General features: G+C 32.9%; 1 protein-coding gene across 5 annotated transcripts; it reads right to left on the bottom strand.

Moving 5' to 3' along the window:
- Positions 1–16742: 16742 nt before the first annotated feature.
- On the bottom strand, positions 16743–65581 carry LOC134696875 (uncharacterized). 5 transcript variants are annotated; one of them, XM_063558850.1, is made up of 4 exons: positions 65365–65581; positions 57465–57572; positions 29473–29637; positions 16743–17646 (listed from the first exon to the last, which is right to left on the bottom strand). In XM_063558850.1, the coding sequence occupies exons 1-4, from the start codon at positions 65379–65381 to the stop codon at positions 17259–17261; spliced, it is 678 nt and encodes a 225-aa protein (XP_063414920.1). In that variant the 5' UTR covers positions 65382–65581; the 3' UTR covers positions 16743–17258. The 5 variants fall into 5 exon arrangements, with proteins under 5 accessions (XP_063414920.1, XP_063414926.1, XP_063414906.1 ...); XM_063558856.1 differs by lacking the exon at positions 65365–65581 and adding an exon at positions 65302–65362; XM_063558836.1 differs by lacking the exons at positions 57465–57572; positions 65365–65581 and adding an exon at positions 48410–48959.
- Positions 65582–72089: the final 6508 nt, after the last annotated feature.

The following is a 72089-nucleotide window of genomic DNA, read 5'->3' as shown; positions in this document are numbered from 1 at the left end:
GACCATATGATAATCGAACTGGAGAGTGTAGTCGCGTCTGGTATTATCAGAAAATCGCTTCTTTGTGCCGTATCTGCTGCTTCGTGTTGTAGGAAATATAACAAACTAACAAATTTCAACATTTTCTGGGACATACGAAACTGACCTGGTATGTTATTTGACGAATTCAATTGGGAGGTCGCTCGATGGCGAATACGTACGTTGTAGGTTTATAACATCTCGTAAGTGCTACAATGGAAATCTATCAGTGTACTACGTCTGTTGTACGATTAACAATGCACAGCTACTGGTTATCATTTCTAGCATTACTGCATATTCATCGGCGTTGCAGTGTAAATATTGACAAAGTAATAAAGAAGTTCGTTTTTGCCTAGACCCGAAGAGCAGATTTTGGACAATTTTTAGTAAATTCTGTATAAGAAAAATGTGTAGTTCATGTTTCCAATTAACCATGACTTACTCTATACAGAAGCTTTATTAATAGTTTTACATTCATAAATTGTTTATAAGTCCTATCTACATGTAGCTCCTCTTTCAACTGTCCTATAACCGAAAACCAAAAAAACACAACATTTTTCTGCGTAAAAGGGCCCCAAAAATTTGTGGGTTGCTTGCACATTGTTTCTTTCTAGCTACGCCCCTCAGATGAGTTCAATTAACATAGTCATCAAACTTTGATTTGTATAAAGAATATCATATGGAGGTATCGTCTCTTTTTACAAGTTTGCTCAATAAACCTCTTAAACTACGTAATGCTGAACCATTTCCGGTTTAAACAAGAATTCAACAAAATGAAAAATATGAAGAAGATAAATGGGATGTACCAATATCTATTCGTATAGTAAGATATATATGTTTACGCTTATTATGTAAAAATAGAGATATGGAGAGTTGTCTCATTGGCACTCACACCACATCTTCCTATATCTATATATGTAACGCTTGTATATCTTGAATTTCAATAGATTGTTTAGTTCTTTATTTTATTGAATGCAATTCATTGTTTTTGTCTGTCTTTTTTAATATTTTTAACTGTTTGTAGTGTAAATAAAGTCTTGAAGTATATAAACAGATATATAGTTTAATCATAATAAAACACCAATTTGTGTTATTGAATCAAAAATATACTTGGTTAAGTGACTCATTTTATCATATGGCTAAAATAGTTATCAAAGGTACCAGGATTATAATTTAGTACGCCAGACGCGCGTTTCTTCTATTTAAGACTCACCAGTGACACTCATATCAAAATAGTTATAAACCAAACAAATATGAAGTTGAAGAGCATTGAGGATCCAAAATTCCCAAAAAGTTGTGCCAAATACGGCTAAGGTAATCTATGCCTGTGATAAGAAAACCTTTCTGCAAACATAGGATTTAAAATGTTAAGTATGAGTATTCCGGGCGTAAACATTTATGCCATAAAAGAGCTTCGGGTACACGAAATGTGTAAAGTGGTTTCATAAAAAGACGTGAAAGGTCAATAAGAACGTTATTAATCTTTTAATTATTATATAAAACATTATTTCAAAATCTACAATACAAATTCTTACTTTTCGCATTTCTGTACTGTGTATTCTGACTTTTATCTTTTCCACTGACGAACTCACTGGGAAAGTTCCATAAAAAACTCTTTTATAATCTTTCACTGACTTTACATTTGAATTTACAAAATAAAAATATAAAAGTGAATGTACATGAGACATATTATACAAAGGAAATAACATTAAACGTCAAAGGCATAGCGCATGTATTGCTGTTCACTGTCTTCAGCAACAATCTGTCTTGAGGAAGCTCAAGTCGATCCCTTATCGATGTAAGTGGTTGTATTTATCGACATTTATTACTCATGACCGATCATACCAAAAAATAATCAGTTTTAACCTTGTTCTTAAAATATATATTTACCGACTAGTGACTAGTTTTGGACTTGCAATCTATTGTTAAAATTTCATCGGAAGATACCAAGACCGTTTTGATAGATATTCTCTACCAACTTCACACAAATAATACACGATGACGTATATTTGCTAGGTACTGACGTTATATATTATCATTTTAATAAAAGGTTATAATATTTTATTAATTGTCTTTGCATATTATTACTTTTTCTGTTTAATCTATTTACACTGCTGGTAGACGTTTCGTCCTCGGGGTATCACCATCCAAGTAGTCAACACTTCGGTGTTGACATAAATATCAATAATGTGGTCACTTTTATAAATTTCCTGTTTACAAAAACTAAGGATTTTCTTATCCCAGGCATATTTTACATTAGCCGTATTTGGCACAGCATTTTGGAATTTTAAATCCTCAATGCTTTTCAACTTTGTACTTGTTTGGCTTTATAAATGATTTGATATGAGCGTCACTGATGAGTCTTATGTAGACGAAACGCGCGTCTGGTGTACAGAATTATAATTCTGGTACCTTTGATAACTTTTGACAATATCTATTTGACGTGGCTCGTTACTAAACATCCTGTCATTGTGATATTGTCCTATAAAAAAAAATTGTATCCTTGTTTTTCGTTTTTTTCATAAGTGCTTTGTCTATATGCTCTTTTTTGTTGATATACTAGAATGTGTTTTGCTGTCTTATTATAAAAATGTGCTGCACACTAAATAACCTGCTTAGCGGTTGTTCTTTTTTTTTTTTTTTTTAAATAAGAGACGAAAGATACCAGAGGGGCATTCAATTTAAAGTGTGTACCAGATTTTTGTTATATTATTTTGAATATACAGAAAAAATATTAGTCATTTCTTATAATTTAATTCTCAATTCCATTTAAACCGGAGTAAACCATGAAAAAACGTTGATGACGTCACGATCACATGACAAAACTATGTCTATGAGCTGATAAAAAACTAACATCAGCCAACCAGAAGACGCGTTGCATCCAAAATTAAATTATTCACTATCAATATAATGGATTTTTATTCGATTGTCATTCAAGTAAGAGGTTACGATTGCTATAAAACCAGGTTCAATCCGTCATTGTCTACACAAGAAAATGTATGTACCAAGTCAGGAATATAACAGTTGCTGTCCATTCGTTTCATGTGTTCGGGGTATTGATGTGACCCATTACTAAGGGACTTCAATTTAGAATTTACTGGGAGTTTTGTATTTACGTTTTTTTTTCTATTTTTAAAACATCCACGTAAAACTTTTTTGTCTCACTACACACTACACTAACCGCTCTATTGCTGGTGTAGTTTTCCAGTTGTAGGTTCATGTCATTACTGACACAACAACAAAAGACAACTACTAAAATACTCTATAGATAGGCACATACAGAATTGGCCGGATTAAACATGTATTTAAGCGTCAAACCTTCGATCTAACTTTAGAGAGTGGTGCAAGAGCACAACATATAAGAACAAGATATAAAAACATAACAAGAATGTGTTCATAGTACACGGATGCCACCTCGCACTTTAATTTTCTATGTTCAGTAAACCTTGAAATTGGGATAAACACTCTAATTTGGCATTACAATTAAATAGATCATATCATGTTCAACCCACCATGTACCAAGTCAGGAATGTCCTGTACAAAGTCAGCAATATGGCAGTTGATTTCAAATAATCCATTTCTGTGAATGATGATTTGATTTTTTATTGATTTTTTGTGCTTTAACGCCACTTTTAAGCACCGCATTCAGGCTATTTCGTGGTGGCCAGTTTTTATTGGCGGAGGAAGCAGGAGAAAATCTCCGACCTTCGATAGGAAAATTGACAATCCTAGTCAATTAAGATTGGAGTCGGAGTGCACCCACAAGAGCGGGGTTCGAACTCACAACCTCGACGTGACTGGCTAGTGATTACAGTAGTAACTACTTAGACCACTCAGTCACCGAGGCCCCTTTCAATGTTGACGTTTGTTTTGTAGCAGTTCAGTGCCTCTGTTGTTTCGTTGTTTTCCTCTTATATTTTGATGTGTTTCCTTCGGTTTTAGTTTGTGACCTGTAGCCCTTTTCACAAAATATCTTAAGTGTAAAATTTTTATCGTAAGTGTGAATTTTATCGTAAGTCTAAAATATTCCTTAACAATTCAACTAAATATTTGTATGGTTAGATTAATTTTACACTTCAGATTTTTTGTGAAAAGGGTATCGGGATTTATTTTCGCTTAATCAATAACTATTGAAAAGCCCATATAACTACTGTTGCCTGTATTTCTCTTACTAAACAATTCGACGACTTTGTTGAACCCATCTATGCCATCGACTTTGAGGTAAAGGAAACAGTTAATCTGCTCTATATCTTGGTCGCTTCAAAACAAATCTATACGCCAAAAGCGAAGAATTCAGCTTCCCGATTATGAACTTTCCATTTAGACTATGTAACTACATTTCAACAGCGCATTCATACGAGCAACTATCTCCCAGTTAATATACGATATTCTATAACTTGTATTTCCTAGCATGCTTTCCTTAATGATGGGTTGCTGCTCAAAATGAAGTTCTGTGATTCAATTTATCTACTTTGTTAAAATCGAACAATTAAGTAGGCAAAGTCAAACACATCAAATAGATGGATAACAACTGTATCGCTGACTTTGTACAGTCATTTTCTTATGTTGAAAATAGTGGATTAAACCTGGTTTCAAAGCTAGCTTAACCTCTCACTTGGCAGTCTTATACAATTTCGTTAAATCAGGTACAGTATATAATTACTACCCCTGATTTTATAGACGTCTTTGTGTGAACAAAAAAACAGGCATAGTACTAGTAGGTAAAAACTTCAAAGTAGGGGTACATCAGTCAACATTGTTTTACAATCTTAATCATTATAAAAAAGAAAACAAATACGTCATCAAAGAAAAACAAAAGGCATACAGACAAAGAACAAAAGCAATCACGAAGGACAAATATATACAAATTTACCATATAACAAAATTACGCTTTAAAATACTGTATAAGTACCGCGCCATGTCAAATGGATATAGGCAATGGCGGGATGTATAAGTACCTAGGCACGTCAATTGGATGTATTCAATGACTGGATGAATAAGTACCTAGGCACGTCAAATGGATGCATACAATGACTGAATGTACAAGAACCTAGGCACGTCAAATGAATGTATGCAATGACTTGATGTATAAGTACCGCGCCATGTCAAATGGATATAGGCAATGGCGGGATGTATAAGTACCTAGGCACGTCAATTGGATGTATTCAATGACTGGATGAATAAGTACCTAGGCACGTCAAATGGATGCATACAATGACTGAATGTACAAGAACCTAGGCACGTCAAATGAATGTATGCAATGACTGGATGTATAAGTACCTAGGCACGTCAAATGAATGTATACAATGACTGAATTTTTAAGTACCTAGGCACGTCAAATGAATGTATGCAATGACTGGATGAATAGGTACATAGGCACGTCAAATGAATGTATGCAATGACTGGATGTATAAGAAGTACCTAGGCACGTCAAATGAATGTATGCAATGACGTGATGTATAAGTACCTAGGCACGTCAAATGAATGTATACAATGACGTGATGTATAAGTACCTAGGCACGTCAATTGAATGTATGCAATGACTGGATGAATAAGTACCTAGGTACGTCAATTGAATGTATGCAATGACTGGATGAATAAGTACCTAGGCACGTCAATTGAATGTATGCAATGACTGGATGAATAAGTACCTAGGCACGTCAAATGAATGTATGCAATGGCGGGATGTATAAGTACCTAGGCACGTCAATTGAATGTATGCAATGGCGGGATGTATAAGTACCTAGGCACGTCAATTGAATGTATGCAATGACTGGATGAATAAGTACATAGGCACGTCAATTGAATGTATGCAATGGCGGGATGTATAAGTACCTAGGCACGTCAATTGAATGTATGCAATGACTGGATGAATAAGTACCTAGGCACGTCAAATGAATGTATGCAATGACTTGATGTATAATTACCTAGGCACGTCAAATGAATGTATGCAATGACTGGATGTATAATAAGTACCTAGGCACGTCAAATGAATGTATGCAATGACTGGATGAATAAGTACCTAGGCACGTCAATTGAATGTATGCAATGACTGGATGAATAAGTACCTCGGCACGTCAAATGAATGTATGCAATGACTTGATGTATAAGTACCGCGCCATGTCAAATGGCGGGATGTATAAGTACCTAGGCACGTCAATTGGATGTATGCAATGACTGGATGAATAAGTACCTAGGCACGTCAAATGGATGCATACAATGACTGAATGTACAAGTACATAGGCACGTCAAATGAATGTATGCAATGACTGGATGTATAAGTACCTAGGCACGTCAAATGAATGTATACAATGACTGAATTTTTAAGTACCTAGGCACGTCAAATGAATGTATGCAATGACTGGATGAATAGGTACATAGGCACGTCAAATGAATGTATGCAATGACTGGATGTATAAGAAGTACCTAGGCACGTCAAATGAATGTATGCAATGACGTGAGGTATAAGTACCTAGGCACGTCAAATGAATGTATACAATGACTGAATGTATAAGTACCTAGGCACGTCAATTGAATGTATGCAATGACTTGATGAATAAGAACCTAGGCACGTCAATTCAATGTATGCAATGACTGGATGAATAAGTACCTAGGCACGTCAATTGAATGTATGCAATGACTGGATGAATAAGTACCTAGGCACGTCAAATGAATGTATGCAATGGCGGGATGTATAAGTACCTAGGCACGTCAATTGAATGTATGCAATGGCGGGATGTATAAGTACCTAGGCACGTCAATTGAATGTATACAATGACTGGATAAATAAGTACCTAGGCACGTCAAATGAATGTATGCAATGACTTGATGTATAATTACCTAGGCACGTCAAATGAATGTATGCAATGACTGGATGTATAAGAAGTACCTAGGCACGTCAAATGAATGTATGCAATGACTGGATGAATAAGTACCTAGGCACGTCAATTGAATGTATGCAATGACTGGATGAATAAGTACCTATGCACGTCAAATGAATGTATGCAATGACGTGATGTATAATAACCTAGGCACGTCAAATGAATGTATACAATGACGTGATGTATAAGTACCTAGGCACGTCAAATGAATGTATGCAATGACTGGATGTATAAGTACCTAGGCACGTCAGATGAATATGTAATGACTGGATGTATAAGTACCTAGGCACGTCAAATGAAAGTATGCAATGACTGGATGTATAAGTACCTAGGCACGTCAAATGAAAGTATGCAATGACTGGATGTATAAGTACCTAGGCACGTCAAATGAATATGTAATGACTGGATGTATAAGTACCTAGGCACGTCGAATGAATGTATGCAATGACTGGATGTATAAGTACCGAGTAACGTCAAATGAATAAAACCAATGACGGGATGTTAGTTTATATTTACAGTAACTGTGCAAGTTTGTATCACCGGTTTTAACCAAGCACTAAACAGATTTTTGTAGAGACGGTCGATTCAGAAATTTAAAAATATAATAAACTCCAAGGACTCCAGAAAGACAGCGAGTTTGTGTGTTCTATAGGACGGACGGTAACTGTCTTATTGTACAAATGGCATCGATCATCACTATTTATTGTGCCTTCAAAGGGATCGTTTGTTTTATCTTTATGTCTGTGAAATCCGTTAAGTCATCGGAGTTAAAATGTCGCTAAAATGTTACTCACAAAGTCGATAGATGATTGTTAATGTTCCTAGTCCTTGGCGGTAAAATTCTAGCTACAAGAAAAGCAAACAAATCTACCAGAGTTGGACAGTCCTGTGTAGGTGAGGTGGTTCCTCCAAGATCCTTAATACATACGGATTGAGAATAGTATTTCAAAATTCGTAAAAATATCCTTCAATACAACTAAGCATTATTCCGTTTTTCAGTGTAGTGTTTTTGTTTGTCTATTTCGATTCACCCCCTTTTCCCTTGACAAATTGTTACTTGTTTGTAGTTTTTCATTGAGTCATATACATCCATGCTGATTTGTTCCATCTTATAAACTAGCTAATGCGAGTTTTCTTTAAGTACACTATGGCTTCGATGCTTAAAATAAACTCGTAAAATTCCGGACATATTACTGTTCAAGGTTTGCTGAATTTGTACAACCAAAATTAGAATAAAACAGGATATTACAGATTGCAACGCGCTGTCAGTTTCATGCTTCAGTAAATCATTCCGGTGTACTTTTAAGACATTTGATTAGCAGACAACAATAGATTTAATATGTGTGATGATTATTGATTAGGAAATGATTGCCACTAAGTTGCAAAACGACAGGACCTTAACATTGGTCATGATAATCGCATTGCATGTATTTACTTATTCTATCAAGTATTCAATGAGAAAGTCATTATTTACTGAACATTCGTCGCTCTGTCCGATTAAATGAATTATACAGACAAATAATTATTCAAAGAGAAATTAAAGCAGAAAGAAAAGAAACACTATATACACAACACATACGCATTTCCTATGTCGAGTTATCTGACCAGTAGAATGACCGTTGTAATGGCAGATTGGCGGAACTATGTGTTGTTTGATAGAATGCATTAACACTGTCCATTTTTCTCCAGATGATTCAAATGTCAAATACATCATAAATAAATTGTTTCATTACAAATTAAAAAGAAAAGGTATGATTGCCAATGTGACAACATTCTATTCGACTCCAAAAGACGAAGATTTTAAAAGACGTGACAGTCACGAATACATGAGGTTTTGTTAAATTTTTTTAAATGCGCTTATCTGTTTGGTAACGCAATCGGCCATCGTCTTTTCGAAAACGGATTTTTTAAGAAGTTATGTGTCATTGTACAGCCTTCAACTGGTTAATTTTATTTCGATATAGTTAAAAAAAACAAAAAAAAAAACATGTCTAGCTCGTGAGGTCACATCCGATGACTGATGGTAAGTTACTAACAAATATTATAAAATATTTCAACTGTTCTCACTCATAAGATCACATTTATCCTTTTCCGTATCGACTTCACAAATAATTTACAATGGTCTTGAAGTCTAGATTCTAGGAACTGTCGTGTGTTTATCATCTTAACACGTGTTGTAGTATTATTTTATTTATCTTCAAAAATTATTAGTCTATATTTTGTCAATATCCATTTGGCGTAGCTCGGTACTCAGTATACATCCTGTCATTGTGTTATTGTGGTATGGTTATTTTTTTGTATTCCTGTCTTTCGTTTTTGCTACTGTGCCTTGTCTTTTTCCTTTTTGTTTATCTTTGTTGACATGTTTGCTTGTTTGTTGTTGTGATTCAGATTATAACACAACGTTGACTGCTGTACCCCTATTTTGACTATTTTACCTTCTATGTCTGTTCATTTTGTTCACACATCGTTGGGGTATTATGCGACTGACTTACAAGTGAGAGGTTTAGCTAGCTATAGAATCAGGTTTAATCCACGATTTTCTATATAAGGAAACTAGAACACACCCGCGAAATCGCGGGCATTCAGAGCGTGGTTTAAAGTATGTAAAGTGTTGTTGGAAGAATTTTGTAAAATATTGAATGACTGGAGAATTTCAGCAAAAGTATCATTATTCATAGGTTATTGGGGACAGGCAAATGTTTTTTTTTATCCCTCCTCCTTTATTTCCCAAAATTCCCAATTTTTGGTTTTCTAACAATTTCAATATGAACATACCTTTAGTATGTTATGAACATTTAAGTAAGGAGCCTGTAATTCAGTTGTTGTCGTTTGTTTATGTGTTACATATTTATTTTTCGTTCATTTTTTGTAGGGGGTCTCATTGGGGGGTTCTGATCCCGGATACCGTTTACTGTTTTGTCAGACTTTCGTATCCCGCTTACACTACGTACGAAATTAAGTAATTCTTATTTTTTGGTAATTTCCCGTGTCCCGCTAGACTTCATTTCCTGTTTTCACTGCACAATAATTTGACTTTCACGTGTCACGCTTACAAAAAAATCGGCAATCCCGCGTCACGCTTAGACCCCAATGAGAACCACTTTGTACATAAATAAGGCCGCTAGTTAAATTTCAGAAAAGGTATCAAAAGTTCACATGAATTATTTTATCGCTTATCTGTATATTATGAACATTTATTACTGTATAAATAAAGTGTATATACTTTCAATTCTAAGTTTACTAATCGATCCATTGATATAGTATACAGACCATTTTTACACAATTAAGGCCGTTAGTTTTCTAGTTTGAATTGTTTTATATTGTCTTATCGGGGCCTTTTATAGCTGACTATGCGGTATGGGCTTTGCTCATTGTTGAAGGCCGTACGGTAACCTATAGTTGTTAATGTTTTTGGTCCTTTGTGGGTAGTTGTCTCATTGGCAATCATACCACATCTTCTTTTTTTATATAGACCTTCTATTTAATAAATTTTGTGACCGCCGTGAATAGTAAACTTGAAAATGATAGCAGATAGAATTAAAATACACTTTATTCGTAGTATATGTATGTTCAAAGAAAAACGCAAACTGGAAGTGTAATCTGACTTAAAATTTCATCCAATGACGGGACAATATCCGGACGCCTTTTTTTCTCCTAAAATAACTGAATCTGAATAATCATATGAATGTATGTCAAATGCGACTATGCACTGTACCTATAGGACACAGAGGCGTGTTGATTAATTTATTGAGGAAAGAAGAGAAGCGACACCCAAAATGAGGTCTTCTCGTTTAATAGTATAGATGTCTGTATATCGAGTCATTCGTTTGATGCGTTTGAGCTTCTGGTTTTGCCATTTGATGAGGAAATTTTCATTTTGAATTATCCTCGGAGTTTGGTATTTTTGTGAATTTACTTTAATCATCGATGACTTATGGTAACAAATTTGATACATATCAATGTTTGCATCCTTGCTATGGTTGATATTTGTATCAGTCGTGACACATTTCCTTATGTTTATAAAGTACTACCAATTATCAACCGTTATAATGAAAAGCTTGGTATTTACATCTTCATATGCTATATATAATTTCCCAACTGTTTCATATCCGTGGTCTTTTCATAAACCAATAAACCAAACATATATTGGTCACACCATAACACGAGTGACTCATATGAGCAGATACAGACATGTTGGTAATACTCATGCATTTATACCAAACATAGATCGGCTACAATATAATATGAGAGGCTCCTATAAGTATTAACTAACAGCATAGTATTAACCAATAACATTATTTTACTCATTTGATTTTAAACTTTTCTAATTACAATAAGTAAAATCTTCTTTTTCCGAATACGGTAGTAGACTCCTAGGTAGGAGTGTAAAACTTCCCGGAACTTGTGTGCTATGTACATATGGACTTAATTTAAAAATAATATGACAAAGAAAAATCGTTATCAATAACATATATACATTATGTACAGTGGCTTTTTAGTTTAATAAGTTTTGAAGGATTCCAGGGTGTCGGACATACCTATTGATTCAGGTAGTGAGTTCCAGTCCGAAATAGTGCGAGGATAAAATGAAAGTTTATAGAAATCTTTATTTGTTGATATTTGCCTAAATTTATGTTTCCCCCTAGTGCGTCTATCAGATATTGTTAAATTGTCCTTAGGAACTTCAACTAACCCCCAATTTATTTTGTACAGCATAGTTAATCTAGCCTTTCCCTTCTTATTTCTAAATTTTCCCATTCCAATGATTTAATTAAATTCGAAACTGCTCCAGGTGATCTGTCTTTATAATCATTGAAGACAAACCTGGCTACCTTACGCTGTACCTGCTCAACCTGAGTAATGTGTTGTTTTTTGTACGGATCCCAGACAGGGGAAGAGTATTCGACGACCGGACGGACAAGTGATGTGTACGTAAGGTTTTTAACCTTACGTGTGCAGTTATTCAAATTCCTACGGAGAAAACCTAAGGTCTTATTTGCCTTACAAGTAATATTATTTATATGTGTTCCCCAATCAAGATCATGACTTATAGTTACGCCTAAATATTTACTGTCTTTTACTGCTTCTAAAACATGATTGTGCAATATATAATCAAAAGTGGAAGGTTTACTTTTTAAAGAAATATGAATTACATAACACTTTTCAGGATTAAAATTCATTTGCCAATCCTCTTCCCATTTTACTAAACTAGATAAATCTTTTTGAAGTAATTGTGCATCAGAATTATTATTTACATTTCTATACAATAAACAGTCATTTGCAAAAAAGTCTTGCATTGCAAGTTACATGTTCATGGAAGTCATTTATGAAAAGTAAAATAATGTTGGGCCTAAAACTGTTCCCTGAGGGACACCAGAATCAACAGCTAATTTTGTTGATTTTACACCGTTTAATAGTACTTGCTGTTGCCTGTCAGCTAAACAATCATTTATCCAATTTAAATTTTGATTTCTAATACTATAAAATTCTTATTTCTGGGCTAACCTTTTATGGGGGACTTTATCGAAAGCTTTTGAAAAATCTAAAAGTATGACATCTATTTGGTTACCATATCCCAATGATTTTGCAAGATCTTGTATGCTGATGATCAGTTGGGTCTCACGTCTCGTGTTGACTATCATTTAATATGTTATTAATTGTAAGGTGTTTCCTTATGTTGCTTGTTGAAATGTGTTCTAAAATTTTGCAACATATTGCAGTTAATGAATCTGGTCTGTAATAAATAGCGTTATGCTTGTCACCTTTTTTTTAAATATAGGTACAACATTAGCCTGCTTCCAATCTTTTGGGATTTTACCAGTATCAATAGATTTTTGGAAAAAGAATGTCAAGAATGTTAAAAATGTGAATAAAATCTCAATAGCAAAACAAACAATAATCAAAATTTTATAAAAAGTGTCTACCGTTCTCATATTTTCATATATCAAATTTGAATGTTTCATAGACCAAACCTTCATTTGACCTTAGCTTTTTTGGAATCAGAATATTCAAAGAGGATAAAAAACACAAAAAATCGGAATAAATGTTCAATTGCCTCAATCTTTAGTAAAGTAAATGTTGTGACTTTTTAATTCTGTATTATGTTTCAGATATATGACAATATAATACATGATTTACATTTTTGTTTCCAAAATGTAGCAATCTACTGGTTGTGAGAATTTGCTCATGTTTAAACAAATATACTTGTTGAAGGCTTTTGATTTTATTTTCCTCACAAACATCTAATAATGTTTGAAGCAGTATTTCAACTTAATTCTGACCGCTTCAGTGTTGGTGCTTTCACAGTGGGTTCGATAATATGTTCTGATAGTGTGATGTGTTTCTTAGCTTACACTTATTAGTAGCCAGTAAAAAATTCTCCTCATCATATTGGTCTTGTAAAAAGCAGAGTGCATACACAACATTTATATATTTTCTTTACATTTGAACGAATAAATGGGCACATTAGATACCATCGAGTGGTTTTAAGCGGTATATTGATATGTCACTGTTAAGTTTGTGTGTAGGAGCTAAAAATAAAACGCACATCATCATCATTATCATCATCAACTTACAATCTCTGTCGTTCTTTCCTCATTCCCTTTACTTTTTTCAGTATAGATAAGTAATATGTATGTTGTTTATATTATATGATGCATGCTCATGTTCAATTTGTATTGTTATATATTGTATTGTGGAGAAGACTTTATAAGTATGTTTTACTTGTGTCTGATCCTTTTTCGCTTTGAGCAAATAAAATATGTTTAAACTAAAAAAATCAATTGGTTTTAAGCGGTATATTGATATATCACTGTTAAGTTTGTGTGTATGAGCTATCGAGTGGTTTTAAGCGGTATATTGACATACCACTGTCAAGTTTGTGCGTAGGAGCTATCAAGTGGTTTTAAGCGGTATATTGACATACCACTGTTAAGTTTGTGTGTAGGAGCTATCAAGTGGTTTTAAGCGGTATATTGATATAATATATCACGAGAGTTTGAGCGTAGGAGCTGTAATCTTATCAAGGTACTTACACAGACTATGCAAACTATTAATTGTTGGAGAACTGGGATTGGTCTATGGTAATGGTAACGGAGTTCCTAATTAACCTGGCATTCCAGAAACAGGCGGATAATACAGCATGACGTACTTACATTATTTTTGGATTTTGGCGCTACAGTTATTGATTCAAACTTTTCAGCAACCTGTATCAGAAAATGATCAGTGAAACCGCCTTTTATTAATGTTTACAGGTTTATAACACGTGCGTTGCTTAGCTATTTCTATGGTCATATTCATAATTAATTGGGTTTCTTGTAAGATATCAGTTCGTAATGCACTGGAATCAATCGAAACTCTTTGCTTGAAGAATTCCATTACTAATGGTATCCCATAAACTAAGATTCCTTTCCTAAATTATGTAACAATGCAGTTTGCCTTTTATTCTTCATTTGATTATAGATTTTCAATTGTCGGAAATAATATTACGATATGATGATATCACAAGCATTAATGAATAGCAGAAATTAAGTTCAATTATATAACAATAGCATGTCTGGTAATATTAATAAACTGTCGATCAAGGGACATAACATAACCAACCAAATATAACATGGTTTACACAATTCTTTTAATAAACCACTGTTATATATATACAAATTGAGACCCAGTGGCGGATCCAGAAATTTTCATAAGTGGGGGCCCACTGACTGACCTAAGAGGGGGCCCGCTCCAGTCACGCTTAAGTGATTCCCTATATAAGCAACCAAATTTTTTCCCAAAAAGAGGGGCCCGGGCCCCTGCCCCCCCCCCCCCCCCCCTAAATCCGCCTCTGAGACCGTTCAGTGCTGTTTATTTGGAATTCTTATTGACGCAATCTTTCTTGTAACATCATAATTATCGATACCGTTAAAGCTTTGGAGTTGAGCTAGTTAATTCATATCGCACATTATTATTTTTATTTTAATCATATATTTGAACTCTCTGATGTAATTTCATATAACCTATGTCGTGTTTAACAAATTTTTAGAATTGTGCAAGCGTCTTACCTGATGTTCGGTTTGACTTTTTTATTGTATAAATTTCAAAATTGTAACAGCTTAATCTAAGTAGACTGATAATTGATTCATTCAACATCTCAATCATATATACCGATGAAGGATATCTGTTATCCGAAATATTTAAAATAATTACATTTATAGTTCCTTTTTATGTTACTGGTGTTGTTTAATATGTACACTTTTTAGGCGTTAATATATATATAAAAGTCTATAAAAAGGACCAACCAGCAAATTTACTATGTACCGGATCGTCTAGAATAGGCGATACTATGCAGATAAGGAAAAAATTACATCAGTCTAAAGATTTGTTGAGCCGAAATATTTGCATGCACGATTTAATAAGAACAATTTCGTTTAATAACACCTTATATCAGTACCGTCATGCAAATCTTTAGACTGATATATATATATTTAATACATATTAAATGATACATCAAAGTGTTGTCCCCAGTATAGCAACACTCTTAATTCAGACATGAATTGACCAGAGACATTCAATTGTGAATGGAAAAAAAAAACAAAACATTTGACATTTGGGATTTTTTTTATATCTACGCCAACCACCCACTGACACTCAAGATAATTGTTGCGAATTATCAGGCTGGCAAACTGTGAACAATCTTTTTTAGTTTTTCCTTTTGATTACTTGCTCTCATCAAGTTACTTTCATGCTCTCGTGATTTGTTTGTACAACATTGTGTACCTGATCTCAACACAATACACATAATCGAAATGTCATTCATCATATAAAAGCATCCCATTTTGGATGAAAACCTTGCACGCTTAAAACAATCTCGTGCAAATAAAAATTAGTGACCCAACTTACAAAGCGGGAAAACAAATGGAAAATACAAATATCTCAGTCACAGATTTAAAGCATAAAATGGCTTTTTCCATTGTTTTTTTTTTTTAACTTTTATTTTTTTTTTAACTTTTTTTTTCCATTGTTGTACTCATTTTTCATACAGATTTTGAGCAAAGATTAACATTAAACATTTTTTTTAAAGCTGTCGTTGGAAACTGTGTGTTAATGGATTTAGGCACTTTGATCTTGATTTCACTTTGATTTGTTTTTAGATAATGGGAGGCGATGTTGGTTAATGAAATAGAATTTAGTTTGAAAATTAAAATCGAGATACACTAAGGGTCATTAATCATGTTTATGTCAAGTTTGGTTTCATCAGTTTCAGAGAAAATGTTTAAAATTAAAATGCAAATCAGGGGTGAAAATAGTCATTTCACGCTATAATTGAATAACATTTCATATAATGCATTGTCTTATAATTTTGAATTTGGAGGAATTTTAAACTATTTCAGATTTTTTTCTACAATGAATGTTCTGGGGAAAATTGTCTCATTGTCAATCATAATATATCTCCTCATGTTTACGTGCAAGATAAAAACACCATGCCTCATGTTCATGAGCTTGTCCCAAGTCATGATGACCTCTGCAGAGGTTGGTTGTCTTATTTTTTTGTATTTTGTGTTTTGTACTCTAGAGAATTTGTGTCTGTGTAAGATCGCCTCTTATTCTATCAAATGATTGCTTTCTATTTATTCTAGGACCAAAATACGTGTATTATTCATCGCCTGGCTTTCAAAGATTTACCACTGTCTTCTTTGTTTTGGAACTTGAATAACAGGAAATATGGATTATAAAATGGTGAACATTTTGGTTTTGCAGGAAAACAAATTTGAAGATCAGTTAACTATCTCGATGCTGTTCTGAGAAATAAACACCAACATCACGTGTTCCTTCGAAAGTGCATCGAAACTGGTGCAAAAATATATTTCATTTTATTTAACTTGAAATAAACATAAGCAACATATATTTTTGATTCACCATATTTGGTAATTTGCAAGTGAAAGCTAATTGTAGTTTTCATAGTTATTAAGTATCGTCCTTCTTCTCGTGAATCCACCGTTTATGTATTGCCTAAAGAAATTTACAGCAATTAACATACAATGAAATGGTTTACTAAATGCGAAAGTAACGTGTATAAGACGTGTATACCTCACAGATCTGGATTTGTATTGGTATTTTGACTCTTATGAAGACTAAATTTAATGCGTAATTAATTAATGAATGTACAATTATGTTGAACACATAACCTGTTTGTTGACGGAGCGATAGGAAGCCAGACATTTTCTTCCATTCTTTTATGGCACGACACTTCCACCGATTCACGCTTCACCATCCAGGACCATCACGCGCATATTCCCTTTTAAACCAGATAACGCAAGTGAAATTGGAAGCTAATGTAAATCCGCATCACGAAATGATTCCTTGATAATGCTACATAACACTACAACATTTTTTTTGTTTCTTTTTATCTTTCAGTGATCTGTCCAGTGTTCCGTCTTTCTGATTAATATCCACTGGCTGAGAATCCGTCGATATAGTTTTGCCATTTAGTTTAGTTTCCGGAAGCGCCTGCGTACTGTTTGTACTTTGTTGCAGAATAGTCTCCTCTACAATATCCTTATTTGAATTCTCACATGTATTGTGTACATCATTTCTAATGTCGGTATTTTCGGGTGCTGGATTTTGTTCTATATCACTATATTTTCTATGTTCACTTAATATAAATTGATCCCGAATTATCGTAGCCCTCTTGAGGATATCCGAAGCTTCTTGATCAAGACTGCCACCCGGAACAAATGGGTTATCCCGGCTTTCTAAACTGAAAATAAAATAAGCAGATATTAAAATATGATATTTTATCTCTATTTGGATATGAAATGCACACTAAAACAATTGTGGGCTACGAAATATAAAAAACTATCGACCTTAGAATTGACTACTGCGTTCATGATACAGGTAGTTGGATTAAAATTTTTACAGAAATTTGTTAAATTATTATAAAAGAAATTTAACATAGGATGTTCCGGAATGAAGCTGTTGCTAGATTTGTTGAAATTCTGGATTTTCTGGATGCAATTTTCACTGGGAAAATATGTTTACCATGCCTGTAATTGATGTGGGATATAGTTACAAATCTGTCGCCTACGGCTAATAATCCTGATTGTTGTGTAATCCGGGATCAATACGACATATTTTGGCATCATCCTCAGCAATCACTTGTGAACAATCAATAGTCTGACGCCTTTGTGTCTCAGTGATCTTGTATATGGATATTAGTCGTTCCAATGTGAGTTTTAACAGAGTTCTAAAAAATGATCAACTGATGTATAATATACTAGTAATAGACTCGTATGTGTTACTAAAATAAATTTATTAGCATATTTGGTCAGATTTAAACTATTGATCTGTGTTCTCAATCGAAACAAGTATAGAAACCAATAGAAAAGTTTATTTATAAATATACACGAGTGAGGAAGGTTTCGATTGGGTTTCCTCCTTTTGTTCATTCAAAGTTTAAATGAGTAATTAAAAGATCGCACAACACTTGTCCTAAAACTTTACCGGCATAGAGAACATTCTTTTTTTTTAATTCTGTTCCTGATCAAGTACATATTACAAAGTAATATTAACATTATTATTATAATAATGCAAATCTTTAATTTATAAGTTATTTTTGCCATTGTCTGTCTGGATACTTAAAGCTACCATGTATGATTTTCCATTTTGTTCATTATTGTAAAGCCTTCAGTTAAAACATAAGTGGCTGGATTCTGTTGGTCTATTATCTGTTGATGTCAGTCAGAAACTCAATCCCAGCTAATATACTACAAATCAATACGGTTCCCAATTCTACATTTATTCTCTATCAATAATAAATAGTAATAGAACATTCCCATAATTAAATACACACAATGTCAAACACAACACACACTAATTAAATGCATGCAGATTAATTACATAGAACATGCACACGTGTTGATGGCATCATTGGGAGGATCAAACCGGTGAGATCACTCGTAGTTGTCACGGAGAATGAACCTATCATTAATACTCAGATAAACACATTATTTGTATTGACAGAGAGTCTGTACACAAACAATTCTGTCTAAGTCCTTGAACATTTTTTGAAAAAATGCCATGACTTCTGAAGATGAAATGATTGTGTTCTTAACAGTACCGTGGTATAAGTGTGTTTGTGTTACAGTATTTATCAGTATTTATGTAGAGATACACACGGCTAGATCTAATTAACCCAGCTGGGCTGCAATCTGTTGAGGGATGGGTGTGTCATAATTGGATAAAATACCAACTATCTTTTAAGCATCTTCAGTGCAAATATTTGTTATTTCATACTAACAAAGCGAATGACACAGATCTCCCAATAATTATGTTGGGTTGACGCCTCTTCATATGGTGATGATTGAACCATCAATATGTTGTATGTGAATGATTTATAATTTATATATTTTACATGTTTTAAGTTCAATCGATCATTACATTCTTGGCAACAGGTGTTAGGAATTTATAATTTTTCCGTTTCATTACTTGCCGTTTATCATCGATTCTGTAAGATAACCCTTCCTTCTGTAATTTCGCGTTAAACATCAACCTAATATATTACTTCAAAATGATGTACAACACAAACCTTCTATTGATAAATATTTGTTCTCACATTATTGATAATGACTACCTTTAGATCAATGTGCTCTATGAACCGTTAACTGATAATAAACGTAAATATTTGTTATATGGAAAAAATGCATAAAATCTTACCCCTCCTCGTCATGACCTTCCATTATAAAGCCAGCATTTGTAAGTCCTGTTTCTATAACAACCTTATTGATGATAATTTATGACCGCTACCTGATATTTGTTTTTTGCTTAAAGATGGCGAATAGCAGAAAAACGTCTGTCGCATAAGATCTAGCTAGGTATCACTAATTGTTGATGTAATAAAACACACATAGGCCTTCAAATATTCAATGCAACATCCTATTACTACAGAAGCCTCGTTATCTTCCAGTAAACGCGCTTCCGGTCTATTTCAGATAAGAAAACAAAATGTTTTTGAAATAAACAAATATTTGACCTATGCAATTATCTTTCGTTACGTATTATTACAGCATTTGACGGCTACTGAGAAAGAATTGTGTTATCGGAATACCTTAGATAAGATCCTACTATCGACTGGATTCCGAATGGATTCTGGTGAGCCAGGTTTCATATTTCCAACCTCTGACACATGCTACAGGTCATAAATCATACCGTTAAGTCGAATGAAATCGATTCGTATGATTACTGTTGTATAAACACAGATATATTGGAGGATATGATATTGTAGGAGGAAAGTGGACATACTGCAACAAATCATGACTGCTTCTACGGGCTCTTCGAAAGGAGAGAGGAATAATGCAGAAATGAGGTAAACTCGAACAGGCGCAAAAGGTGTAAAATGAAAAATAAATGAAAATGTTTTCGTCAATTAGAAAGAAACAATAGGATAAAGTTTGAAATATCCCTCTTGGTAGTGCCGTGTAAAATAAACTAAAGATATATTTTAAGATCTTAAGGAGGAAGACGTTAAGTGGGCATTTGAGCTCATAAGTTGAAAACTTCCAACAGTCTGTACAGTACCTTATATATAAATAGCAACACGAACACCAGGAGTGGTATCAAGTGTTTCAGAAAGGTAAGAAGACCCTGCTCCACATGATACACCCGTCGTGTAATACGTCATCAAGGCAAAAAGTAAAAAAAACAAAAAATACCGAAATCTGAGGAAAATTCAAAACAGAAAGTCCCTAATCAAATGGCAAAATCCAAAGCTCAAAAACATAAAACGGCTTAAACCTGGCTTAATAGCTAGATAAACCTCTAATGTGTATGACAGTCGCATAAAATTCCATTGTATTGACAACAGTGTGTGAACAAAATAAACAGACAAATTAGTTGAAATGTCAAAAATAGGGGTACAGCAGTCAACATTGTGTTATAATCTTAATCGCCACAAAAACAAACAAATATGTCAACAAAGTAAAACAAAACGGCTTATATATAGACAAAGCACATAAGCAAAAACGAAAAACAAGAATACAACATTTTACCACATACAAAGCACATTAACACAATGACGGGATGTGTAAGTAACGAGTCACGTCAACTGAATATGGCAAAAATAGACCATAAAAAGTAATAATTTATAAAGACAAATATAAGAACACAATAACACTTTGAACAAGTACCGATAATCGAGAGAAAAAATGTATTTATCTATTAGTTTCCGAAATTATATAAAGAGTTCTTCCAAAATAGGTGAACATTTAAATCTGCGAAAAAATAGGACTGTTTTAATTTGTCTTAATCATATATTATATGATATATGCAATTTGAATCCATAGATTTTTCCTTAAAAAATGATAGGGTGTTGATACTTAAAAATCTATTTGATTGATAAAAACAGTTAAAGAGTCATATCAGACTTCTAAATGATAAGATAATAAAAACTCAAGAGTTTTGTAAACATAAGAAGCCAGTATTGTTTTTTGAAAGGTCAAGGTTTTAGTTTAAACCAATCTAAGGGTATTTGTATTATTCGAAATTGATATAATCAGAATCAAGAATTGCCTCATCAAAAGCTGTTTTAAAAGCCATGAAAAATGTAAAATAACAAAAATACTGAACTCCCAGGAAAATTCAAAACGGAAAGTTCTTATTCAAATGGCAAAATCAAAAGTTCAAACACATCAAAAGAATAGATAAAAACTCGTGATTTGGCACAGGTATTTTCCTTTATAAAAAAAAGTTTGATTAAACCTGGTTTTATAGCTAGCTAAACCTCTCACTTGTATGTCAGTCACTCTATATCATTAATCTGTTTCCTTGACTGACAAATAACAATGATACTAAAACAAGAATTAATAGGGCATTGCATATATAATATATAATGTCCGCCGACAACTGTAGTGTTGATAATAGATGCGTCGACACTATTATCAGACCAGCAGTTAGTTGTTAATTTGTTTTTTTTTATAAATCTGGTCAGAAAAAAATGTTTAAAACGAATTCAGAAACTTTCAACAACTACCGTTCCAACTCTAATCCATTAGACACCAAAATTTTCAAAATTAAAGGATGAAGGTTTTAAAGAACTTTTTACAAAATTAAATAACTAAAACGAAACTCAAATTTGATTGTTATATCGGCTGTGAAAGATATGGCTAAACGAAAAATATCTAAGCAATTAATTCAGGCTTTGTAAGTGTGTGAGTGTGGAAATCTGATATTGTATAAGGATTTTATTTTCAAGGTACAAAAAAGAATTGTATTATATTAATTTGATGTACATGCATGTTATGCTTTTTAAAATCAAAATGAATATGATTGAAGTTTTCATATTTCTAGTGAAATGCCACTAGCTATAATTCTTATGTCGATCAGTATAGATATCTTTTTTAATCCTAAATTTGGACCCATTCTGTGACGGAAACGCCGTTTGGTTGACTTGTAGATATTTGTGCAGTCTTTTGATTTTAGAAATTACCATACATTATGCATGTACATTAAAGTTTATTGATATAGTTTGAAAGTAACTGCCTCAAAATTTAAAAAGACAAAACCATGTTTACCACTACCCCAGTGACATTTTTTTCTTCTTAATTTAAGTGAATGAAATCCCACCAACAATCAACATTCCGACTGTTATGGATATTAAAAACATATATATAGACTCTATCCCATATATAATTGGTAAGGGTCAACGAGACAGTACTACAATAAATAATATTCAATATAATCTGTAAAAGATTTTCTATAAATCCCAATGATTATGCAAATCGCAAAAAAAAACAATTGAGTTATCCTTCTTGCAACAGGATGAAAATATTAGAATAAAACAGAACTAAGGCTAGAAAAAAAAAAATTCTGAACTCGGAGGAATTTTTTTTTATCGGAAAGTACATAATCAAATGGCAAAATCAAATAACAAAACACATCAAATACGAATGGACAAATGGCTAGTGTAAACGTTAGCTCACTGACGGGTTTTCGGTCAAATAATCAAACCCGAAAGTTTTAATCATGGAAACCATACATGAAGTATAGCTTTTGGGACAAAAATTACAATCAACTGTTTTAAATATTGCAAGTTAAATATGATTAAGGTACAAATATTGAAAGAGATAAAATATCAGAAAAGACTTGCAGTGTTTGAAGGCTATTACTCAATTGGTAAATACTCTTAACATTATCATCCAAGGTTAATTAAAAACGAACACAATAAAGATGGAAGAGAACGACGATATAATCTTCAAGGGTACTATAGAATGTTCTCGTATAAGGACTTATCAAATATGAAAATAATTGATCTTAATCAGTAAAAATATGCTGTAATTCCAGGGTCGGAATTGTGAGTCAAGTTCAGGGTGAACATATGGGAGTGAGACTTAGCATCAAAGTACTTGTTATAAATCCCAACCACGGAGTTGGTATAGTATATACGTGTTCATTTGATAGATCGGGATACATTTTACCATAATGTTTGTTAATTGACTTCATTCACTTGTTTCCACATGGATATAAAGGTATACAACTATAAAGAATCAATTCTAACGATCAAACAGTTAAATTAATTGAAACGGCTTGTCTAATGTTCTTAAAAAAGAAAGAGTTTGAACTTACTGATCTTTGAAATCTATTATAAAAGATATTGTTAATAGAGGCACTTAATACGATGTGTTCCTGTTAAACCGCCATTGAAGAAAGTTATGTGTGCTTAGAGGTACACTTTTAATTACAGCTATTTCACCAAATGATGGCTAGAGATAAAAAAGACGAGTTATGGGGTCATGAATTACACTCGTCTAATAAACTGGGAGTAGTAAATTTATACTGTACTACTATACTACTACTCTACTGCGATTTATAATTATAGTAGTAGGTGACGGGTAAAAAAAGAAACGCAACTGAGGCCAACGATTTTTTTTAGAGGAGATATTTTACTTGTGGATGATAAAAATTACTTATCTTTCTTATAAAAGAGGGGTGAAAGATACCAGAGGAACATTCAAACTCATAGACCTGACAAATCCAAGGCTAAGAAAAGAAAGAAACAAAGAGACAAATAACAGTACACAAGACACAACATAGAAAACTATAGACTAAGCAATACGAGCCCCACCAAAAACTGAGGTGAACTCAGGTAATCCGGAATGGTAAGCAGATCCAGCCCACTTGTTGCACCCATCTTGCTGCTCATGTTATTACAAACCCGGTAAATAGTCCAATACGATAGGTTACATTCTAGATATGGGAATGGGATTGTAATTACGAAACTGCTGGAATGTTGCTACGTAGAAATGGAAAGTTTACAATTGGGAAGCTGAAATCATCTCTTTTGTCGTAACGTTTTGTTTTCAACTGACCCTAATTGTCAATTTCTAGATGTAAATCAAATATGAGGCAGACATAACTGTATCTGTTGAACTCTTTATCTAAAGTTCGATGAGATAGATGCGTTCAACAGTCACCAAATTTTGAATTATTCATTGAGAGAACATCATCAATATAGCGGAAATTAAAGTTAAAGGATATATTGCTAACTTCTTTTCTTTCTCCTTTAGAAGTCTCTGTATGAAGCCAGCCTCATAGGAATAAGGAAACAAGAAGTGGAGCACAATTGGTTCCAATGGTAATGCCGATAGTTTGTTGAAAACACGTCCCCAAAACGTAACAAAAAAGTTGTCAATCAAGAAATACAGCATCTTGATAATGTCAGTTCCAGAGATATTTTTTGTTGTGTTTTAATCAGAGTGATTTTTTTACAAAGTAAGAAAAAAGTAAAATCACAAAAATACTGAACTTCGGGGAAAATTCAAAACGAATTTATCCCTTTCTAAGACATGATACTTGTATCAACGTTGGTCATTCCTTTTTACGAAACAAAGCAACAGTAACTCTTTCAATTTGTCTTTTAGTTTGGAATTGGGAATTCTTGTTTAGAAAAGTCAAATGTTTAATACTATTATAATGATGCAAAAATGAGTGATATTTAAAGATAAGATTTATAAATAAATTAAAAGTAAAGCGTTGGTGAATAATTGAAGAATTGCACAGAAGTTAAAGAGAATATTTGTCAATTAATTGTAAAATTAAATGACAGAAAAATAAACGTAAATAAAATAAATCAAAGAAAGTTTTACTTGTTTATAGAACAATTTCCTAAAAATATAAATGTAATTAAAGTGTTTAATCTTTTAAGCATATTTGATAACGTTGTCTCAAACATGTCCCCCAGCTAATTGATAAATGTGTCAGCTTCGAAGGCATAAAGATAATTGTATATACTTTTAAAATTAATAGACTTGAACAATTAAGATTAAGTAATTCTGCCTTTAACCGACAAAAATCCATTGTTTATTAAAAGAGATCAGAGAAAGCTATTGTAATGAGTAACAACATATTACGTGTCAAATTAAGTCCAGTCTGCTATATAAAGTCGTGCAAAACTATTTGGTTCACTAGACTGTGAACCAGAATAAAATGTAGTTAGCAGACTGGATTGTCTTTTAAAGGTGAGTAAAAATGTTAAATTTGTTTAATAGTTTATCTTATAAATTTTAGCAGAAACGAGTTTAAAGAATTAAAAGATGTTTTCCAGTAAAGTAATTTTAATCACATTCACAAGTAAAATCGTGGTACAGTTTAAATAAATAAGAGGCAAAGTTTGAGATAAAATTTAGGTAAATGATTTGTATAAAATATTCTTAACATATAAAAAGAAATTAACTTATTCGTATTAATAACTTTTGAAAATACAATTCTTAATTTGATATTTGACTGAATATTAAAATGAAAAACGAAATAAGGGGAGATAACAGATTACACGACTGTTCATTTATGGCGCGTATACTATTGTCGGGTTTTGTATTATTGTTCGATTGATATCGCGAAATATTTGATGTATAACTATGATGGAAAAGTTATGTAATCTTTATTGTAACTAGTGTAAATATATGACTAGACTGTGAACCAGAATAAAATGTAGTTAGCAGACTGGATTGTCTTTTAAAGGTCCGTTGTCATGCCGAGTCCAAGCCTCAAACAATGTAACGTCTATGTGAGCAGTTCCCCGCAAAAAGAATCGATAAAACCATGAAAGAAAGACTACAACACGAATCACAAAGTCAAGACCAAGTTCCCGCATAATACTATTACAAGATGAAAGAGTCTTAGAAAGTATGTATTCTTTGAATTTTTTTTATTATTCACATCACCTTTAGAATAGGCAGTTTCACAATAACTTTGAAGCCTGGCTTTGATTGCTGATAAAATTGATGTTAATAATTTAGAAAGAGGTTTCGTGGAGCACTTGGAAGACCCAGCAATAAATATACCGTTGTTTGTAAGGACACTTATGTAGTTTAGGTATCCAATACAGTAATGAAAGATCCAGTTCTTTATCTTTGGGTTAAATTCAAAAGGAACATAGAACAGACCTATGCTTATCCTAGTAAGTGTCGTGGGGTGTATTTTTAGTATCAAAGTGAATATTGTCAACACTAAGTTAATTTACTATATCAAATTTGTCTAAGTCAGTGAAAATAAAACAATAAAAAGTAAAATCACAAAAATACTAAACTTCGAGGAAAATTCAAAAAGGAAAAAACTACTCAAAAGTCAAAAGCTCAACACATCAAACGAATGGATAACAACTGTCACATTCCTGACTTGGTACAGGCAAGAATCCACAATGACTTATAAATGTATTCATCAATGATAGCCTTTGATTCATTGAGTGTATTTCAACTAAACTTCTCTTTTGCGTCGTCTCCTACCCGCTGAATATAAACAAGAAATGTTTATTGATATTAATCATAAGAAACGAGTTATGTCGTGATTTGAGTTATCATAGATTCGATGATGTTACAATTGGAATGTAAGAGTTCTATTTCCGTCAGCAACACAACAGAGAAAGGAATGTCCATACAGAAGATGTAACAAACCCTCTATACACTAAGGTGTTTGTACTTGTGATCGAAATAACAGATTATATGTGATAAGCATGAAGTTATTAGCCAATTATCAATACCTAATTATTACCAATATATCTAATTATACTGAACATTACCGATAACATATATCTGGTTCGTCAACAATACTGCTTTTATAAAAGATAGTGCTTACTGGTCAAAGTGTAATCCTTACTGGATATCAATTCGTTTCATCGTACCGCTTTTAAAATGTGTTGTGCTCATTCAATATCCTGATAATTCGAGTCAATTGGAGATTGACTTAACACCTATCGTTACCATGATTTGTTTTTAAATTACAGCAAGGATTTCTATGATAAAAGGTACGATGGCGAGAGTTGTTATTTGGCATCAATTAGTAATGAAAAAAAGTTTTAAAATTGAAAAAAGAACTGGAGAAAGTATTCACGGCTGATTTAACTCTGTAGTCATTACTATGAAAATCAGGAGACCGTGTGTGATTGCTATAAGCTAAAGAACAATATACTTTTACGCCATGACATGAACAGTCTTAAAAGGAATTCACTGAGAATTAACTTTTCTAACAGAACAACAACTTACATGTCACTGCTTTACAATAGCAAGTTCTTTAGTTTTCTTTATCTGTTAAACATGACACACCACGACAGGAAAAACAACAAGACACACCACACAAACCGAACATTTTAGAATTAATTGTCGAGAGAGGTTAAATAGCGTCATCAATGTACCACAAAACAGCAAACCAATACTAAAGAGAAAAAGACACTGAGAACAACAAACATTGTCGACAGATATAAAGACTTCATAACAACAATGGACGAGAACTTCTTTCTGCATTTAAAGTTAAACAGAATAACAGAACAATGTCGACAGATATAAAGACACGGCAGAACAACATTTGACAATAACTTCATACAAATACAAACAGAAAAAACATATCAATGTCAAACCCTGTACAATTAAACAAAGAAACAACAAAATAATAAATCGCAAGTTAAAAGAACAAAATCAAGTGACATGTTTTACTGACAATGCAAAAGCAGAATACACTTCACAAAAGGCAAGATGAAAAGAAAAATTAATTGAAGAATAACGAACGATTTTACGCCTAAAACAAGCCAGCAAGTGTTTACAAAAAAATACTGCAATGAAAAGTGTTAAGTAGGCAGTTCGACTCTGACGGTTGTGCTAACATACAAACTACTATATTTATTATATTTTTGATATACTGAGGTGGTTTTTAGCTCAGTTGTGTTTATTGTACACTTTACAAATATTTCTGTATCAAATGATGATAGACTGGTGTTAAACTTATTTTTCTGTGTTTGTTTTTTTTTCATGTATAAAATAAAATCACAAAAATACTTAACTCCAAGGAAAATTCAAAACGGAAAGTCCTTATTAAATGGCAAAATCAAATGGTAAAGCACATCAAACGAATGGATAACAACTGTCATATTCCTGATTTGATATTGGCATTTTCAAATGTAAAAAAATGGTGAATTTAACGTTGTTATACATCACTAAACCTCTCACTTGTATGACATCAAACCTATTCGGGTTAAAAGTGCATTTATTTTAATAAGGTATATTTATGCACATGTTTTTTGTATCAAAATAACAGTCTATATATATAAATCATGAATACGGCTTGCTCGCTCTCTGCACTAATAATTGCCCCATTCGACCTTTCACAGACCAAGACAACTTGTGTAGAATGGAATAAAGAGGATATCGATTCTGTCTGTAAAATTACCCTCTATGTACTCACTTCAAATGCATTGTGATTAGAATTCAATATGGATAATTGTTCTTTTCTTCGCGCTATAAATGGACATGTGCAAATAGCCATTCCTTTCTTCATTAGAGAATGAATTTGGAGCTACCTTTTGTCAGCCATCATTAACGCATACCATTTATTGTTGCTATAGAAATAAAATATTTCGATTATTTTCACCTGCTCTTATCAGTTAATTAAATCTCTAATTTAGCTGAGATTAGACATTTCTATCAAATTGGAAAGATGTGTGCTAAATAAACAAACATTTACTTACTCGTTATTTTTGCTTTTTGTAATTAAAATTTTGTTAACTGTCTGATAGCAGCAGGTTGTGACGTTAAAAGAGAGATAATATTTCCCATAAAAATATTTCTGTAATTCTTACTTAATTATTGCTTTCCCAACTGGTTGATTATTTGTTTATAATCAACCTGTGGTCAGTTTTATCTTTGTTCACCATTTGTCAACATTTAATTTGGACGTCAAATGTTTATGTCTTTCAGAAAACTTTCCATCATGAAGTCACAAAAATGCAACCATGCCTGATAACGTAAAATTTAAGGAACTCGGCAAGCCTCACGTTTTCAATATACAAAAGTAATTATGCAGAAAACACAAGAAACTTTAAACAGCATTTGATTTCATGCAAGCACAGTACATAACCATTGTAACACATGGGTACAACAAAGAATTTCCAAATATCAGACGGGTACAACAAGGAATTTCCAAATATCTTAATGGGTTATAAAGTCATGCAGAGTTTTAAAGAAAACGAGTCAATTCATCACAAAATACAACAGTAACTAAGTTTGACCTAACCACTCCATGCAGGTTTTCCACTACAAGGTTACCTTACCTTGGAGTTCGTTTAATATTTTTATGTCCCGCCGGAGGGCTGTCTAGTATCAGAATCTCGGAATATGTTATCGTTTGGTCAACACTTTGCTCACTGGCTTGAGGAGGAGTGTTGTCTTTAGGAGTATCACAGAATGTCACTTTATTCTTTAAAATAGTGTCATGGCTATAGAAAATAAACAATAGTGTCATTGCTAAAGGAAATAAACAAACCTTACATAAAAATGCAGTCGTTGATAAACATGTGGCATTTTTTCATAATTCAATCGAATTTTACATGATATTCGTACTCGTACCCGAATGAGATCTCCCTCATACTAATCTGTATCTTTACATGATATTCGTACTCGTACCCGAATGAGATCTCCCTCATTCTCATCTGTATCTTTACATGATATTCGTACTCGTACCCGAATGAGATCTCCCTCATACTAATCTGTATCTTTTAGTAAATAAACTTATATCTATACAATATTTTATAAGCTGGTGCTCACTTCTAAATAAATGAATCTTACATCAGGCAAAATGATACCGGATGTGAGTACACCATCATTCACCTTTCGGAATATTGGGTCCTCATAGACCCTTTTAACTTTTTTGATTCGAGCATAACGGTTGAGTGATTTGTAGACTTTTTCAAGTTGCAAATCGGTTGCAGATCGGCCAACTTTTTACAAATGAAGCCTTTATAGACCTTTTATGCATTTGCTTTAGCCAAAGATTTTCCATTTTTCTTTTGATACTAAGAGAATGGAAACCTGCATTAGCATGAAAGGCACAGATAATAATAAATGTTTTAGAGTGTTATTAGTATACTTAGTTAATCCACTGTATTCCCACCTGTCGGATGAGATAAATCAATGGTATTAGATAATCAGAATATAATGATGTATAATACGTTATAATCGAATGTAAAGTGTCATTAATGGACAGTTTGTTATCAAGGTCGACAACTAGTTCGTGACCATACAATTACAGTGCTTTATCAGTTCTGAATTTTAGCTAAATTCAATCAAATATAACTAACGTATTTTGTATTTTTGAACGTGGGCGCCATATCGAATTCTATAAATCGCATTCTTATATACTGAAATAAGTTTCGCTTAGAATCTTAATTGATTAACTTAAATCAAAGTGACAAAGACGTTCTAATAACGTAACTGTAAGATACTGCAATATAAGATTTCCAATACAGACAGATTGTTGAACAGGAATTCAAATTGACGAAAAAAACTTATGTATCTTGTGCTTTTGTTTGTGTTTTGGTGATTAGTATAGAGCTGATGACTTAAATTCTTTTCAATCGAATTTTATAGGTTGTTCTTTTACTGTACTGTTTCGCCACTATCCCAGGTTAGGGAAGGCTTTGGCGTCAGCAAACCGATGATATGCTTTATATTGTCGACTATGTAAAATTTATGTCGGAGATGAGATTCATTATCAATTCATTTGTTAATATTATAGAATCATTAAAGAGTATGTTAATCTTTAGCCATATACAGTTAAAAACAAACTCATCAGTTTTATGAGAGAGTAAACTAGAGGCTCTAAAGAGCCTGTGTCGCTCACCTTGGTATATGTGAATTAAACAAAGGAAGCAGACAGTTCATGACAAAATTGTGTTTAGGTGATTTTGATGTGTTTGTACATCTTACTTTACTAAACATTCTTGCTGCTTACAATCATCTCTATCTATAATGAACTTGTCCGTGTAGTTTCAGTGGAAAATGTTAGTAAAAATTCACAAAATTTATGAAAATTGTTAAAAATTGATTATAAAAACGATAACTTCATAGGGGGTCAATTGACCATTTTGGTCATTTTGACCTATTTTTTAGTCTTAAATTGCTGTATATTATTGCTGTTTACAGTTTATCTCTATCTATAATAATATTCAAGATAATAACCCAAAACAGCAAAATTTCCTTAAAATTACCAATTTAGGGGCAGCAACCTTACAACCAGTTGACCCATTCATCTTAAAATTTCAGGGCAGATAGATTTTGACCAGATAAACAATTTTGCCCCTTGTCAGATTTGCTCTAAATGCTTTGGTTTTTGAGATATAAGCCAAAAACTGCATTTTACCCCTATGTTCTATTTTTAGCCATGGCGGCCATCTTATATGGTTGGCCGGGTCAAAAAACACAAATTTTAAACTAGAAACATCAATGTTGATTGTTGCTAATTTTGGTTTAATTTGGCCCATTAGTTTCAGAGGAGAAGATTTTTGTAAAAGATATGGAAATTTACGAAAAAAGGTTAAAAATTGACTATAAAGGGCAATAACTCCTAAAGGGGTCAACTGACCAATTTGGTCATGTTGACATATTTGTAAATCTTACTTTGCTGAACATTATTGCTGTTTACAGTTTATCTCCATCTATAATAATATTCAAGATAATGACCAAAAACAGTAAAATTTCCTTAAAATTACCAATTCAGGGGCAGCAACCCAACAACGGGTTGTCTGATTCATCTGAAAATTTCAGAGCAGATAGATCTTCACCTGATAAACAATTTTACCCCATGTCAGATTTGCTCTAAATGCTTTGGTTTTTGAGTTATAAGCCAAAAACTGCATTTTACCCCTATGTTCTATTTATAGCCATGGCGGCCATCTTGGTTGGTTGGCCGGGTAAAAAAACACAAATTTTAAACTAGATACATTAATGATGATTGTGGCCAAGTTTGGTTTAATTTGGCCCAGTAGTTTCAGAGGAGAAGATTTTTGTAAAAGTTAACGCCGGACGCAGGACGACGACGACGACGGACGACGACGACGGACGCCGGACGCAAAGTGATGAGAAAAGCTCACTTGGCCCTTCGGGCCAGGTGAGCTAAAAATAAAGTCATTATCTTTGACCTGAATTCGTATACATGTATATATATATTAATAATACAGCCTTATTTTTTTCAAATTCCTCTTTGTCATCATTAGTATTCATCACCACAGGCACTTGCTTCAGAACGGAAAAAAACGTATTTTATCGTATCTCAGTGCTAATGGTCACACAATGTTGTTTGTTATTGTCGTTGTATTTGTGTTTTACCACTATGTCCGTGCTGAAAATGTTCAGTAACAGCGAAGTAAGATAATCACCAGTAATAAAAAGATTTAATATACTTTAATCACATCTGACAACGTTGCCTATAGAAATGATGGAGTGTTTTTTTTCCATAATAATCTATTTACCGATATCAGCTTAAAAACGATAGTATTAGAAAATGTTTGAACTGAACCGATCTGTTACATAAAGTTTGAAGTTTTACGTGTATGTTTTTATTTTTATCACACAACGCGTTGCTGATTTGATAGTACCACACATTTAACGTTGTGTAGCAATAACGCGTTACTGATTTGATAGTACCACACATTTAACGTTGTGTAGCAACATCACAGAAGACATATTTCAGTAATTTCGTATTGATTTTTCTATTTGTCAGCAGTAAAGAAACTAATTTATAGTTGGACATTGCACTTTATAGACGTATACACGATTCTAGACCAGAGCGATGTAGCTTTTACGACTCATATAATGACAAATTGTACAAAGTATTAGTTTGCTGTTTAAGCAGTGGTCTCATTACAGAATAAATGTTAAAGCAAATTCTTCATTGTCAAAACTTTAAAAAAGCATATTTTTGGGAAATTTCAATGTAACGAGAAGAACGGATTCCTGTGTTGCCTGAACTTATTTAATACAATAACAGTTTTGCTTGACCTAATTTGATACATTAACGGTTTTATATGATCTAGTTTAATACCTTAACGGTTTAGTCTGATCTAATTTAATATATTGACGGGTTTGCCTGACCTCATTTGATACTTTCAATGTTTTGCCTGACCAAATTTAATACATTACCGGCTTTGCATGGCCTGATTTAATACATAAACGGTTTTGTCTGACCTCATTTATCACATTACCAGTTTTGCCTTACCTAATTTAATACATTAACGGTTTTGTCTGACCTAATTTATTACATTACCAGTTTTGCTTGACCTAATTTAATACATTAACGATGCTGCCTGGCCTAATCAAATACTTTGACGGTTTCGCCTGACCTAATCTGATACTTCGACGGTTTCGCCTGACCTAATCTGATACTTCGACGGTTTCGCCTGACCTAATCTGATACTTCGACGGTTTCTCCTGACCTAATCTGATACTTTCAATGTATTGACTTACCTGATTTAATATATTAACGATTTTTCCTAACCTTATTTAATACATTAACGATTCTGTCAAAAAATGTTAGTATAACAATCTACATGTTTGGAAATATTTTATATATATAAGAGTCTATTATTTATATCACGATTGAACTGGTTGTATGAGTACTTGTTGTTTGACCTTTGATTTTTTTTATCCCCTCTTAGGTTGGTTCAATTTACTAACTGGAGACAAATAGCGAAAACTGCTGAAAACAAAACTGCAAACTTTGGCAATGCAGGTATAAAAGCTTTATGTTTAAATTCATAAATAAGATAAAAATTAACTCAAATTGATATATATCTCAAAAATGATCAAACCTTTGAAATAAATGGCAATGGTTCAATGAAATTATGTTTGATGGATATCGTATTGATATCCCAAAGAGAGGGGTTTAAATATGCTTTTTAAGACATTATCAGTTACTTACGTTACTTATAAATATCAAATGTTTAAGAGATTATTCTGGAATTCGATTAATTGAAATCAGTATTCTGCTACTATGTATAATTTCAGAAAGGAGGAGAGGTTTTATAGGTGCTGAAATAGTCAAACAATTTTCTGCTGTGTGTTGGACAAGATAGCTGTTCTTTTAAATGCTCTGCGTAGACCATTTTTTATTTTAGCAATTATTGTTTGTTTTAGTCTCTTTAAAAACCGTTTGCATTTGAATTTTCTCAATTTGGCTTCTTCGTCGTTCGTCCGCCGTTTATAGCTAGCCTCTCGGTGTGAGTTAAGGCTCCGTGTTGAAGGCCATACCTTGACCTATAATGGTTTACTTTTATAAATTGTTGCCTTGATGGAGAGTTGTCTCATTTGCACTCATACCACAACTTCCTATATATATCTATGAATCAAATCTGATGTAGGATACACGTTAACGCAACACAACAACAAAAAGCACTGAAAGACAAGAAAGGGTCAACAACGGTCTTCACAAATAGACATGTTCTTGTAATGTAATGTCGAAGCTCTAACTCGTCCGTGTCTTAAGGTACAAATTCAACAAAGTTTTCAAAAGACCGGCAATACCACCAAAAATATTAACATGTGTACACGTTTGGCAATAGAAAACAACTGGTGAGGTTCCTTGCCCGGGATAGGCAAAGAACATAGAGAGGGTAAAACTAGTGCTTTTAATGATAAAGACCCTCCATCTGTGAGGTTCCAAACTTGGGATAGGTAAAGAACATAGGGAGGGTACAACTAGTTTATTTAAAGATATAGACCCTCCACCCGTGAGGTTACTGACTCGGGATAGGTAAGAACATAGGGAGGGTACAACAAGTTTATTTATAGATATAGACCCTCCATCAATTTATCTCGTTCAAAAACACTTGCAAAAAATACATAACTAATGTAAGCACGTTAAAGAGTTTATCAGAATATTTTATGAAGCAAGTAAACTTATTAAGAAGAAAAAAAAGCAAAAACAAAACAAAAGCAAACTAGAGGCTCTAAAGAGCCTGTGTCGCTCACCTTGGTCTATGTGAATATTAAACAAAGGAGGCAGATTGAAAATTGACTACAAAGGTCAATAACTCCTACAGGGGTCAATTGACCATTTCGTTCATGTTGACTTATTTGTAGATCTTACTTTGCTGAACATTATTGCTGTTTACAGTTTACCTATATCTATAATAATATTCAATATAAAACAGCAAAATTTCCTTAAAATTACCAATTCAGGGGCCGCAACCCAAAAACAGATTGTCCAATTCATCTGAAAATTTCAGGCCAGATAGATCTTGACCTGATTAACAATTTTACTTCATGTCAGATTTTCTCTAAATTATTTGGTTTTTGAGTTATAAGCCAAAAACTGCATTTTACCCCTATGTTCTATTTTTAGCCGTGGTGGCCATCTTGGTTTGATGGCCAGGTCACCGGACACATTTTTTAAACAAGAAACTCCAAAGATGATTGTGGCCAAGTTTGGATCAATTTGGCACAGCAGTTTCAGAGGAGAAGATTTTAGTAAAAGATATATAAAATTTACGAAAAATGGTTAAAAATTGACTTTAAAGGGCAATAACTCCTAAAGAGGTCAACTGACCATTTTGGTCATGTTGACTTATTTGTAAATCTGACCTTGCTGAACATTATTGCTGTTTACAGTTTACCTATATCTATAATAATATTCAATATAATAACCAAAAACAGCAAAATTTCCTTAAAATTACCAATTCAGGGGCCGCAACCCAAAAACAGGTTGTCCAATTCATCTGAAAATTTCAGGGCAGATAGATCTTCACCTGATTAACAATTTTACCCAATGTCAGATTTGCTCTAAATGCTTTGGTTTTTGAGTTATAAGCCAAAAACTGCATTTTACCCCTATGTTCTATTTATAGCCATGGCGGTCATCTTGGTTAGTTGGCGGGGTCACCGGACACAATTTTTAAACTAGATACCCTAATGATGATTGTGGCCAAGTTTCAAATAATTTGGCCCAGCAGTTTCAGAGGAGAAGATTTTTCTAAAAGATTACTAAGATTTACGAAAAATGGTTAAAAATTGACTATAAAGGGCAATAACTCCTAAAGTGGTCAACTGATCATTTTGGTCATGTTGACTTATTTGTAGATCTTACTTTGCTGAACATTATTGCTTTTTACAGTTTATCTCTATCTGAAATAATATTCAAGATAATAACCAAAAACAACAAAATTTCCTTAAAATTACCAATTCAGGGGCAGCAACCTAACAACGGAATGTCAGATTCATCTGAAAATTTCAGGGCAGATAGATCTTAACCTGATTAACAATATTACCCCATGTCAGATTTGCCCTAAATGCTTTGGTTTTTGAGTTATAAGCCAAAAACTGCATTTTACCCCTATGTTCTATTTATAGCCATGGCGGCCATCTTGGTTAGTTGGCGGGGTCACCGGACACAATTTTTCAACTAGATACCCCAATGATGATTGTGGCCAAGTTTGGTTAAATTTGGCCCAGTAGTTTCAGAGGAGAAGATTTTTGTAAAAGTTAACGCCGGACGCAGGACGACGACGGACGACGACGACGACGACGGACGACGCCGGACGCCGGACGCCAAGTGATGAGAAAAGCTCACTTGGCCCTTCGGGCCAGGTGAGCTAAAAAGGGAAAAAGCTGTAGAATACAAGGTCGTTTAATCTTAAATGCCGTCTTAAATCACATCAGTTTATTACAGAGAAAAGAACAAAAAATAACACGAATCGACATATTTTGAGGCAATACATCACGAATGGTATTACTGAATACAAAACAATTGACATTTAGAACGAATCAATAAGAATCTCAGCATGAGGCGACCCTTGATCTTAACTAGATAACAATAATAGGTTTCCAAAAATAAACAACCATTCTTATTTATATGACATTCACAGATATAGTTTTTGCAACAACATTAAGTTTACTGTATCACCTGTACACGTAAGAACCATTGACTCAAGCGATTACACTTTCTTCTTACTTTGAAGAAGATGCGCTGTACACGTAAGAACCATTGAATCAAGCGATTACACTTTCTTCTTACTTTGAAGAAGATGCGCTGTACACGTAAGAACCATTGAATCAAGCGATTACACTTTCTTCTTACTTTGAAGAAGATGCGCTGTACACGTAAGAACCATTGACTCAAGCGATTACACTTTCTTCTTACTTTGAAGAAGATGCGCTGTACACGTAAGAACCATTGACTCAAGCGATTACACTTTCTTCTTACTTTGAAGAAGATGCGCTGTACACGTAAGAACCATTGACTCAAGCGATTACACTTTCTTCTTACTTTGAAGAAGATGCGCTGTACACGTAAGAACCATTGAATCAAGCGATTACACTTTCTTCTTACTTTGAAGAAGATGCGCTGTACACGTAAGAACCATTGAATCAAGCGATTACACTTTCTTCTTACTTTGAAGAAGATGCGCTGTACACGTAAGAACCATTGAATCAAGCGATTACACTTTCTTCTTACTTTGAAGAAGATGCGCTCAAGATTTGTGTCGATGGGAAATAAATTGTTTACTAGAAATCTATGCAAATACTTGGTAACTGGAACACAGCCAGAATCCTCTCTCAAAAGATGTCTATAACCGGAATGTGCCTAATTAGAAACACCTTGATGCCGACAGGTATCTTTCCAAAAAATACATTCGTGTGGTTAGAGAGAAAAAGTTCTAAGGTTGTTACAAAACACAAGATACAAACATTCCTGATTGACAAGGTCAAGGCCATGAACAGATAGTCAAATTGTTTCTCATTGAATTGTAAATAATTCTTACCCAAGCTGATCAATGAAGCCATTTATCATGTTTTTAAAGACGGGAACCACAGAGAAGCTTTAGACTGAGAATAACTACTTATATCGATCTTAAGAAGTTAAACATAATATAAGTCTGGTCAACGTGATTATATTTATATAGTTTTCTTCAACATTTCCCTGCTAATGATTGTGAATTTTATGGTATTAACCATTTATAAATATCAAGAGTTAAAACATATCTTACATGTATCTTCTATTGATTATAAAGGAAGATGTTTTATTTCCAAAGAATGGGCTATTTAAATCCTGGTAGCAAAAAAATATAAAGGCTCAAAAATGAGATAAAACATCGTAGAGGGCAATGAAAGACATCATGAACATAAGAGAACGAATGATTCTACTACAATGAAGATTTAGTAAAATGATCCCAAAACAGTGGGTAAAACTCAGATACCTATTTTAAAACTTTAAACCATAACACAAAAATCACGAATAATTCTGAAAGACAATGAAATTCTATTTCGATGAATAAAAAAGAAAAAGAGAATGAGAAACAAAGAAAAGAAAGAAAACAAACTCAGATACTCAGATTATTCATTGAAATGATTGATTGATTGTTGTTTGATTTACATTCAGTGGCGAATAGACTGAGTTAACTAGCAGAGAAATTGGACTACCAATGGAAAAGATGGTGGGAATGATGGATAGGGGTAAAACTTTAGCATGCATTAGTTCACCAAGGACCATGGCCCCAGAGAGATCACAAGGGTGCTTAAATGTGCAGATTTTGTGGCACTGTACCTACGCGATGTATTAGATTTAATGTCCCCATTTCGATCGGTTGTGAAATAGGATTTATTCATCCTACATATTCTCACGACCACCCTACTTTAGCAAGGCTTTTATAGGAACTATACCATGACATTTCTTAACCTCAGTCAACCCTTGGGATGTGATTATCTTTGAGGTTCGATTATACATTCTTTATAGGAAAAGAAGCAGATACATTGATATTCTATATAAGACCCTGTCTTGGTAAAGCAAACTTATGATATAAGGACTGCTGACCTCAGGAATAGATTACCGTAGCTGTATTTGGCAAAACTTTAACGATTATTTGGTCCTCAATGCTCTTTAAATTCGTCTGGCGTAAATATAGAATTTTGATCCTGGTATCTATGATGAGATTATTAAGGAAGTATTACAGTAGAATACATCTTTTATGAGATAGTACCCAATTGAAGGCTATATATTTGTGTATTCATGATTGATCCATGTAACTGTGCTTGTTGTTTTTTGTTGGATGATTGAGTGCTGATGAAAACCTATGATTTATATTGTTGTCGTTGGCTGCTGATGAGAATACAAGTACTTTTCATCACTGTTGTACAAACAACAAACATCTTGTGTAGACACGAATGGGATATGTCAAACATAAAACAATGCTTCAGCTTAATAGAAATATCAAACTAAAGAGATATAGCGTGAGACAACTATCAATCAGATATATGCATATTTCAAATTGTAGTAAAACATTTCTTTAGTCTTTATCTCATCGCTCTAACCTAAACATTTAAAATCAAATGTTGCAATTTATCTCTTGCAGTAAATAAAATAAATTTGTTATGTTAGCAGTTGCAAAAACGAAATTAAAACACGCGGTGAATTGCTATAATTATCACAAATCTGTTTAAGAACAACACAGTGAATGAAATAAATATCAAAGCAAAACATGTGATTTTTGTGGATTAACAAGTAATAAGAAAGTTATACCATTGCCTATTCAGAACTGATTTTGATTATATACGTTGATGTACGTAATGTTTGTTATCCAACTGTTCTAAATTAAATGAGGATTTATGTTCTTTAACACTAGTTTAATCCTACCGATGTTAAAGGGCCTGTCGACAGTTAGGAACCTCGTAGATAAATCATAATTATACTTTTTTTTAATTTGATATATACATACGAAATTGGTTGATTTGTCTAAATTTTTGTGAATTTGTGAATTTTCACGGTAAACAACTAGCTCTAGTTGATCTGCGTCTGAATACCGAAGAAAACAAGATAAAAAAGCCGTTGAAAACTCCAATAGCCACTTTCAATTAAAAATTGTTTAAAAGAGACTTTATACGTTTTTTCCATATTGGCATATGTGCTAATGTTAATAAAACTTCGGTAGTCAACATAAAACAGCAACATTCGACTCTTTACATAGCAAATATTCAATAATTTGAATGCGCATAGAAACATTTCAATACGAAAGGAAGTACAAAAAATGTATGTGTTTTAAAGGTAATATTAAAACACAAGAATAACTAGTTAGGATAAGCAAAAAGGCCTATGGCATATACATCTTCACTTAGCTAACACTGTATGTATAGATTAATTGCCCTTTGCAAAACGTTTATATCTTCCCCGAGTATTATAGAAATTATATAGTCTAACAAGCACATTATGACGAAAAGCACAACAAGTTCTGTTTTAGAAAAATGAAAATAAGAGTCTTTCGCAAAATATAACTATATATTAATTGTTTACCAACCAGGTGCATGTGCAGTTAGAATCCTTTTTCCTCGTACTTTCCAGTTGAATATAATTATTATTTTTTACATCAGTTTCATCGGCTGTCGACATTTTGTGACACCAGTGAATGGTCAAATCAAATCAATATATCCAAGGAATCTATAAGTGTCATTCTGTAACAAACATAATAAGCCAGGGTACGAAAATATATAATATGGCACTTCACCAAGACGAGGCAGAAGTTACTAATGAAATATATATATATCACTAAACAATTAAAGCAATTGTGGTTAATTAATAAGGACTATTCGAAACAAACGAAACCAGCTGCTAAAGAATCTATATAGATTTAAATCCCTCGAGATACGAAAAACCACTGATACGCTAAGTAACTCCTGTAATTCCTGACGAGGAAATGGTGCTGGCTTACTGTTATTAATGGCCGCCTACAACCAGGCTGAGAACGCTGTTTTCATCATTACGTAGTAGATACACCAGTTATATGTTCCTAACAACGAACGGCTTCAAATTAATTCTACATCTCAGGGTAATTTTTGTTCAGAGAGAGTCTCACATGAAATCATTCTTTGGCATGCACACTTTCAATATAGCAATTACAACTCTGAATTCATTACAGCAGATCATAAAAATTATTCAAAATGTGGTAAACAAAACCCATCAAACTGCTTACTTCAATGATAATTAGAAAAACAATACTTCAATAACCCATCATAGAACCATTACAGTAGTATCTTTACTGCTGAATGTAAACTTAATGTCAGTTTCCCATATGCTAATGTTTGTTTATTCAATTCCTAAAACCCGATAAAATTATAATATACAGGAAAGAGCATCATTTATCTGATTTAAAATAAACCATCGTAATGTAATATCTTGGCTTTCGTTAGACCATATTGTAACTTTATAACCTTGACCTTTTTTTATCGTAGATTTACCGATGAACTTGATTCGTTATACCGTTGAGTTACAGTATAGAAGCGGAACATCATTTAAACCGAATAGCTTTTTCTGTACAATTTGACTTTTTAGAATGCAGTTTTGCTTAACAGAACTTGTTGACATTAAACTCCGAAATGTGGCTTCGGACCATCTCCTTGTAAATTGTAATGGTGATGTAGTAATTTATCATCTAGACTATGAACTTGATCATTTTGTCTGTAGTCTGTTGTTTTCAAGATCCAAGCGATCATATTTCCTAATTTGTACCTTTAATCAAAGTGTTCCTTTTAGACTCTATGTTACTTATTCACATGTAGACCGTCGTTAAACTGTCGAACTTGGCATATATTTCTTTAGAAATAAGCGTTTTCTTCACTTTAAAAGTCAAATTAAGTTTATGACTACAGGAACAAAAGCTTGCACTGGAAGTTCAAGCCCATAGCATCTGCTTGTGCGGAAATTCTACATGTCGGAAAACTACCTCTGAACATTGAAGAGTCATTTGCAGAGTAACATACACAAAGTACATAATATAAGATCACATAACGAACAAAACTCAAACGTCATGGGAGATACATATAGAATAAAAACGTCAAAACTGAAATTTTATCAAGTTAGCCATTCCTTTAAAGCTCTGGTTTGTCCAGAAATCTTTGCTCGGTGTCGATATAAATTCTAAACATCTCTACATGTAAGCACAAAGATGTATACTATATGAATAAATATACGGTGTTCTTATATCATATCAACAAATAACAAAGAAAAAACGGACAAAGAAATGAAACTAATAATCTGCAATTCGAGTAACTTTGAAACAGCTAGACAATTTAAAAAAGATTTTTTTTTCTTTCATTTGCCAACGCTATAAGTATATATATATAACAAGTCTAAAATGATAACTACGTTCAAACCTATGATTGCGTTGGATAAAAACCGCAATTTTTATACGTGTGCATGTAAAACAAATTTCGTTGTAGAAGGGTCTAAATACAGCACAAAAAACATTTTCCATGCAGAAGACCCAAAAAAGTGAAAAGGTATCTTTAAACAAAACGCATTTGACTAACAGGTCGAACAACTGATGTTCTTTAACCCTGCTGACTGCCATTGACGATTGCCAAATAAATTGACCACAAGATGTAACAAAATTGATCTTAATATGAATTTCATACTAAACAGAAAAACAATAAACTTGCAGAAAAGATGTTATACCACAAACATAAGGTGCAATTTTTTTTGTGTACACAAAATCCGGATTTCGACCATAAATGTCTCTTCAGTGATGGTAGGGATCGAAACGGTATTTGGAAGGCCATATAAGTTATCTCAATTTAGGATACTCTTGAATTTAAAGAGTCTAAGTAGGATGAACGGATCATATAAACTGGAGGGAATATATTCAAATATAAGAGCTTTTTATTTGCGACAAAACGCTGCACTAACTTCATAAACTTTCTTTTTCAAAACATCTTTGCACATAAGCGAGTGCTTTAACTTCATGTATAGCTGTAAGCTGTTTCTATATACATTTATCAATTTATTTCTACGACGTAACACATTTTAACTGTCAACGGCGAGGTTTTAACCCCAAAATAATCAATTTAATACATTAATATTAATTTAATTATCAAAATATTGACGCAACCATTTAAATATTTACTCTACTAATCAATTGTTTACGAGTATATTATAAAATTGAATACTATGATTGTGACATGATGGTTCAAATAGAGGTGTCACTGAAGACAAATACATTTTCAATGACCACTCTTATAAAGTATTCTTCCACAGAGAAAAGCAGTCAAGATTTGTGTAGTATTTAGCATTTATTTACATGCTAGGCACATGGTCGTCGAAAGATATAAAAAAGTAGTTTCTCTCTTAGATGTCACTTAAAACGACTGTGTGGATAGAGATGCTTCTGAGGGTGAAATTCTTTATGACTTTTTTTTATGTTATCACTTACTGCAAGGATGGTTTACTTGTATGAAATAAGCAATAGGCTGTCTATATTTAATAAAAAAAAATCATTTTCATAAAGTGCTGGTCGTCCTAATATTCTTTTGGTTAAATGATAAAAAAAATTTAATCATGGTTTGTTTCAACAGCGATCTAAATTTAATTTTAAGTAACCAGACTTCAATATCCAAAGTTTTACTTTTACTGATTTTCCCCATTTTTTATATATCATTTTGAGGGTGGAATTTAGTTTTAAGAAAATAAAATTCAGTGCGAAATTATTAACCTTTACTGTTTATATATAAAAATAATAGGTCACCGTATGGCATTCAAAAGATGACAAAACCCAAACATGCATGTAGATATAAAAAGCCACGAAATTACAAATGTTGAATAATTCAAACGAGAAAACTAACGGCTAAACTAATGTACAAAAAATGAACGAAAATCAAATATGTAATAGGAATAAACGACAACCACTAAATTACAGGCTTCTGACTCAGGACAGACACATGCACACAGAATATGGCGGGGTTAAACATGTTAGCGGGATCCCAACCCTCTCACCTGGGACAGTGATGTAACAGTTCAACACAAGAACGTCCTATAAAAATAAGTTGAAAAAGGCTTAACTCATCAGATAGATACAAATAGAAATACATCTAACAAAAACACAGAGTGGACGTGGCCGGGTAATTCTGCATCCCAACAACAAAAAGATACTGAGTATAGATCTGAGAGTACTTGCAGTTACTGAAAGCTATCTCAACGCCAATAACAACTAATACAAAAATCATGCATTTAAGACTATTTGTTTTCATATTTGTCTTTTCCCGTTTGACATGCATCCCGCCATTTTTGTCATTTTACTTTTTATAATGAAGTTGAGTACTTATCCGTTGAGACTTTCAAGTCATTTGTGAACATATTCCATTTGTAGTTTTCGTCTGTATACCCATATTTTAGGAAATTATTAAATAAGAAATGCCATTAGGATAGCTACCCTCTAAAACATTGACAATATTTTCAAAGTAAAATATCTATATTTTCTCTTTTGTCAGTATGTGGAAGATCTAGTTAGAGAATAAAAACCGAACTACACAACTGCCTTTCAACGTTCAAATACATTGTAGAACGAACGCATACTGGTGTTTATGATAAAAATTAATTGTAATGGCTTACCAAATCTATACTAAGAATAACACATTCACAAGTTATCACTCTGCTGTCCTGTGTAGTTCTTTAGTATTGTTTTTAAAGTTAGTAATATATACAATTAACTTAGAGAAGGATTTGGACTGAGGTCGAAGTTCGAGTACGACCATCATATTGACCTCAATCAAAGGCTATTTTTTTTTAATAATTCACAACCATTGCGTGAATAATGTAAAATTTAGAATTTCCAGAATGTATTTTTAGTTACATTTTGTACACTGTGCAATATACTTAGGTTTTAAAAAAAAGCTAAACACAACAGTTTTGGCATGCAAGCTGGGTAAATACAAATGTACATGAGATCACGTGTTAATGAATCCGAATTACTTAGCAATATTCGATTAATAATACATTATTACATCAGCAGAAGAAAAATACTAAAGATATATGAAATCTGATATCTGTAACTTATTTTTTTAGATGTAAACAGAAAATTCTTATCCGCAGCATACCGGCCAATTTAGATAACAAACAATGCACTGTACATCTATTTATTCTTGTATCTGATTGACCAGAATACTGCTTTGTTCTCTCGTGGCATTTCATAGTCTAGACACGATTATATTGGATTAAAAATACATTCAATGAAATTGTTGTATTGGAACACTTCAATAGCTTATAAAATGTAAAGTTTTAAAGGAATATTGCGTCGCATCTATGAACACAAAACCTTTCATCCGATACTGTTAGAAACAATGAGATGTTATATGATTGCCAATGAGACAAATGAGACAATAATTGACAAAACACTAGAGGACAAGGTAGTCAGACAAAACACTAGAAGACAAGGTAGTCAGACAAAACACTAAAGGATAAGGTAGTCAGACAAAAACAAAACACTAGAAGACAAGGTAGTCAGACAAATCACTAGAGGACAAGGTAGTCAGACAAAGACAAAACACTAGAAGACAAGGTAGTCAGACAAAACACTAGAGGACAAGGTAGTCAGACAAAACACTAGAAGACAAGGTAGTCAGACAAAGACAAAACACAAGAGGACAAGGTAGTCAGACAAAGACAAAACACTAGAAGGCAAGGTAGTCAGACAAAGACAAAACACTAGAAGACAAGGTAGTCAGACAAAACACTACAGGACAAGGTATTCAGATAAAGACAACACACTACATGACAAGGCAGTCAGACAAAACAATAGAGGACAAGGTAGTCAGACAAAACACTAGAAGAAGAGGTAGTCAGACAAAGACAAAACACTGGAGGACAAGGTTGTCAGACAAAATACTAAATGAAAAGGTAGTCAGACAAAACACTAGAGGAAAAGGTAGTCAGACAAAACCCTAGAAAACAAGGAAGTCAGACAAAGACAAAACACTAGAGGACAAGGTAGTCAGACAAAACACTAGATGACAAGGTAGTCAGACAAAGACAAAACACTAGATGACAAGGTAGTTAGACAAAACACTAAAGGACAAGGTAGTCAGACAAAGACAAAACACTAGATGGCAAGGTAGTCAGACAAAACACTAAAGGACAAGGTAGTCAGACAAAGACAAAACACTAGATGACAAGGTAGTCAAACAAAGACAAAACACTAGATGACAAGGTAGTCAGACAAAACACTAGAAGACAAGGTAGTCAGACAAAACACTAGAGGACAAGGTAGTCAGACAAAACACTAGAAGACAAGGTAGTCAGACAAAGACAAAACACTAGAAGACAAGGTAGTCAGACAAAGACAAAACACTAAAAGACAAGGTAGTCCGACAAAACACTACAGGACAAGGTATTCAGATATAGATAACACACTACATTACAAGGTAGTCAGACAAAACAATAGAGGGCAAGGTAGTCAGACAAAAATCTAGAGGACAAGGTAGTCAGACAAAGACAAAACACTGGAGGACAAGGTTGTCAGACAAAATACTAAATGAAAAGCTAGTCAGACAAAACACTAGAGGACAAGGTAGTCAGACAAAACACTAGAAAACAAGGAAGTCAGACAAAGACAAAACACTAGAGGACAAGGTAGTCAGACAAAACACTAGATGACAAGGTTGTCAGACAAAGACAAAACACTAGATGACAAGGTTGTCAGACAAAGACAAAACACTAGATGACAAGGTAGTCAGACAAAGACAAAACACTAGAGGACAAGGTTGTCAGACAAAGACAAAACACTAGATGACAAGGTTGTCAGACAAAGACAAAACACTAGATGACAAGGTAGTCAGACAAAACACTAGATGACAAGGTAGTCAGACAAAGACAAAACACTAGATGACAAGGTAGTCAGACAAAACACTAGATGACAAGGTAGTCAGACAAAACACTAAAGGACAAGGTAGTCAGACAAAGACAAAACACTAGAGGACAAGGTAGTCAACACTTATTTGTCACCGTGCGGCATTCAACTACAAAGTTTATTTCAATGAAAGCCTTTCTGCAACATAACAACAAAACAAATCACTGGATACATTTTGATATTGAGTGATTTCAATTCGAAAGAATATAAACAATTTCTCTGAAAGTGTTTCAAATATATAAAATATAATTCAAAAGTCCCCAAAACAGTTTGCTGTTAACATTATACAAAGTTAACAAAAGTCAGAGAACAAATTGCCTTAAGAAAAGATTGAAGACTAATAGATGACAGTATTTATTTGAAAACGACTGCAAAACATTTTCAGCCTTGATATTAACAGCATCTTATACAGAAAATCAATTATTATGTCTGAAGACTGCTAGCTACTTATATAAAACAGTTATAAGGCACATGTTGAAATTGTAAATTTGAGGTTGATGTTCGCGAGACAACAGGTCATGTTTACTGACAGTTAATCAATTCCATGTCTATTAATGTCTTCCTGAACATAATATTCCAAATATCCATTTAATATGTTTCATATTTTTTCTTAAATATCACCGTCAATAGAATAGTTTATGAAGCATAATTTATGCATGCACAGCACTTTCTATAATTACGTAATATTACAACGTTAATGATACTAGCGAGACTCTTTAATACAAAGATGTTTATTATTCATCATAACCCACTACTTATTTGGTTAGTAAATTTTATTTCCACCAAGGAAGAATTAAAGTGACTAATATAGAAATGCAGAAGATTACATGTGTGTGTACACTCATTACAGAAATGTATATACAGCCCTGGGCGGATACATATAAATTTATGGCTCACCTCTCATTTATTGATGCATTACACGTTAAAAATGAAATTTTAAAATTAACAATTCAATCAAATAATAAAATCTATATTTATTTCAATTGAAGTTTAAAGATTTTACTAAATGATATATTTGTGTGAGACTTGTTTCGTCATTTGTATACGGTGTCCGTTTTCAATAACAAATAATTATCAAATGAAATATAATCAAGTCAATATATTTATAAGGTGTGCTTTTAAGAATTCAAGACACGCTGAATATGGGGCATTTATAAGTTATAAATGCATTTGTTTTCTACTTTATTGCCAACTTTTATGTTTTGTTTTGCCGGAAGCTAGTTGTTTGATTTAGTCATAAAGTAATACCACATTGGTTTTTGTTATAAGTTTTGTGTCAACAAACGAACAGGTGAAACAGGTATTCATAAACATATCTCTCTTTAAACGATATAGGACATTTAAAATAAACTATTTTCGACAAAAATGCTATTTATGATAGCTACTAGTAGATGTAAAGTACTTTTTAGAATTATTCAATGAATTTTCAATAGGTTTGTTGAGGGTAGTTTTACCAAAACCTGAACACATATACAGCCAAAATTTTTCCTTTTTCCTTATTGCCAAGGTCATCTTTATGTTTTTGTGATTCAATAAATTGAGTGTGAAGACTCACCTAGGAACAGTTATATCCTTGAGAACATTGTCAGTCCGGAACACTTCCTCTGTCCATTCCTCAACTGTTATTGTATTATTGCACCCCTCCTCAGACCAATCGTCTAACAAATTTGTATTTTCTCCTTTACTTGTTATGTATCCACTGTCTGAGGGGTAGAACGTTATTTCATCGTCACTAATTCGAACGGACTTTCGTTCCTTATTCTTTTTACGATTAGTTTTTCCATCACTATTTGAATTTTCTAAAACAAGTTTCGCGGCCTCGTCATGACTACAATCGTCTGCTTCTGATATCGACATTTTATGAATGAACACTCTTATCCAACAAATGCATTGAAAATTAATAATTCCGCTCAATATTTCATCCTTCTATGTTTAGGTCCATTATACTGAATTAAACCATCGAATAAAATGTCGATACAAGCAATGACTTTTACTACATAGCCAGGAGCGACACAAAGTATACCTAGATGTATGTATTTAAATTTTACACCATGAAGTCACTAAGACTTTAAATACATGTGAACTTCTCTTCAAATGGTTAATTTTAAGATAATGAGTGCGTGTTTTTGATTAAATTGTATCCTGTTGCGTTTATGTTACTGCGACCTTCACTGTATCATTACAATCATAATAGGGTAAGCTGACTCAAATTTCGTATTTTCAATTCTCTTAAAGATCGCTAAAAAGTCAATATCACCAATACATTTGCATAGTAATTAATATTTGTCTCCATTTGTTCATTTCAGACTCCCTATCTGTCTAAAGTAGTCGGCAAATACCAGATATGCATAGCAACATCGATCATGTCCACTCACCTGTGGAATGCACCACAAATATGCATGTATATGTATTAACTGCAGTAAAACACTGATTGACAGTTTGACGACATATTGGTGTGACGGTATCTCTGTGTACAAACACATCTACTCGTTTAATCCAAGCATGTAACTCACTACACCAATATTGACAACAATGTCGTGTTTACTCACACAAATGTTCCAATATCATATTCACATATTGTATGTCTAGCGTTTATTTGTTGATATGTATCATCTTATGAAATATAGTTTACCCAGAAGTAATACTGATGATCAATTGTCGATAAATCTATGGTTATTATAGATCAAATTAGTTTCCAGAACCTCAGCAAGACGAGAAAGACTTGACCAGTGTTTAAGGAGGAGTACAATATTAATACGGAACAGATTCAATCAGTCATGAACGTACAGAATGTAATCATAGCATGATAATTTCCAAGTAAATCAACATTTGGTATACTTATTCGCCTCGTTACCACCACCTCCCCCTTTATTTATTTAGAATATTGATATTGATTTTCATTTACCGAGTTATTTTACTGCTATTTAGTATGATCACTTTAAAGGAAGATGAACGTGATTTGAAGACCAATTATGAAACTGAGTTGGGTTTAGAAAGGTTGAACCGGTTTCCTATTCTTATTTCAGGGTGACTTAAAACGTATTATATTTATTTTTTGTAACATTATCAAATTATATAAATGGATATGGTGATTTAAAACTGTAATATTATAGTTTTTGTGCAATTTTGAGTATTTATCTAGAAGTAATCCCCAACTAGTTACGATTGGTAAGCTGCTTTAGGTCACATAGAACGTAGTTTTTTCGATTTAGACTTGTATATATATATGTTATATAAGTATGTTCTCTGAGTCTGTACACATACGTTATTTATTTAGCTATAACGGAACCTGAGAAAATGTGTACAGTAAAGCAACTGCACTTGGGATGCATTAAAGAATACAAAATATTAATATTAAAACTGCATCAGGAAATATTATGCACCAAAACGGAAACATGCTTTTGAAATTTCCTCATTGAAGAATTAATGTTTCAATAAAGCATGAAATAGAGTGCATGTTCGTATTTCGTTTGATTTATTTTCATAATGGCAGATACCAGCCAATTTTAACAGGTGAATTAATCTTTAAAACAATTACTTTCTACTAATTAATTATTTGTAAATGCAGTTAAACATACTTCTGTTAAAAGAAATCCTTTTCATTTGGATGAGAACAGATAAAATACAAACAGTTAAGTTGTTATTTTTTCTGATGTGCTTAACCCATTTGAACTAGAAAATAAATTTAATCATCGTACCAAACAATCAAGGTATTTCATTCAGAACGGAATGTATAATAATATTACACTAATAAGTGATAATAGCAGCCCCTTGCACTGTGGCATGCCTTCAAAGTACTGGAAACTTGCCTTCCAATGTTAAAATCGTAAACAATTATTTGGCAAAAAAACTCTTAAACGCACGTGCCAAAGTGGAAACGTCTGCCAAAACGTTAATTTGATATACTTACGTAGTATTCAAATGTTTTGAAAACAAACATTCAATATAGATAGGAATTAAATAGTTAAAAGGGAATTTACAGAAAAAAGCTTTAAAGCAAAATTTCAATATGGTTTTGTATTTGAAGTGGAAGATATCAGCAACAGGTAAACCGTTTAAGTAATATAACAATAACTTAGGTTTAGTAAAAGAAAACAGGTGGAAACTTAAAGATTGTGTACGAAACACATCGACGAGTACTCATTAAGATTCTGATCAGAGCACTGATTATTATTTTTAATAGAAATAATATTTACCTCTCGACTACTGAAGCTTTAAGAATGAACCACACTCGGTGATAATCAAATTATATAAAATTACATTAATAGATTGACGTTCTCTTGGGTTTTCATTCAAATGTATATGCAAATAGAAAGGTTGCACTTGAACATTCCATGTTACTTGAATATAATCCTGAAAATAATTATGTATTTATTGGAAGCACGTTAATACCCCTTAAAATTAATAATTTCATTTCTCGAAATTCTTTCTTTTGAAATTTCTCTACAAACATGACATAGCCATATTTCAGATTCATGATAAACAAAAAATACTTTGGTAATAGAATTCGTTTTAGTACAGATAATTCAGCAATATCAATAGCTCAGTTTTGAAACGATATAGAGCAGGCAAATCTTAAAGCTTACACAACTTGATAGACCTTTATGCATAAAAAATGTGGGGTGCCGATAAATATTGCTACAAAAATACATTTTAAAACAGCAAGAACTTGTGACATACCAGTTGCGCAGAATATTCATGGAATAATTTCCTATTAACAAAATTATCTATTCGGCCTTTTTATGTTAAAATAAGACGGAATATAAAAAGGCTTATGGATACTAGTATTTGTATCGACCATGGTTTTTGTCGTTATTGGTAAAAGAAAGCTGGAATTGCTCTTTTTGTTATACTATTAAAGATTTGACGACAAATAATTGTGAAAAGGTTGAACAGTCAAATGTTATAATACCGAAGTACGAGTAGAGAAGCTTGTATTGGTTGATCTCTATAAAGTATTTACTAGATTTTTTAGGTACTGCACTTTCTCTAGAGTGCGTGGATTCACAGTCATTGCAAAGTGTTGGTAGTGTAGAAGTATATGTTAAAGGGTTTTTCGGGGTGTTATAAACTTTTTGGGGTGTTTTAAACACGTTCACTACGATTTTACTCATTTTCAACAAGCTTTATCTCAGGAGATATATACATTCTCATTGCAGATGCAACGCCACTTGTTTTCTCTACGTGAACACAAAAATAAACCAGTTTATTACTGCTATTAACTAATCGAAATATGCACACAAATTCAATTTTACTAATTGAATTCTGATGTAAATTTATCTTTGATTTTTAAGTATTCTTTTGCCAATAGATCTTTACAGCTGAGGAAGATAAATTTCACAATTATATATACGATAAACGATCGGTGATCACGTCATATTTGAATTTGTTTGAGCAAGAATATTTGCTATCTCTCTATGTATATTTAAAATTTGAGTCTTCAAAATCATTTAGAACGGCCATAATTTTTTGTAAAACTGCAATAGAAATGTCTACGTAAGACTATATAATAACGCTAGTTAACCTTTTCATCAGGTACTTTTTGTTTTATATTTGATGTTAAATTCCAATCGAGAAGTTATAAATAAATAATTATCTAACTTTTATATACAATTTGCAAACCTTGTCAGTCATTCAGATTAACGAAACTATTAATAAGTTTTCACGTGTTTTTTCTAGAAAAAAAATGAACCCTCTTTAATAAAAAAAATGCAAAAAATGTGCGTTGCTGTTAAAGAACAAAGAAATAACATCTATCTTTTCTATTCAGCGTGATAATGATTGAAACAGTATGTAAAAACTTCCTGAATTATATTCAAATTGTAGCAACACAGATATTGAACGTAAATGTATTTAAACAATCTGTAATGCAGTGAGGAATGTGTTAGGTTATGAATATTTCCATCCGTCTTCGATAATCTTTTGGCATATTTTTTCACAAGATTATTTAAGTTGAGCTTTATTTGTAATAATTACTGGTCATTGTAATATAAAGAATCAAACGAAAAACACAATAACACATGCTTTTCAAGTGCACAGAAGATCATGTATTTGAATCTCTCGCGCTTAGCAAGCGATGGGTAGGATTAAACGCTAAGACTGAGTGGAATGAGAAGGAAATATGTTCACTGGTTGGGATAAATTGTCTTCTTCAGTTTGTGATCAACGCGTTTAAAATCTAGGTCTAGAACAAAGAGGATTATAAAAAATTATAAAATAGACATGTTTTCTTTAGGAATGTTACTGAAATAAGACACTCTTTAAACTAAATGTCATTCTCTCCTTCATACAGTAACAGTTAGTGTAAGATCAAATATACATGCCTAATCTTTTGCTTTTTGGGACCAAGTTAAAAACCTGAACTCAGAGCAACGGCTAAGAATTCGCTTTATGTTTGTCGTTAGTTATGTTTAATATTAAGACATTAATTTACTTCCTAGGTATTTAAAAGAAGCTCGACCCCTTGATTAGGAAGACAACTCTTTGTGGAGTAGACATATATATATATTATAGGGACATACCTTGCCTTACAACAGAAAGCCTTGTAATACTGTTAAAAATCATCAATATAATTAACACATATTTTGGCTAACGTTTGTATATATTCAGTATGTATCATAAATTTTATTTCCGCGTGTGTTTACCATGATATCAATATTTCTGATTGAACATTTAAACCAAATCAAACAAAGGAACACAAATAGAATGACAAACAACACCATCACCGAAAGTTAAAAAGACAAATAAACACGAGTCTACATAAAAACCCACAAAGTGTAGCCATCCATCTATTCAGTGACGGCGTCAACTAATTGTGCAAACTTCAACATTTTTTGATTTTGAAGAGGCTAGTAACAAGGTATTTGAACTAACTGGCGGCGGTGTTTTGTTTTAAGCGTGTGACAAACTGGTAATGAACTGTGCACTTTGTACTATAAGGGTTAACTCCCAACATGATAGCTTACATCTATAAAAAGATGTGGTATTGTGGCCAATGAATAAACTTTCCACAATGGTTACAATATTCAACAATTAACAAACACATACAGTAGTCAGCTAAAAAAGACCTCTAAACCAGCAACTTTATCTTTGTTCTGTTTTGCTGTTTATGTAGGTACTCTATACGTTTGGAGTAGACGGGCGAATCACCAACCAACGTTTATATAACAAAATCTGTACATGTGAATCTTCGATCATCAATATCAAAATATCTAGAAAACTTCGTTGTACCATCGTTTATTTTCTACGGTATGTACCGTCTACTAATTTAAGTTTGCTTTTTTTTCCGCTTTGCTTTAATTTTGCAGAACTGGCTTCTGATGATATAACATCAACACTTATGCGCTCCTGCTTCAACTGTGAGCGATGCTGAACATTTCTTCTTGTATTAGAGAGTGAAGGTTTTATTTCATTTCAAGCGCAGGTTTTTTGTTGTGCCCCTATGTTTGCAGTGGGTTCCCAATTCGCCTGATATATAGTTCTGAAATTTCTTAGCCCTTTCGAATAGCATCGGATTTTTTTTATAGAAATTTAGTGAATTTGTGGTCACGGAGCGATGTTAACTATGGTCCATGCAAGGGCTGTTTAGCCAGTCAAGGTCGTTAAAAACTTCCATTTTTGTTTGTTAGAGCCCATATCTCATGTTAAACCCGACTAATATGTTAGTTATATTATATATACTGAAATGTCCTGATTTATTTATTTTTTGCTATTCTGATCTTCTGATTATTTTCGCTTTGTATAGGGGTTATTATTTTCTAACAATGTAGCAAATAAAAAAGCCATGACATTTCACTCCAATATAGTAAAACTTGATAAATTGTCTATAGTATTTACTGTCTGATATCAATTCGACAAGCAAATGATCCAGCAGTCTGATGCTTTAGAACATCATACTCACAAGGATGTCGATGGAAGCGACATGAACAAAACAAATATTACTTGTAAATGGATCTAAGAACTAAAATGCAAATACAAATTGTCTGAGGAAATGTTAGACACGAAGAAACATTCAAAGACTGCAAAGTTGCAGAACTATCATCCTATTAAAACCTTTGCCATTAATGATAAAAGTGAAGCGATGATAAATTACATAATCCAGGAGCCATCTATCATTTAGTACATTATTTATCACTGAAAAACTATTTCCAATCAAGAAATCAATGAATGTTTAAATCTACCAAACCAACCTGTTTAAATCTGTAACTACCCAATTACCTTCTTGATTAAATGCTCTCGTAAAACATATTATTCCATTTTCTCTTTTTCTAGAAAACTTAAAAACAAAAATCAGCTGAACTTGAAGTTATGTGAATAAACCAGATGAGATTTCGATTTTTTTAAAAGTAGATTTGACCTTTGACAGAAATTGGGTTTCCTTGATTGATTTTACATTTTTTGTTTAAAAAAAATTAACCAGATTTCTTAGATCGAAATAACGGAACATTGAACAGAGCTTCTGCCATGATAGTGCCTATACCTATATTAAGACTTTGAACATTTTTTGTGGCAATGTCTTGTGGGATTATTCCAATCATTTGTATTCCCAAAGCGTAATTTACCTACATTTATATTTTGTTTTGACATTTTGAAAAGATTTATAGATTTTAATATCAGACTTCAAACGCTTACGATATCGACCACTCTCTAAAAGTGTTTAAATGTTATCAGTACACACTAAAAACTGTAAAAGAAATCGACACATTCAAAAAAGAATATCCCGAAGTTTGCCGAGGTGATTATTTACCGTTCCTGTATTTGATGTAGGCGTAGTGTTTCAGTAACTCATAAATCGTAGTTGTAAAATCTGTGATGTTTTCATTTGAGACCACGGAATTGAGGAAACTGACGTAATTTAATTATGATATAACTTGTCATCTCTACTGCCCAGAAATCGTAAGAGACTGAAGGACAAAACATTTGTTTCTAAATTGCAGTTTACAACATGTCGCAACTTCAGTACGTTCGGGTTGGAGTGACACTATTCTGGATAGTTGCAAGATTAATAAAACAGAATTTTGTAAAAACCTGCATGAAATTTATGAAAATATGAATGGACCACTTCCTTTAAACTGATTGCACAGGTAAAAATGCTGCTTTAGATTTTGGAGTTTTTTTTATATTACTAATATTTTTGTCTTGTCTTGTCTTGTCTTGAATATTTAACAATGCAAGTCCATTTAATGACAGAAATGGCTCATTTTATATCATTTTATTTAGGGGGAGCAGCAAACCTTATGTCATGCCTTTTTCATGTTTCAGTTTTCTAAGATAAAACAGACTTTCAATAAAATTTGCGCTTACAGCTGATTTTCAATTTTATCGAACCCATGCAGAGATCTTACTTTTACAACGAGACTATAAATTCATTAAATCATAACCAAAGCATTTTAGCTATTTTTCAAATAAGTTATTTTTAATAAATTGTAAAATTTATGAGTTTGCCTGAATCATTGCTTTTTGTCATGCTGTGTGCTGGCTCATATTAACGAAATTAACAGATTAAAATTAATAAGAGTTGTCTAAGCACTTCCTTAAATCTTTTGAGTAGATTGAAAATAATAATTTTTTGCCACAACATGGATTAAACATTATATTCGTTTGCCTTTTGATGTACAAAACTATTACTAAATTCACAGAGTTGCTAATCTAATTCATCATGGTAAATCAATTGGTTTGATCTGAGTTCCCCCTACTGTATGTCGTGCATCGTTCATGATCTTAAATCGTTAAGTTTGAAAGATGAGAAAATCATCTATGATTTATTGTCTTATGGGATCTGAGTAAAATCTGTAATGATTGCAACACTTGTTGGAATATTATCATAACTAATGTATAATATCAAAATAATGACTGTTCATTCATCATAGCTTTGCTTGAATAGCATCTTAGTACGGGATGGAAACAAATTGTTTATTTGTTGTTGTTTTCATGGTTAGTATGTGTGACATTTTATTTATGATAACAAGACCGAAATATTTGATTCTTAGGCGAAGCGTAGCTCTAAGCGAAGTGTCAACATTGATAGCACCGAATTCTTCCTGTTTCATGTCGGTAACCTTGATTGGAATACAGTCCTTCCAATTATTTGGTTTTGATGGTAGATCTTTGTAAAGTTTTGCTTATTTACAACTCATTTAGACCTGGAGTGATTAAGAAATTGACATATAGTATTTAAATATAGGGAGATGTGGTATGAGTGTCAATGAGACAACTATCCATCCATGTAACAATAAAGAAAAGTAAACCATTGTAGGTCAAGGTACGGTCTTCAACACGGAGCATTGGCTCACACCGAACAGCAAGCTATAAAGGGCCCCAAAAATTACAAGTGTAAAACCATTTAAAAACGGAAAACGGAAAAACCAACAGTCTATAGATATAGGAAGATGTGGTGTGAGTGGCAATGAGACAACTCTCCATTCAAATAACAATTTAGAAAAGTAAACCATTAAGTCTAATCTATATAAAAAAAAGACAAACGGTCTGATGATCATATGCTTGTGACAATAAACTATTTTGATTCGAACACCACTGGTTTCTTGATATGTCTTTATACTATCGTTTTTTTATTATTGAAATTGAGTAACTTAATAATGAAATGTACCTACTTGTAAAAGTAACAGTTACAGATGCCAGGCTCGTCTGCTTCTGTTGGTTCAGGATAATCATCTATAATTAGTGTCTCCACCATAGACCCCTTCATGCCGAAGGAGACTCTGAAAAATAATGTTTTATATAATTAAAAGAAGGAGAAGGGTACACTTACATCAATGAGAACTCTACACATGGACACACAAAGAAATATATTTAACTTAGAAACTGGATATCTACAATAAAACAGAATACAAAGTATGTAAATTTATATTCATCGAAACATCAGACGAACAACAGGCTTAAATTCGCGCACGATGTGGAACAGGTGTAAAAACTATAAAAAAAAAAAAAAAAAAAAAAGATACCAAACTGCAAGGCGAATGGAAAAAGGGGACGTCCACAACACAGATAAAATCAAAGTCAACAATCAACACAACACAGCCATTTTCATGACTTGGAACAGGCATTTTCAAAGAATCAGTATTTTCCTTGTTGTCCGAAGAACCGAAAAACCGACTGTAACTAAAATTTGTGTGTTAGCCAAGTCTTTGATTTTAATAAATAACACAAGATTGACACATTGGCATACTTTTCAATACTACCATAAGACAAATTTGAATAATGTACCAATTCAATTTAAGTTTATAAATAATCGTATGAGTAGGATGCATTTATACACGAAACCGAGGCTAATTCATAGTTTTATCATTTCTCAACAGACAGTATTTGATCGAACTGTGTTATTTTCTCTCTTTCAAACAGCTTTACCAAATATAGATCTTTCATTGGATGAACATGTCAGTTGTCATAGAACGCCCGTTTCTTTCGTGACCAGACTATATTGTATGATCAAGACAATTAGAGAAGTTAATTGTGTCATTTTGTTAGTTACCAAAACTAATGCAAATTTCTGATACAATAATTTAGTGTTCCATGTGTTCAACAATTGTTCTACTTTTAATGAAAACTGCAATACAGACATTATAAGTCTCACGTGAATTGTAGTTGAAACAGCTTTTCCGTGGAAAGGAAAAATCAAACACGATATCCTATAATTATATCGTCTCAATATTTGTTGATTATCTGACGCATGCAAGGTCAGGCTAATGAAGTTGGAGGTCAGGTGTACGTTACTGAGTGGTATTATTGTCAGTGAAATATTGTTTATTTAGAACATGATGGGATTTAAGGAAGTTCGCCTCTCAGTTTCAAAATAAATAGCTTTTCATAAAACTACTAGTATATATTGAAAGGGGATTAATTAAGAAATAAAAAAAGCAAAACATATATAGAGGTCAATGTGCTTGTTTTCGAGATATGAGCCATTTAAATTTTGGCGGGAAAATGTTCTCTCTGGACTTTTCATAGCTTTATCATTAACAAGTTAAAGTTCTCAAAAACTATTAAAAAATACATAAGATTTTGCAAGACTTTTACTAATGGCTTATAATTATACATGCAAAAGATTTATAAAAAGAAAAATTGGAGTCAATGGGCAAATTTGTTTAAGGCATTCAAATGGATAAAACAAGAGAATTCTGAAAATCTGACAAAAATTCAAAAATATGACAAGCGAACATGATGGTCATCCTTAAGCTCGCTATCAGTTACTGCGAGGAGTCTTATGTCAGTACTTTGTGCCGTCTTTGTCATTTCGCTTTTTGCTTGTATTGCTGTTTCTGATTACAGATCTGATGAATGTTACCCATCGGAACTAAGTTTTGTAGTTTGATCAAATGTTGTACTGTAACGCCACTGTTCTGTTGTTGTGGAAGGCAGATCGAGCTGCAACAAACTTGTTTTACCCCCACCGCATGCTTTGTGTGCTTGTCCAAAGCTAAGGGACTGTAATTTACTGATTGTTGCTGGTAAATGTATGCTGCAATTATTTTTTTCCTCTTGAAAATGTCAAAGGACGTTTTTAGCTTACTACACAGTATAGGATTGATCGTTATCTATAAGGGTGTGCCATGACCAAATTTTGTTTTTATTGGTACCCCTTTTGAAAATCGTGCCTCGTCGTCTTATTTGTTTCATTATGCAGTGTCATCACAGTGTAGGACATTTTTTGGGGGCCAGTAAGAAAATTACTTCACAGGCCCAAAATGCCAATTGGTAGCCCAATTATTTTACTCAATTTTTTCCGTGTTGAGTCATAAAAAACGAAAAAAAAACATGAAACCTCACTGTCCAGTGCCTATAATATAGATCAATATAGGGTTTTGAAGAGGAAAAGGTGACCTCTCTTTCCATGAGAGTAGCGAGAAGTGAATTCCATTACCGGTTTCGGTTGCATAATGATGTAGTGCTCATCACTGAAGATTTTGTTGTTGTGTTTAAAATTAAACATGTACAGTTTTCTGTGAATTGATATATCAAAATTAGTACTGAGAATTTCCGCGATATTCTATCCGGTCAGTCATTTCAAAAGTTTGTATTTCAGTACAAAATGTCAGTGCAAAACAAAATCAAAAGACATTTTATAAACGTAATATTTTCTAATCACTTGTTTCTGTCCTTGGGGGTTCCGTGAAAACTATTTTGACAGCTTCTCATACACCTTATCGCTATTCCCGCTTGACCCGATAATCTGTCCCGCTTGAACTTTTGACGTCATACAACAATCTCTTTTCCTTTTCTTTTATGACGTAAAAAAATTACGGGAACTTGTGTGATATCCAGTAATGGCGGACAAATAGCGATAAGGTGTATTTGTATCCGTGTTTGGAGTTATTTTCATAATTCCCTTGTCCTTGTTTGGTTTAGTGGGTCAGACGAGATTTTGCTGTCAATGACTGTCGTTATCTTTTAAAAAACACAATTTGTTTTGCGATCACCATTGCCAGTAAAGCCTTATTTGACCCACTAAACAAGCAATATCACGCACGACGTGTTTGTCAACCGCCATGTTAAAATTGTATTGCACATATTCTTCTGATAAAGGTATATCCTTCCAATTATGGAACACCTCCTCAACTTGTACGTTTCAACGATGTGACCAGAGGATATCCGAAAATGATTGTTCCGAAGTTGGGGTGTGGTTTTTTTAGGAGTATTTACGATTTTGAGAATAATAATGCACTCGCCCAATGATTTATTTTTGGGTCAGTAACTATCTATCTTTTTACAGTTTCTAATCGCCCAATCAAGGTTTCGGTCGCATTTGGCGACCAGGCGGCCGGCTGTGTCCTACACTGTCATCATTACTGTTAATATTGTCAATTTTTGAAAAGTCAACATGGAATAACCGATTTTCAGGAAACGATAAATGCGAATTCCATCCGCCATTGATAAAATGGAAGTGTTGAATAAACTATACAACCAAGACTGAAAGCATATTCGACTGATGACCCTGGTAACGAAAACATTCTACTATCAACCATAGAAATACTTTTATCGAACTACAAAAGTGAAAGAAAGACCATAACTACAATTCATAATGTGTGAATTATAGAAATCTTTATTTATAGAACCTAATTAAATAACACATCTCGCTCCTTGTTCATAGAAATTGATTAGATTCGATTCACACTTCTTTATTCGATTTACTGGGTTGAAAAACTAATAACTAAATTATTTTCACAACCCTGTAGAAGTACACCGTGAAAAAAAAGCATAATTATTGAAGTCCTGGATATTATCTGTTAATCAATTATTATTATCCAGGATTTCAGATTTACTTCCCTTATATTTGTAGGACAGTAGTAAAACTCTTGTTAAACACTAAGGGTGTCTGTTTGGCTATACTGGACACTTAAATACGCAACCACATTCTGTCGGAATGGCCACCTTCAATCAGAGTCCACGAATAGAAACAGGCCCGAGAACACAGTTATTTCGTAGTGCATTTCTTTTAGACAATAAATTCAAATTAAAAAAATCGCACCTGCTCTTTCTCAAAAATATTTTTACAGTGTAGTGTACTACCAGTGAGACAAATAATATCAAAATTATAGAAACTTCTCCCAGCTCTAACTCAAAATATTGACAATTCTGTGTTAAGGGGGTGTAAAATTCAGTTTGACAGCTTCAGACGTGATAAAATTTGACCTTTAAGAACTGGACCAATTCACTACTTAACATAAAGTTTCAGCACCCAAATTTTTTTGACATGTAATTACATTCCCCTACTTAATATTTCATGCATTTAATATAAATAAATAAATTGGGAAAGTGTATTAAATAAAACATGCAAGTTATACACTGTTTACACTAGGGACCAAAGGACGATAACTGTGTCCTTGGACCAATAGTGCATGTCAAAAAGCTCTGCAGATAGATCCGTAGGTGACAATCCAGGGCAATCTAATATCATGCGCTTGTTTAACATACCACCAACTTCCGGATGCAGTCCAAAGTACCTGCATATTAACCCCGTCGACATCTACCTTGCAGATCTTACTTTAAGCATTAGTTATTGATTTGTTCTCTTCCTGAACATACATGTACTATCTGCCATTGAACGTTGAGAAACAACAACCAATCAATAAAATCTTTAATATGTAGCTTTATGTGAGGGTTTTTGTGTTTATTTCTCAGACATTTTGGTAATGTGTGATTACTTTAGTTTGTGTTCATTTATCAGTTATTTTGGCTATAGTTGGTTATTTAACTTTTTTTTCTTTCTTTATATCCATGTCTCAGTAATCGGTTGATCATGATCTATGTGTATTTCATGCTCAGACTATTTTGTTATATTTGGTTGTTCGACTTTGTTGTATTGTAGTGCATTTCTGTCTCATCATACCAAAAGTATGAATAATAAGATGTGGTATTAGTGCCAGTGAGACAACTCTTCATCAGTCACAAAGAATAAAAAGTCAACAATTTAGGTGAAAGTGTTGATTGTGGAATAGAATTATAGTCAACTGGAGTTTTCTTATCCGGAAATAAAACAGACGGACGCGGGATGTATTAATACGCAGCCACGTGCGATGGTGCGATATATGGGTTTTCTTGTGAAGGGGATCTTTCAAACGATTTGCCCGTTAAAGAAAACATGTAACAACCATTTGATGGATGAAAGGTAGCCTCCTGCGCACAAAAGAAATATTTCTTCTCCTAATTATAGACATTTTTCAGATCTATATTTCCTTGAATAACCTTCCTATTGAATCGATGCTGGTTCTTGATGGTTTTAGCAAGTTGTTGTGGCGTATGCATTGTGTTTCTTTCCCATAAATGTTAGTTATTGTTGGTTGTTGCAGTTTGTTGTTTCGTTCTTTTCAATGCATTGGTAATTGTTTGCTGATGCAGTTCGCGAAGGAATATTTGTGTTTCTTTTCCAGAATAATTGGTCGGTCCTGGATGTTACATACATTTTGTTGTCTATGTGTTGTCGAGTGTGTTGTATGTTTATTCGTCGTCCCCTTAGGTAACTGTTGATGATTACAGTCTGTGGTGCCTTTTATGATTTTATGTATCAGTCATGTTTATGTTAAATGTGTGTTTATTTCTACGTAATGTTGTTTGTATACGTTGTTGTCTGTGTATTTCTTTCTATGTCATGTTGAATGTTGTTGTTTGTTTTGTTGTCTGTGTCTTTATTTTTTCGTCATACTGTCTTTTTTCGTTCGTTTTTTTTTATCGTTGTGTTTTTTTCTAAATCATGTTGGTTGTAGTCGTTCGTCATGTTTGGTGTTGTTCGATTTGTTGTGTGTGTTATTATTTCTAAGTCAATATAAACAAGAAGATGTGGAATGATTGCCAACTCTTCACAAGAGACCAACCTGACATAGAAATTAACAATTTATAGGTCACTGTACGGCTTTCGACAATGAACAAAGCCCATTCCACAGTCAGTTTGTAATACTTTTGTTGTGCCTCTTTTTTCAGGCATCGTTGGGGTTGATTATCATTTTGTTTATATTCCACAACCTGTTTGGAATAGCTGTTTACTATGATACCTGAGATCTTGTTGCTAAGGCCTGGTAGTATTGTAATTGCTGCTTGTAATTTGTAATACTGTCCAGAACTTGTTTCTTAAGACTGATAGTACTTGCGATTGATGTAGTTTATAATCAAGTCTGCGATATTGTTTCGAATGCCTTGTAGTAATTGTTTGCTGTTTGGAAAGATGTGTAAGAGAAATAATTAAAATCACAAAAATACTGAAATCCGATGAAAATTCAAAACGGAAAATCCCAATCAAATGGAAAAAATCAAAAGCTCAAACACTGAAAAGCTTGTATATAATGTCAGATAGTAATTGATGCTTGTTCAATGTAGTATGTTATGATTTCTGCATGTTCATCTATTATATAAGTTAGTACTGTTGGTTGTTGGTTGCTTTCAGTCCTTGTGATTTATGTTTAAAAAATAAGAAAATGTAGTATGATTGACAAATATCATGGAAGTTTACAAGTCATCGTACCGCTTTAAACAACGAGCAAAACTCAAACAGGACAACCAGTTACAAAATCCCCCGACATACAACTGAAAAAAAGTTTGGCTTGTTCGTTATTGCTTTTATTTTAATTTGTTGTGCTGTGTGCGGTTGTTTCTAGAGTCTGTCGTTATTTTTATTATTTTTGTTATTTGCAATTTGTAATGCTGTATGTTTGTTTGTTTCTAAGTAGATATAAGAAGATGTGTTATGCGTGCCAATAAAACAACTCTCCATCCAAGTCACAATTTGTAAAAGTAAACCGTTATAGGCTAAAGTACGGTCTTTCACACGGAGTCTTGGCTCACACCGAGCAGCAAATAATACCTGTTTATTACTGATGTATTTTGTAGTTTGTTACGTTGTCTGAGTGTTTGTTTCTAAGACCTGTTTATTATTGTGTTTTTTAACTAGTTTGTTACGGTGTCTGAGTGTTTGTTTCTAAGACCTGTTTATTATTGTGTTTTTTAACTAGTTTGTTACGCTGTCTTTGTGTTTGGTTTTAAGTAGATACACGAAGATGTGGTATGAGTGCCAATGAGACAACTCTCCATTCAAGTAACAATTTTTTTTAAAGTAAACCATGATAGGTCAAGGTTCGGCCTTCAACACGGAGCCTTCGCTCACAACGAACATGAAGCTATAAAGGGCCCCAACAATTACTAGTGTAAAACCATTCAAACGGGAAAACCAACATTCTGTTCAATATAAAAACGAGAAACGCGCGAGTAAAACTTATGAACCACATAAACAGTTGACAACCACTTAACATGAAATACCTGACTTAGAACATGTGCAAACAATCTCCGCGGGATTAAACGTTTTAATGGTACCAAACCTTCTCCCTTTTCTGAAACAATAGTATAACATCACAACATAGAAAGACCAAGGATTTGTATAGTGGCACCATACAAATCCTTGGAAAGACACACTATAAAATATAAATTGGAAAGCTTAACTAACAGTGGTGTATGTCATCTGACAAATGATTCCCGCGGGGGAAACAACAATAGCAATGGTATCGTTCCAGTTTATTCCAAAAATATACAAGACCTTTAAAGTAGTTAAAAGAAGTGTAATTAGGATGTGAGTTCTAAGAACACGTATTTTCTAGTTGGACTTATAAACGTATCGCCTTCCAGTGCGCACGCCACGTGCCTGAAGTAAAAATAGCAAACAATAAACTATCTGACCTTCAGAGTCTGAGGTTCATTGCTTCTATTTTAAGTCGCTCTAACAATAACATACAGCATTGATGTACAGATAGCAGATATTCAATTCATTCATTAATTGAACTGAATCACAATGCCATGTAAAAGATAAACACAAAAATCCGGAACATGTGTGGTCTTTGTAATTAATTACAACAAATTTAACGGTAACTGAAATTGATTACAAAACCAAACATTGGGTACATGTTCACCTTAAATTACCTTTCTCCTTCAAAGTCAGCTGATTTGACTTACCTTTTCTGTGTGGTCATGTCTTCTCATTGTCGTTCAGTATAGCAGTCAGCTGATTTGACTTACCTTTTCTGTGTGGTCATGTCTTCTCATTGTTGTTCAGTATAGCAATCACATTCTAATTCCACTGATATATCTTTATGAAATAGATTCAATTAATTCCTTTAAACGAATATAAATCATTTCCAGCAAATAAATGTTTAGCAGTGAGCAAATACAGAAAGCAAACGAGCCGTGCTCTGCGATATCCTAGTAACATCAAATAATTACATTGGTTTTAATTCGCCAAAGATGCGGATCCTGAGAAATTGTCAGAATGCCAGGAGAGATATATAAGTTATGGATGGCACTCGTCAAATAGTCTTACTTACAATATAAACCAGTTATTAAGAAATTCCAGTGAATTAGGGAGTATGGAAGTTCATTAGATAATTGTAAGAAAACACAACGCCTAAGTAGGACGAAGAGGATACAATGGGAATACACCTGTATCTCTCAATCATATAAAAAATCAATACACCTGTCATTTAGAATATTCAGTTTTTCGTAGAAAACCACTTCATATGATTTACTTTAATTAAGAATTTTAATACCATAGAATTACTCGTAATAAAGCACTACAACAAACAGAACACTGTAGCTATGTAGGCGTTAAGAATGATTGGTTTATAAAGGTCACTTTTAATAGTGGAACCCTTCTGAAACATACCTGGAGAACTTGATGTTATGTAACACACTGGTCAGTATCTTCACAGTACTATTCTAGAATTGTCAAAAGAGGTAAAGGTAACAGACAAATCGACAGCAAACTACCAACATTTAAACTTTTTATGATTTGTCCACTGGTCTATAATTCCCTATGCAGTATAGTATGATCCATGTTATTCTAAGCTGCATGCATTATTCATTATAAATGCAAGATATCTAGGTTCACCTAAATTTTTAAAAGCCAAATGATCGTTGCATATCATATAACCCATATCCGTGCTTATAACATGGGTCAGTTTTGTCGGCCTTTTTATTTCGTTATGTTATGTAAATATCATGGTATATACTTAATGGAGGAAACAAAATGAAAACTTATCCTTCTAATTTAAACCTCAACTTTTTAACTTTTTAATGCAATCATGGTTTTGTGTTTTCCGATATTAATCTGCATGTTATTTCAATATATATGCTTTTGTCTTTTAGTTTTTATATATTTCAATCAAAGTAAGCGCAATTTGTGGAAACGGAAAGCTGCTCTGTACATTGATGATATTTAGTATAAAAAGGACCACTGCATGGCTTTCAATAGCGTAGCTTCGGTGAAACAAAATTAATGGTACTCCCTTACGCCGTGTTGATCTGGAGCATCTTTTCATATGTGCTCCATAATGAAAAACGGGAATTTTGGGAATTTTCCGTGTGGCATCATTATGTCCATTTCATTTACGTACTTAATTTTCGCGTTTTAGCGACTGCATGATATAAAAAAGTGGTGGAACAATCAACTGTAGAGATTTTTATCACTTAAATTTCTAACTTATTATGATTAATTTGACAACTTCATTAGTATTGAATTACTGTAGTGTCGTGTTATCTTGATCAACATTACTGCGGTCAAGTCCATTTCACCGAAACTATAAGAAATAGTTCAACCGTATTTTGTATATGGAATTATTGCTAGGTGTTCATGTCTGTGTGGCAGGACTAATCGTATCGTGGCCTTTGTTCATGGTTCGTTGGTCAATGTTTAAAAGAGGGGTGCAAGATACCACTGGTCCAGAAGGACATTCAAACTCATAGATCGAAAAGTAAACTGACAATGCCATGGCTTAAAGAAGTGTATCTTTCATAGTTTGGTCCGTTTGGAGGATATTAAAGAAAAATGTCAACTATAATTCGTATATTTTGAATTATAATAATGTGTACATGCATGTCCTCCATGCAACTAGGGTTCTATTGACTTTTACCTTTATTCACATGATTCTTTGTTCGGCGTTAAGATTTTTGGTTGAACTGCAATATTCCGATATTATAAGTAAATGGTCAATTTATCTAAAAAAGACATATTAGTGTATGGAATGGTTGTAAGACGTTTATGTCTGTCTAGCAGTGTTCATCTGACCTTGAAATCATTTTCATGATTCATTTGTCAACGTTAAATTTTAATTACTTTGGTCTGTTTCTTGTAGATTCTATTAGCAATATGTCAACTGTATTTGGTATATGGAATTAACGTGTCCGTCACGTGACATTTACCTCAGTGTCATGAATATTGACAAAAGTTATCTTCATGCACTACCTATAGTGGAAGTTGTATCGTAAAGGCCATATGATACCAATACACCATGTTTAACTGTAATAGCAAAATGAAATTCATAGGGTACCAATACTTCAGAAAATATAAATAATGTAAACCTAAGGAGAAGCTTTTATCTATTCATTAGGCAAGATAACCACTCAAGTGATTTAACATGGTTAAAATAACCTTTATGAATAATAAGCAACATGTTTTAATTATGACGGCCCTATGAGTGTCTTCGGAAGCTTTGTTTATTGCATACTAGTGGCAAGAAAATGATAAGAATGATAATGTAAAGCATCATTTTACGCGTAGGGCATGTTTCACTTAAATACAACCGGTCTGTACAAATGAACACCCATTAAACAATGTATTCAAATATAATGAATTGTTTACATGCGTGAAGTTTCAACAAATTCCGAAGATGAGCTGCATGTTATCATTAGTAAATAAATCACCAGATGGTGTGAGAAATATCATGATTGATTCCGTTATAAAGGAGTATTTATGGAAGGAGAAATTATCAAGAAATAATACTCAATCTCTTTAATAACCACATTAATGAAGCAAGGTACAGCCCTTTCTGATGAGATAACGGTTAAATCTGCTACATATTTCATTCCTCAAGTTTATTGCAAATAATTCGTTTGATTGTCTCCATTTCTCCTACGTTATTTGCTGTATTAGTTTCCACACTAACAGAATAAAAATATATTATGAGTACTGATGTTTTTTTCATTACGTATACGCCTCTATCAAAAAGATAAAGATATTTATTCCAGTGAAGAATTTATTGGACTTTTACAGGTATTTGTAATGAACTTTCGGATTTCTGTTTCGTTTACCGGTAGTTTATTGTAATAAACCAATATATTTTATGTCTTTTAATCAACTATTAGTGAGTGGATGACAAATGGTATGATAACGTCTTTTCAGATGAATATGAAATTTCTAATTAAAACACTCTGGTAAATATTTGTCAGATTTATAAGTCTCAACACTTTACAGGATTTCACACAATTTCTTTGATAAATTTCGTTAACATACAATCATACTTTGATTGAAATACTAGTTGTTACATATGATAAGCGTATCAAAACAGCAAGCATGAGCTATCATTGTATAACAACATATGTGTTGCCGGTATTTTTAACGACCATTCTGTTAAAAACCAAATTCCTGGATATTTTGATAATACGGAACTCCCTCTCATTTGTTATATTTACAAGAAATCTAACCGAAAATATGTGTTTAATTATAGCCAATTGTGTAAAGATGTAAATATCACTGAAAATACACCTATGTCGTGTAATTGCAGTAATTCAGAATACACCTATGACCCAATTTCCCATGTTATAACAGGAGACCTTAACATCGTTCGCGACCGAGAGTTAAAATCATTCCTCAGTAAAGGACCTAAATATCGTCCCCGTCAACTATTAACTGGAATGAGTGTCGTAATATCATCAACGACTCACTCCATGCCTACTGTTTGAAATGGGTAAAACGGGAAAAAGCTGACAAAAAATCTTTGGACTCTTTTTTTAATTCTGTAATGAAGATATTTGATATTCGAATACAACATTTTAAAGAACATTTTACTCTTAACAAAAACTATAAAAACCCTATTTCGCGTATCAAAAATAAACTAACAGAACTAGCCAAGGAATTTGTTTTTGTCCCGGCTGATAAAGCTGCTAATAATATCATTATTGTTTGACGTAAGTTTTATATAGAGGTTCTGCAAAAGGAAATCACGAATTGACCAACATTCCAACTGACTTCATTTTCAGAAAACGACATCTGTAACAAACATAAACTTTTATTTACTTCTTTACAAGCAGAACCAAACACAATGAAAGTCCCAACTATGTACTGGCTTCCGAAGCTGCACAAAAAACCTTACAAAATAGATTTATTTCATCTTCTAGCCATTGTTCAACTACTAAATTGTCTGTTTTACTTACTAGTACACTTGGTACAATAAAAAACCTGATAATAAATTGTTCAAATAAGGCCTTTGAAAATAGTGGAATTAATTACTTTTGGAGTGTCAAAAACTCGTTGGAAGTACTTGATAAATTGCATGCATATATTGGTGATTTTGAATCTGTTCAAAGTTTTGATTTTTCTACCCTATATACCACTTTGCCTCATATTCTTATTAAGACAAAATTCACATCCCTAATTAACTGGGCATTTAAACTCTTTTAGATCATTTTTTAGTAGCAATAAACAAAAGAACTATGTCAATTGGACATGCTTTGATACTATTTATGCGCTTGAATTTTTACTTGATAACATTTTTGTTCGCTTTGGAGATTCCGTATATCGTCAAGTTATTGGAATTCCAATGGGGACTAACTGTGCACCACTTATTGCGGACCTGTTTTTGTATTGTTATGAGTTACAATTTATGACTAAATTTAGCAAAGACCCATCAAAACAACATTTGATACAAAAATTTAACAATACTTTTAGATATTTGGATGATATGTTGGCTCTCAATAATGACGACTTCAGTATGCATACTAAAGAAATTTATCCTGTAGAACTTACTTTAAATAAAGCTAATGATAACAATGACCACTGCCCTTTCCTCGATCTTGATATCTATATCATAAACGGGAAGCTTAATACAAAAAATTATGATAAAAGAGATGATTTTTCATTTCCTATTGTTAATTATCCATTTTTAGATGGTGACGTTCCCTTGTCACCATCTTATGGTGTTTATATTTCTCAACTTGTACGATTCGCTCGTGTATGTAACAACGTATTAGATTTTAGCGAGAGAAATTTATGTATTACTGAAAAATTATTACACCAGGGTTTTCGATATCACAAACTGGTCAAAACATTTACTAAATTTTATCACCGGTATAAGGAAATAATTCGTAAATATAACTCAACATGCAGACATCTTATACGTTTTTCACATCCAAAATTTTATGGAAATATTCTTTATAAAGCACAAAAATGTTAGTATTCTCCTCAGAAACTAACAAAACCTTTAAATAGACTTATTAAAAGGGGATATAGTTACGATACTGTTGTCAGGTCATTAAAGATTGCATATTTTGGCTTTAACATTGATTCACTGATAGGGTCTTTGCATCGGAACTAAACACATTTATTTCTAAAAAAAACAGTTGTTGGCATGACACGGGTTATGTTCTTCTCATATATTTTATGATAGTATGATACTAAACCCCTAACGGGAGGGATTGTACCTGATATTCATATGATGAAGACATAATCTTTCAATCAGTTTAAATGAGCTGGCATGTCAGTTAACTCCTAGTAGTCTGATGTTATTTATGTATTATTGTCATTTTATTTATTTTCTTTTTCTTATAAGAAAAAAAACAATTCCTGAACTCGTGCAGTAGTATTCAAACATTTGCCCTCTCACCGTTTCTTTAAATAAGACCAGTGTCATTGCACAAACTTTGTTTCAGGAAGGGTGAAATCCTACTTTGTTAAACGTGTATCTGATTCAATCAAACAGTCTCATGAACCAGAGAAATCAGATGGTGGATCTTTGATTGACATCACATTTGTAACTATTGATGGACAGTCACACAGACAGTATGCATGTATTCCTATTGGAACTTCTTCTTGCTGACTTATTCCTTAATCCTTCCGAGTCAGTCTTAATACAAAAGTTTCTCCAGTAAAAATCACTTATACAGGTATAAATATATGAATATATAAATATAATTGTAGAACTGTCATGCCCCAATTGACATATATCGGATGAACCGAGCATGTGCAATTATAAGTTGCAAGTTTCTATAGTTATAAACACTGTATTAACACAACTCTGCATATTTCATATTATATATATATATATAATATAGGTGTACATAAATTTATTAACTAGTTCTGTGCCTTGTTTTCAATTGTTTGTATACTTCGACAAATTTCAAATTTTTTCAACTCTTCATCACTATTCTAGAAAATCACGTTTATTTAGTTAGTAACCTCATATGTACAATTCTGCGTGTTTACCGGTTGTTTGTACCTTTAAGGCATTTTTGTGTAAGTTTTATTTCAGTGTACAGTTTCACAATAAGTTGCGCTGTTTTGCAAGTTGCGTAAGTTCTTTAAACCATTCATGTGCACATTCTACATAATTCCAAATATCCTACTAATTAGCATTTTACCAACAAATTGTATATTTTAAATTCTATAGTGCACACTTTCACTTTTATTTGCATAGCTGCATGTCTTCTATAGTGCAAACTACTGCACACTGCTGCATAGTTTAACTTTTATTTACATTCCTTTATTCTTTTATGCTTTAAGTTTAAAAGTATTTGCACAATTCTTCAATTTTTTTTATTATCATTCCAACTTAACGTTTTTTCTAGTGAAACAGAATGATTAAAATGTTTCCTGATTATGTTGATAGCGCAAATGGTGAGGCTTCATTATGACAAGTTATGAAATTATTCAAAAGAGACAATCAATTATGCTTTAAACAACATACCTCCCCATC

Source organism: Mytilus trossulus, chromosome 1, assembly GCF_036588685.1.
Source record: "Mytilus trossulus isolate FHL-02 chromosome 1, PNRI_Mtr1.1.1.hap1, whole genome shotgun sequence".
Taxonomy (NCBI): domain Eukaryota; kingdom Metazoa; phylum Mollusca; class Bivalvia; order Mytilida; family Mytilidae; genus Mytilus; species Mytilus trossulus.
This window is presented reverse-complemented; position numbering and strand designations above follow the sequence as displayed.

Coding starts and splice junctions, on each gene's coding strand:
- LOC134696875 (XM_063558836.1), bottom strand. CDS start 48,711: ATGTCGATATCAGAAGCAGACGATTGTAGTCATGACGAGGCCGCGAAA. Junction 29,638..48,409: donor AAGGATATAACTGTTCCTAG/GTGAGTCTTCAC, acceptor TATTTTCTATAG/CCATGACACTATTTTAAAGA. Junction 17,647..29,472: donor AATATTAAACGAACTCCAAG/GTAAGGTAACCT, acceptor TTTTATTTTCAG/TTTAGAAAGCCGGGATAACC.